General features: G+C 41.3%; 1 protein-coding gene across 9 annotated transcripts; it reads left to right on the top strand.

Annotated features, from left to right (window-relative positions):
* The first annotated feature begins 39,279 nt into the window (after positions 1–39,279).
* Positions 39,280–59,821, top strand: TFAP2A (transcription factor AP-2 alpha). Of its 9 annotated transcripts, XM_073566854.1 has the most exons (8): positions 45,201–45,270; positions 45,597–45,917; positions 46,652–47,086; positions 49,440–49,491; positions 52,651–52,882; positions 54,550–54,668; positions 57,273–57,414; positions 58,422–59,821. In XM_073566854.1, exons 2-8 carry the CDS (start codon positions 45,891–45,893, stop codon positions 58,708–58,710), a joined length of 1,296 nt encoding a protein of 431 aa, XP_073422955.1. In that variant the 5' UTR covers positions 45,201–45,270; positions 45,597–45,890; the 3' UTR covers positions 58,711–59,821. The 9 variants fall into 9 exon arrangements, with proteins under 9 accessions (XP_073422938.1, XP_073422918.1, XP_073422929.1 ...); XM_073566837.1 differs by lacking the exons at positions 45,201–45,270; positions 45,597–45,917 and adding an exon at positions 39,280–39,387; XM_073566817.1 differs by lacking the exons at positions 45,201–45,270; positions 45,597–45,917 and adding an exon at positions 43,116–43,261.
* The last annotated feature ends 12,268 nt before the right edge of the window (positions 59,822–72,089 follow it).

A 72,089-nucleotide genomic window follows, 5' to 3' on the forward strand; every position in this document is an offset into this window, starting at 1 on the left:
AGTTGAGTGATAATGGGGGTCTGACTTCTCACACCTTTGTATGGTGCTGTGCCTGGCAAACAAGATCACGCTTGGTGCTGTTGACCCATCAGTTTGCTAATCAGCAAGAGTGTCGGTAGTCAGGGCCTAAATGATCTGATATTGATTGGTCATGTTAAGAGTAGGCCATCAATATTATAGTATCAGGAAAACCCTTAATGAAAATGTATTTTATGAAAATAAATAAAATAAACTAAAGACAAATAAATACTAATATATTTATTAAAATACTGATGGAATAATAGATCCTTCTTTGTGCTTCTAGGTATTTTCAGCTCTTTGTTGAGTTGTGACCAGTTTAAAAATTAAAGTTTTACATTGTTAAATTTTTTCATTATTATATTTTGGAGGGTTTATGTCACTACTTTATTTATCTTACTATTTTATTAGCTTTAAACCTATCTGTAACCTTAGCACTATCCTTTGCCCTAGTCTTAACGCTAGACCTGGCCTAAAGCCCAGCTGTTATGATTGAGTCACCGTAGGAGGCAAAAACAGAAATGCTAGCTAAGTCTAGAAAACCAGAGAAGTTGGCAGCTATCGGATTGCAGACCCCTGATCCTATCAACACAACTAGCAGTAGCCGTGGGGGGTTCCTACGATGCCCTAGACCCCTCGATCACAGCCGGAGAATTAAATAGGCCTAAAGAAAGAAAGGGGAAATCTAAACTGCCCCAGAGCAGACCCCAAAGCAATAGGCAGCCCCCAACATATAATGACGGTGAAGCAAGATGAAAATACTAACACAGACAGAAAGATAGACTGAGCAAAGAGGGGCCCAAGCTAACTTCGATAGGAAAGGACAGGAAGGCTACTGTCTGCAATCCGTGAAAAACCCTATGAAAATAAGAGCCAACAAACTGACAGTGAAAAAGGCCCTGAAGACGCTAGGCTTCAAAAAGCTATGTCAGCACTCAGGAATATACTGAAGACAGAGCTACAGGCAAAAGGAGATTCAGCTCACCCCAGCAGGGGATGGCAGAATACTGAAAAGCAAGGAAAACAAAAAACAAAACAAAAAGGCTAAAAGCCAAAACAGAAAACTTAGCTTTAGGGAGCAGGAATCAGACTGGTGTCCTAGGAGTCCACAGAGAAATCACCCGCAGGGCAGAAGGGCATCAGCAGCCTTATATCCAGTCTGTGATTCCACTCAGCCAGTCATCCTCATTAGACTCAGGTGCCTGATAATCAGGCTTACTACCTTCCTTCACCAGAATAGGGAGTTCACCAGCCCCCAGTGACGAAGGGGAAAATGAACTCACAACAGTACCTCCCCCTTGAGGAGGGGTCACCGAACCCTCAACCACGCCACCAGGGCGATCAGGGTGAGCCCAATGTAATGCACGCACCAATCTTTTGGCATGAATATCAGAGGCAGAGACCCAGGAATTATCCTCCTGACCATAACCCTTCCACTTAACCAAATACTGGAGTCTCCGTCTAGCCAGATGGGAATCCAGTATTTTCTCTACCTCATATTCCATGTTACCTTCAACCAATACAGGGTCTGGAGGTGCCACCCCAGGAACCACTTCAAACATCTTAAACTGGGGACCAATGGCCCTATGTCGATTGGAAAACCGCTGGGCCTTTTCCTGGGAGAGAGATAACTTATCCACCACTTGGTCCCAGATCTGGTGCATTCTCTCCACCACAGTGTCAACACCTGGGCAGGCAGAAGGCTCCACCTGCCCTGAAGAAAATCGAGGATGAAACCCAAAGTTACAAAAAAAAGGTGACATCAAAGTGGCAGAACTAGCTCTATTATTTAAGGCAAATTCGGCCAAGGGCAAAAATGAAACCCAATCATCCTGATCAGCGGAAATAAAACATCTCAAATACGACTCCAAGGTCTGGTTTGTTCTCTCTGTCTGCCCATTGGTCTGAGGGTGAAAAGCAGAGGAGAAGGACAACTGAATTCCCAGCTTGGAACAGAAAGTCCTCCAAAATCTAGACACAAACTGAACTCCTCTGTCAGATACAATGTTCTCAGGAATCCCGTGTAAGCGAACCACCTGTTGCAAAAACAGGGGCACCAACTCAGAGGAAGATGGCAACTTAGGGAGTGGTACAAGATGAACCATCTTAGAGAACCTATCACAAATCACCCAAATAACAGTCATTCTTTGAGAGACCGGCATATCAGAGATGAAATCCATTGAAATATGGGTCCATGGCCTCCTGGGGACCGGCAAAGGCATCAACAACCCACTAGAGCGAGAACAAGATTTAGACCGGGAGCAAGTCCCACAGGACTGCACAAAATTCCTGACATCATGAGACAAGGTGGGCCACCAAAAAGAGCGACTCACCAGATCTCTAGTACCAAAAATACCTGGATGACCAGCCAATGCAGAGCAATGAACTTCAGACATCACTCTCTTCTTCCACTGGTCAGGAACATACAACTTTCCACTGGGACAACGCTCAGGTTTGTCCTCCTGGAACTCTTGCAGAGCAAGTCTCAAATCGGGCGAGATGGCAGAAAGAACTACCCCTTCGCCTATGATGGTAGCAGGCTTGGTCACCACAGGAGAACCAGCAAAGAAACTCCTAGAGAGGGCGTCTGCCTTGACATTCTTAGTTCCAGGAAGAAGAGACCACAAAATCAAAACGTGTAAAAAACAAGGCCCACCTAGCCTGTCTAGGGTTCAAGCGTTTAGCCGACTCTAGATAAATCTAATTCTTGTGGTCAGTGAGGACCACAACTTGATGTTTAGCTCCCTCCAACCAATGTCTCCACTCCTCAAATGCCCATTTCATGGCCAACAGTTCCCGATTCCCCACATCATAGTTACGTTCAGATGGAGAGAACTTTCGGGAAAAGAAAGCACAGGGATTCATTTTAGATGTTACAGGATCCTTTTGGGACAAAACAGCTCCTGCACCAATCTCAGAAGCATCCACCTCTACCTGGAATGGGAGTGAGACATCAGGTTGCCGCAAAACCGGGGCGGAGGTAAATCTTCACTTCAGCTCCTGAAAAGAAGCAACAGCCTCAGGAGACCAATTCAACACATCAGCACCCTTCTTAGTCAGATCAGTCAATGGCTTGGCAATACTAGAAAATTTTGCTATAAATTTCCGATAAAAATTAGCAAAACCCAAAAACTTCTGGAGGGCCTTCAAAGAAGTGGTCTGAACCCAATCATAAATGGCCTGTACCTTGGCCGGGTCCATTTCAATAGTTGACGGAGACAAAATAAATCCCAAAAATGAAATCCTCTGTACTCCAAAAAGGCATTTCGATCCTTTGACATACAGGGAATTCTCCCTCAAGATCCGGAACACAGTCCGAATATGTTCCACATGAGAATCCCAATCCTTGGAGAAGATCAAAATATCATCCAGGTAAATAATCAAAAATGTATCGACAAAGTCTCGGAAAATATCGTTCATGAAGCACTGGAAGACAGAAGGGGCATTAGTGAGCCCAAAAGGCATCACCAGGTACTCAAAATGTCCCTCCGGAGTATTAAACGCCGTCTTCCATTCATCCCCCTGCTTAATGCGGATAAGATTATACGCCCCCCTGAGGTCAAGCTTGGTAAACCAGCAAGCACCTCTAACTCTAGAGAATAGATCCGAAATCAGGGGTAACCGATACTGATATTTAATAGTAATTTTATTGAGGGCACGATAATCAATACAAGGCCTTAAAGAACCATCCTTTTTGGCCACAAAAAAAAAACCGGCACCTAAGGGTGAAGAGGATGGTCTAATATGACCCTTCTCCAACGCCTCCTTAATATAGGACCGCATAGCCTCGTGCTCGGGTACAGATAAATTGAAGAGCCGACCCTTGGGAAATTTACACCCCGGGCTTAGTTCAATTGCACAGTCATAACTCCTATGAGGAGGCAAGGACGCAGACTCATTCTCACTAAATACATCATAAAAGTCCGCCAAATAGTCAGGAACATCATGCGACTCAGGAGAGGTGGAAAAAACCGGAGCCTCACTAAAGGCACACCGACAACCCCAACTCACCACAGACACAGATTTCCAATCCAAAACTGGATTATGAATTTGCAACCAGGGAAACCCCAGAACAACGGCATCATGCAGACCATGCAATACCAAAAATCTGCAATTTTCTTGATGGTCTGGGGCGACCCGCATGACCACCTGGGTCCAAAACTGAGGTTTATTTTTAGCCAAAGGAGTAGCATCAATCCCCCTCAAAGGGATAGGCGTCTGCAGAGGTGTCATCGGAAATCCACAACGTTTAGCAAAATCCAAGTCCATTAGGTTTAGCGCTGCTCCCGAATCCACAAAAGCCTTGTCGGAAAATGTGGACAGGGAGCAGATCAGAGTAATTGCCAGAAGAAACTTAGGTTGAACACCACCAACAGAAAACGTGTGTGCAAAGCGTTTCTCTCGTTTAGGACAAACAGAAATAATATGCGAGGCATCTCCACAGAAAAAACACAGCTTATTACGCCTTCTGAACTCCTGACGTTGCGCCTTAGACAATACTCTATCACATTGCATAGGTTCAGACGTCTGTTCAACCGGTGGCAACACCTCTCGTGCAATCCTGCGTTCACGTAAACGCCGATCAACCTGAATAGCTAATGACATAGAACGGCTTCTGACAAACCCTTCCGAAAGAGAGCAGCCAAGGCATTATCATTCCAGGTAGTAAGGACCGCCCACTTTCGGAACTTTTGACAGTACAACTCTGCAGAATCTCGACCCTGGTTCAATGCCAACAGGGTCTTTTCAACCTGATCAATAGCATTAGGTTCGTCATACAACAACCCCAAAGCTTGAAAGAATGTGTTCACATTAGTCAGAATAGGATCATCTGGTTTCAAAGAAAACGCCCAATCCTGGGGATTGCCACGCAGCAAAGAGATGACAATTTTAACCTGCTGCGCGGAGCTCCCTGACGAGTTAGGCTTCAAGGCAAAAAATAATTTACAATTATTTTTGAAACTCAAAAATTTAGATCGATCCCCAAAAAATACATCAGGTGTAGGGATCTTTGGTTCAACAGCATGCGAACGAGCAAGGTAGGCGGAAATTCCCCGCACTTCCACAGCGAGCTGCTCCACATGATCAGATAATTGCTTTATCTCCATTGAGAGAAAAAAAAAAATTCCCCCTACGGCCTCAGAGATATAGAGGAAAGAATATACACACACCTTTTTTTTTTCTTTTTTTTTTAAAACACAATTCTTTCCTGCTATTGAGTACCCTAGGATCTGCGGTATGGCGGGTGATTCTGTTATGATTGAGTCACCGTAGGAGGCAAAAACAGAAATGCTAGCTAAGTCCAGAAAACCAGAGAAGTTGGCAGCTATCGGATTGCAGACCCCTGAACCTATCAACACAACTAGCAGTAGCCGTGGGGGGTTCCTACGATGCCCTAGACCCCTCGATCACAGCCGGAGAATTAAATAGGCCTAAAGAAAGAAAGGGGAAATCTAAACTGCCCCAGAGCAGACCCCAAAGCAATAGGCAGCCCCCAACATATAATGACGGTGAAGCAAGATGAAAATACTAACACAGACAGAAAGATAGACTGAGCAAAGAGGGGCCCAAGCTAACTTGATAGGAAAGGACAGGAAGGCTACTGTCTGCAATCCGTGAAAAACCCTATGAAAATAAGAGCCAACAAACTGACAGTGAAAAAGGCCCTGAAGACGCTAGGCTTCAAAAAGCTATGTCAGCACTCAGGAATATACTGAAGACAGAGCTACAGGCAAAAGGAGATTCAGCTCACCCCAGCAGGGGATGGCAGAATACTGAAAAGCAAGGAAAACAAAAAACAAAACAAAAAGGCTAAAAGCCAAAACAGAAAACTTAGCTTTAGGGAGCAGGAATCAGACTGGTGTCCTAGGAGTCCACAGAGAAATCACCCGCAGGGCAGAAGGGCGTCGGCAGCCTTATATCCAGTCTGTGACTCCACTCAGCCAGTCATCCTCATTAGACTCAGGTGCCTGATAATCAGGCTTACTACCTTCCTTCACCAGAATAGGGAGTTCACCAGCCCCCAGTGACGAAGGGGAAAATGAACTTACAACACCCAGCCCTAACACTAACCATTGTCCAATTGTGGTGCCCCTGAAGGTTCAGTCGCCACAGAGGTACTGCACCACCTCCTGAGGTATAGTATCCCACTTCCCAGGTAAGATGGAACACCTAACCAGCCTCCATCACCTACATCCAACACAGACAACTTAGAACAGCAGAGCACACTTTATGGCAGCTGCTTTGGTTCATGAAGGATGCTGGGTGGTGGGTGGAGCTTAGAGACACTAAAAAGGGAAAGCTGACAGGAAGTAGGGGCAGAATCCCCGTAGTGGCGAGGAAGGCAGACGTTTCCCGTAAGGGGGGAGAGGAGAACACTTGACTGTGATAATCCCCGGAGGGTGGACGGAGAGAAGGTCATAGATGCAGCCGCGTCTCGTGAGCTGGAGCTGGTTGCAAAGGGAAGAGAGGGAAGAAAGATCAGTTGTTCAGAAGGAAAATAGATAAGAATGGAACGTGAGGAGGAGAGAGACTGGGGACGAGGGCTAGAGCAGAGCCTTTCCCTAAGTTCATTGCGCCAAGGCCGGGCGCCGGTATCCGAGTCTGTTTGTGAAACTAACATTCCTGCAGCAGAAACCGGAGGAATAAAAGTTGTGACCGCTCTATTCCCACCAAAGAATTGAAGACACAGTGGCAACCTATGTGTGAGCCGGGACATGATTGATGGAGTCCCCGAAGCAGGCCACAGCCACCTGTCATACGAGTGGAGTTTAAGTAACATCAAGAAGGAGGCACTTGAGTGTAATTCAGAACTGCAAGTACTTCAGATTAGCGCTAGAAAGGAGACGTTCAGAATAGGCACACGAAAGGGAGTGCTGGAAGGGTTAATTCTATCTGCCTGGGAGTTGGCTGAGTCCCTGACCTGGAAGCTGCGACATTGAAGCGGGCACCTGTCTGCGCCAGAAATGTGAGTGAAAGAATTGGAACTGCATCAAGCTGTGTAATTGCCTTTCTCCTGCACCAACCCACTCGGCACTGCTACATCTCTGCGCATAACACTACACCATCTACCTCAACACCTACTACTACTGCCCTGGGACTACAGCTCTACCTGTGGAGAGCTATTACATCTTTGCTGCGCCCCACCATCTGTCCCCTGAGGATCTGCACCGCAGCGTCGGCTTAACACTTTCCATGCCGAGCACCACAGTTGGCGTCACGAATCATTTACCTATAAACTTTATTCATCTACTATTTCACCCATTTTACATTGGACGCCCAGGACCACGGACCGGGGCCACCGCCGCTGTGACACATCCCTCTGAGACACCAGCCCGGTACCGAGTACCCCACAGCTCTGGAGGTGATCCACAATCCTTACCTTAACTCCAATCCCAACACTGACTCTAACAATGTGAAGAAAAGCTGACAGCGCTCACAAAGTATGGATGCACAGTCTTGATCCAAGAAACCCACTTGGAAAGGTAACAGCAATCAAGATAATCGAGAACAGCATTCTGTCCAGGTGAAGAAATAAAGATATTTTATTCTGCCACAGATACAACATTTCGACCTGTTATAGGTCTTTATCAAGTATGACCAGGTCGAAACGTTGTGTCCATGTCAGAATAAAGTATCTTTTTATTTTCTTCACCTGGACTGGACGCTGTTCTCTATTATCTTGATTGCTAACACTGACTCTAGTCTCAATCCTATCCTGAGCCAGAGCCATAACCCTAGTTAGCATTGGAAAAAGTATATAAAAATGTAAAGTTTATTATAATGTTAGTCTTTCGCTTTTACAGCAGACACGTTAAAATTTGATACAGCTCCCCCAGCAGGTATCTTTCTCTCCTCTCAATGTACTACAAGTGAGAGGAGAAGCAGAGAACTGTGGGGATAGAACATTACAGTCTTTGTCATCACAGTCACTGCCTATGCAGAGAGCAGCAGTATAGATGAGTTTGTCATCATCTACTGAGCACTCCATAGCCAGCAACTGAGATGACAAAGATAGCTTCAACATACTGAGTGTTTTCTTTTATCTCAGTCACCGTCTATGCAGAGAACAGTAGTTGATGACAAATTCATCTCAACTGCTGTGCTCTGTAACGGAACCTGTGACATCGACTGAGACGTAGAAGCAGCCTCTGGCTGCTTTACTCATCTAGCTAGTGAGCTATTATATGCTACTTCAAGAAGATATAGTGGTGGAGAATAGGAGAAATATTGTGCCCTTATAGAATGTGGTGACTGAGAGAACCTCCCCTGTGGCCCAATCTATGTCACTGCTGCCATCAATCCTCAGAATAAGGCCGGGGTCACACTTGTGAGAAACTCTCACGAGTCCCGCGTCTCAATACCCAGCACTCAGCTGCATAGAAATACATGCAGCCGCACACTCCAGTCCCGAGTGCTGGTGATGTGGCGCCCCTGAGGCTCAGTCGCCACAGAGGTACTGCACCTTCTCCTAAGGTGTAGTGCCCCACCAACTAGGTAAGTGGGGAACTCCTTTCCACGCTCCAACACCTGCACCCCACACACAGGATAGTTGAGCACTGACCACATTGCGGCTCCATGCTTAGAGGGTAGCAAAGCACCTTTCGTGCTTCCTTGCTTTGTAACACGATATGTGCTGGGAGGTGGGTGGAGTTGAGACATATAAAAGGTTGGGAAGGTTTAGAATTACAGATCAGTCTGGAGGTCAGTCAGTCAGGAGAGTCTGAGGACGGATCCCTGGAAGAAGGGATGGAGGAAGGAGTGCTGCAGCTGCCTCAGTGATCTGAGCCAGCTGGCATGGGAAAGGAGCAGAAGGAGAAAGACGTAGAACTGCAACCTAAGCTTCCATAAGAGAGAGAAGGAACAGCGCGGAACGAAGGAGTAGGAGAACAGAGAGGAGTTGTGGGTTGGAAGAGGAACCCTGCCTATAGGTTCTCAGCACAAGGCCGGGGCCCGGTCCCCGAGGTTGTATGGACACATGGTTCTGCAGAAGACACCGGTGGAGTAGTTGCCTGTAAATGCACTACTCCCATCTAAGACTTGGGGCACAACAGCAACTGAATAGAGAGCCAGGACTCCGGAGAAGGGAGTCCCCGAGAGAAGCTACAGCTGTCTTTCATACAAGTAGAGTTGTTAGGAACATCTGACAGGAGGAACTCCAGAGTACCACGGTACTGGAGCTCTTCACACTAAAAGATAGAGGAGTCATTCAGGAAAGGTACATGTTGGCGGAGTGTTGGAGAGGAGAATCCTGACTTGCCCGGGAGGTTGATTGAGTCTCTGCACCGGAGGACACGGCACAGAGGCAGGCACCAGTGTGTACCACAAACTGTGAGTAAAGCTTTGGAACTACAAGCCCTGGTGTCTTCCATTCAGTTGTGCGCCAACACCGCCAGCACCGCTACATCTGGATACCAACATTCCTCACACCGCCTGCACCTATTCAACTATTGCAACTACACTGCCCTGGGGTTACAGCTTCACCTTTGGGGAGCTATATCATCTATGCTGCAACACACCATCAGCCCCAGAGGATCTGCACGCAGTGTTGGCTTAACATCTTGCTTGCCAAACACCACTTATGGCGTTACAAACTATTCCATTCCACTTAAACTACATTAACTACAAACCACCATTGATTTGGGTGCCCAGGGCCACGGACCAGGTCACAGCTGCCGTGACACATCCCGCTGACACCAGCCCGGTACCGAGTACCCCACAGCCCTGGGACAGGGTGACCCAGTGACAGTGCTGGGTATTGAGACGCGAAACTCCTGCGAGTTTCATGCAAGTGTGACCCCGGCCTAAGGCCTCTTTCACTCTTTTTCGCCGTCAGGCGCGATCCGGCGCTTTTGACAGAAACCGGATCCGGCGAAATGCAATGCCGGATCCAGTTCCCCCCCATTGACTTGCATTTGCGCCGGATCGCGCCGGATGGCCATGCGTTTCATCCGGTTTTCGCCGGATCCGGCAATGTGTCGCAATGTGTCGCGATCCGGCGTCTGGAAAAAACGTCTACTGTAACGTTTTTTGTCTCCGGCGAAAAAGCCGTACCCGCCGGATCCGGCGCGTCCGGCTTTTTCACACAATGAAAGCCTATGAGCGCCGCAATGCGCCGGATCCGGCTAAAGCCGGATCCGGTGGCCGGATCCGGTTTTTTTTGGTCTGAGCATGCTCAGTAGCTCTGCCCACAGGAGATATATAAAAGCAAGACAATGGGACCCTCAGCCACACCCAACATGCCACCCAAGCCAAGAACCAGGAGCAGGAGAAGGCAGCAGACATCTGCAGCAGCAGCACCATCAGCACCACCCCAAATGGAGCAGCATGCTGAACGGGAGGGGAGTCCAGAAGCAGATGAGAGATGGTAATTATCAAATCCCCCATTCCTCCAAACTAGGGCCATGGAATATCAAGATATTCATTGGCCCTTTGTTTCTCTTTATTCAACAGCCGCCAAAGAGATGCAGCAGCAGCAGCAGCAGAAATGGCATCACTGGCAGCAGCAATACCCACAGCCATGGAGTCTGGCCATCAACAGGACAGAACATCTTCTTCTGGGAGCCCTCCCTCGCATCGTCAGCGTTTGACGGTAAGTTTTTATTTCCAAAATCCATCATCTCTGTAATATATGTCTATTCATTGCCTTTTATTTCAAAACAGGAATCACAAGATGAAGAGGAGCTCCCAGAAGAAGAAGGAAGGGGTGGACAGACACCTGGAGTGGGCTCACAATTCGTAAGTTTTTTGCATCAAACGCAGAAACACAACATCACACTACACACAACACATAGAAAACAATGTTCTGCAGACCACACACAGCAAACAAATGCCTACATCCAAAGACATAACATTTTTTGTTTTCTTCTCTAGTCTTCCCAATCTGGTGCTCGGCCAAGAGGTCCTCGCAGTGCCTCCCAGGGTCGTCGGCGACAGCAATGCGGCGGTCACCAGCGTGTAAGTATAAATATTTTTGCTTTGTTTTTTTGCACTTTTTATTTCATTTCTTTTGTGGAGGCTAATTATGTTATTTTTTGTCTTTTTCTTTAACAGCCTTCACAGCGTGCTCCCGACTCTGACGGTGAGGATGGAGGGATTGATGTGGACCGCCTCATCGATCTCGTCAGAGAAAGGGAGCCGCTCTGGAATATGGCTGACCGCCGCCACGCTGACCTGATCATTACCCGACGACTCTGGGAGGAAATCTGTTCTCTCCTTGTGGGCCGCTGGGAGGACCTCGAAGCTCGGGCCCAGATTAAAGAGCGTAAGTATATACAGTAACGGTTGCTTGATGTAAACCAGTGTTTCCCGAACTCCAGTCCTCGTGGTCCCCACGGATCATGTGTTCAGGATTTCTATTTACTATGGAAATCCTGAAAACATGACCCCTGGGGACCATGAGGACTGGAGTTTGTGAAACACTGATGTTGTATACTAACCACTCCTTTCTCGTTTCAGGGACAGAATTGTGAATCGGTGGCGGTCTGTGAGGGATCGTTTCAAGAAGGAGTTCAATAAAGAGATGCGGGCCCCGAGTGGATCTGGAGGACGCAGGAGCAAGTACAAGTACGCACAAGCCCTGTCGTTCCTCCGGGAAACAATGCTCACCAGAAGGTAAATATTACACACCACATGTGAAAAAAAATGTTAGATGTAACTTTTTTTTTTCAGCCAGGGCCATACCATGTCAGTATTTTAATTGTTTTTTTTCTCTTTATTCCACAGCACGGTGAGCAGCACTCGGGAGCCTGCACGATTGGACCCTTCTGAGGCGATCCCTGAGGAGACCGGCACCGAGGGACACTTCGACCGCCCCGGTACATCTGCACCTTCCCAGCCTTCCCACACATTCGACCCATCTGTCCCATCCACCAGCACAGGAGCATCGTGGCCGCCTACATTACATGAAGCTGCTGGTGAGGAGATCGCTTTCCCTTTACCCCACCCTTCTGCCCCTGCCGCCTCTAGTACACCTGCGGGTACTGGGCGGCAGCGGCAGAGGGGTCAGGAAAAGAGTTATGCGCAAGAGTTATTGCATCTGAATGCATCTTTCCAGAACTGTCTCAATGTCTTGTCAGAGCAAATCTCCGCAGGCTTTCAGCAGATCAACTCCAGCATTCTGGAGGTGAAGACACTTCTGCAAACCATGCATTCAGAAGCAAGATCTTCGCCAAACCACACCTTTTTCAGGTCTGTTGTGGAGCGCATGGCAACACTATCTCCTACCCAGCAGATGCATGTAATGCATTCGTGCCACGGTGCTCTACAGCAGGTTACCTCCCAACCTCCACCTCCCACCACTGTAGTTCCTCCACCTGCACCCCCTCCAGCCACTTTCCATCCTCCCCCTCCTATTACATCTGCACCCCCTCCAGCCACTTTCCATCCTCCCCCTCCTACTACATACCAGCAACCTGCCCAGTACCAGCAACCTCCCCACTACCAGTCATCTCCCCACTTCCAGCAACCTGCCCCGTACCAAACTCCTTCCCCGTACCAAACTCCTTCCCCGTACCAAACTCCTTCCCCATACAACTTTCCATCAACATCATCTGCTCCTACAGTCCCTGCCCAACCCTCCACTCCACCACCCACCACCTCTTCTGCTTCCCACATGTCCACCCATTCTGTAGTTTTTTCCACACCTTCACCTCTAACTGTTCCTTCCCCACCACGATCCCAGTCCTCTCTCCACACACCCAGTGTCGAAGTGTCCCGCAGCCCCTCCAGCAGTATTTCCACCCCACAGTACACAGAATTGTAATGTGTGTTTTTTGTAATAAAAATGCCCATTGGGTTTAAAACCTTTATTAAAAAAGTTTTTTGCACTTTAAAAACATTTTACAAAAAAAAAATTTAAATAAAAGTTAAATTATCGTTTCACAATGGTTGTCTGTCATTTCTTTCTGCGGCGAACTATGTTTTAAAAAAAGGTTAAATACAGGGTATTTCAAAGGTAAAAAGGTATTCAAAACCAGGTATAACTGTGGGTAAATTTTAGCTTTTTGCCACAGTTGTGTTCCTGGTTGTGTTTGAAGCAAAGTATTTCGAAAAAGTTGTGTTTATTGTTGGTGATTTCCTACCAATGTACACAACTTTTGTTAAAAGGTGAAATACTTTGCATAAAACACAACCAGGTACACACCTGTGGCCTAAAGGTAAAAATAGTAAGACCATGACAAGATAGCCAACTTTGGTTGGCAAAGGTATATACTGTTGGTCCAGAAGGTACACAAGTTTAGGGCAAAAATCTCTCACACTCTGTCATCCCAGTGTACTCTGCCTTGAGGTGACATAATGTATAGTGGAAAATTGTCCCTGAAACCATCACAGAACTTCTAGTGGTAATATTTCCAATGACAACATCCATCTTCGCCAGTAACTTGGTCTTCTCTCCAACCTGCTATTTCTTCTCTACAACCTGTCAAAGAAGGGCTGTAGGAACATGCTATATCTAGTTTTCCAGTAGCCAATCCCGTTCGGAAGGCCACAAGGGTCAATTTTAAAAACCGGATCCGGCGTAATCCGTCGAAAAACGGATAGAAAAACGGATAGAAAAACGGATGAACCGGATGAGACGGATCCGGTTTTGTCTGTCAAGAACAAGACGGATCCGGCAGAAAACCGGATCCGGCACTTCAGGTTTTACAAAACATTTGCCGGATCCGGCATTCCGGCACGACGCCGGATCGCGCCTGACGCCGAAAACCTGATGTGTGAAAGTAGCCTAAGGCTGCGGTCACACTATCAGTATTTCATCAGTATTTTCGCTCCGTATTTGTTTGCTAAAACAGGTGAGGAATAATCAGCGGAAAAGTATAATAGACACATGTCACCACTTCTGTATTTATTACCCACTCCTTACCTAAAATACTGGGAGAATATACTGACCAAATACTGATAGTATAACCACAGCCTAAATCATCTTTACTGCCTGTTAATCTATATACTGTATATAAAGTTGAGTGTATGTATGTGTGTATGTAGCAAGCCACTCTCACTCCGCATAGCCACACTCACTCCACACGCAAAGCCCCGTCCACATGGCCCACGTTGCTAGCGCACACAGGCGTAGACGCATTCTTCTCGAAAGCCACCCTGCAAAACTCACTGGTTGCGATGTCCCAGCCATTGCAAGCTGCAATCAGGGCCGCCGCCTTCAAAGTGTCAGTGTGCGGCAGGCACATGCTCCGTCGTGTCTAGAATGGAGTTGCTCCTGTGAGGCATGACGTCAAAGGAAGGGATGAGCCTCATGGATTACACCACTGTGCTCATAACAGGAAGTTGCTGTGCACGTATGAGGGGAAGAAAGGAGTGAGGTGAAAATGAGAGGAGTGGGGGGAAAATGAGATGAGTGAGGGAAAATAGTGGAGTGAGGGGAAAATAGTGGAGTGGGGGGAAAATGAGAGGTGTGAGGTGAAAATGAAGAGGTGTGAGTGGAAAATGAAAGGACTGAGGGGAAAATAGTGGAGTGATCGGAAAATGACAAGTGTGAGGTCAAAATGACAGGTGTGAGAGGGGAAAATGAGAGGAGTGAGGGGGAAAATGAGAGGAGTGAGGGGGAAAATGAGAGATGTGAGGGGAAAATGAGGGATGTGAGGGGAAAATGAGAGGTGTGATGGGAAAATGAGAGAAGTGAGGTGCTGCTGCAGTATGAGGCTGTGTATAGCGAAGAGTGAGGCACTGCAGGTGGAGGCTGTGTATAATGCCACATTCACAGTTCAGTATTTGGTCAGTATTTTACCTCAGTATTTATAAGCCAAAACCACGAGTGGGAGAAAAATACAGACGTGGTGACTTGCTTTTAATATACTTTTCCTATGATTGTTTTACTCCAAGTTTTAGCTTACAAATACTGAGTTAAAAACACTAACCCAATAACGTGTCAACGAGGTCTAAAGGAGAAAAATGTGGTGCTGCAGAAATAGACTGTGTATATGATACGCTATATTGCAATTAGTGCAATTTCTTTTGGGTTCAAGTGTTTCCAGTTGTATATGGAAGAGGAGTGTGAGGTGTTGCCGAAGGCAGTGACTATAAAGGAGAAAAGCTGTGCTGCAGAAAAATGCTGTGTGTAAAGGAGGAGAGTTAGGTGCAGGAGGAGGATGTGAAAAAGAAGGAGCATGAGGTGCAGGAGGAATAAGGCCCCTTAACTGCCATCATTAAAAGTCGTATCGGCAGTCATTAAGGGGTTAATATTGGGTTTAAAAAAAATTTAACTTCAACAAAATGGTGCAGGTTGTGTTCTGTATACCAGTGCGGGAGCTTTGCTATTTTCAACAGGGACAATTTCTTTTCTTGTGTGCATTCCCACACTGGTCCTTAGAACCCCGTGGGCTGCGAATGTGCAGATTGAGAGTGTTTTTATGTGCAATATAATCATTATAATTTGTTATAACTAACCACAGTTAGTTACTATGCCTGGGCAACGCCGGGCTCTTCAGCTAGTGCCTTACTAATTTTAAGAACAGGCCCCCACAGAGCAATCTATTATTTCCTGTGGAAGTTCCTCATATGCTTCTTATACAACACAAACAAGGCATGGAATAGCATGGTAAACTACTGTATGTTACAGGGCCAAAGATACTAAAGTTCTAACTGTATACGGAAAACATGGGTACTTTAAAAGTCCACTTTATTTTATATACAGTGCGTAATTAACAATATGCATACCTCTCTTTTTAGCATTGTGTTAATTTCCGTAGGAAATAGAAAATCACCAGCATTCTTTATATGAAATAATCTATAATTAAACAGGCATGAATAACTGAAAGCAGCTGCTTTGTGTAGTATTGGGCGAGCACAAACATCACCAACTGCTCTTTGTCAGTGTAACAGTAAATGGTCTGTGTCATGTAAGTATGTTTCTGTTGACCTTAATTAACCACTTGTACAGCAAATGTACATGTTGTTTACCTGAAATCACTTAAGACAAGTAGAAATAAATTATTCAGCAGCCGGTATTGCACATATGACATTACTTAGAAATGCCCTTTGAATAGCTTAATTTTCATTCTAGTAGTTATAAATAAAATAGAATTGATGCCACATTTCTAAGCAACATTTTTTTTCCATAACGTGACAGTAAACCTATCAAGGGTGTAATCTGCAGTGAATTTGCTTTGTCGTACTTTGCCGGTAGAGTACTTACTGTACTATGTATTCGGAGAAGTGTAGAATTTCAAAGTAAAGTGTAAAATATTGAGTAACTTACTTGGCAGCCGCATCCCCAGTGGAAACAAAGGGCTGATCCTGCTCTCAGATCTAGTGTAGGGCTTCTCCTATAATTTATTCCGAAACTCTAGGCATTGTGATATTTCATGAAATGGTGAATACGTTAAAACCAGGCTTTAAAATGTTTTACTTTGGTAAATCATCATCTAATCATTGTGGCATAAATTATTGAATAGCGTCTCAGCTATCTCCGGAGTAGCTATAACTATAAAGGTATAAATGTATATCGACAATGCTCATGTTATTGGACAATCATCTTGACAATTTCATCCATAAATTTTACTTCCGACTAGAGTATTAGTTATGTAGCTTCTTGTCAAAATATTTTTCTTCTTGAATAAAACAAATGTTCTCACATTCTCTATTAGCTCAGTGTATTAGTAGGTTGATTCCAAAGTGAAAGGTCATTGGTTCGAATCGAGGAGCAGCCATGAAAATTTCCCAAGAATAGAGAAACAGCATCATCCAGCTCATCAATAACGGTCTCTTGGCCAAGAAAATTGCCAAACTGTATCATATGAGTGCCATGACAATTGGTAGAATATGAAAAGAAGTCCATCCATCCATTCAGAAGCCAAAAGGTGGATCTCCAGGCAAAATATCAGAATCAACAAGACGGATGATCCCAAGGTCTATCAATTCTGACAAACACAGCATTGGAGGTGGCTCATATGCTTCACAATAGTGAAATCACAGACGTCAATGCAAGCACCATGCGATGCACATTACACAAGTCTGGAATGGTGGCCCAAAAAAAAAGGTGAAGAAGCCTCAACTTCAATATTGTCATAAGAAGTGTTGGTTCAAGTTTGCAAACTAGTTTGAAAAGTGGACATTTAAAAATTTGAAATGGGTGATTTGAAGCAATGTCGCAAAAGTCAATAGACTAGGCTTTGATAGCTGTGAATGGGTCTAAAAGAAACAAGGGAAAAAGGTGCTAATGGATTGAGAAATGTAAGGAAAAGTCAAGTTCGGTGGAGGAAGCCTGATGATATGGAGTTGTTTCACAACCAAATGCATTTGATACTTAACCAGGATCGATGGTGGTCTCAATGCTGAGCTATATGTAAGCATCCTGGAAGATGAGTTGCTTTGTACACTCAAGTACTATGCGTATGAAAAGGATGAAATAGTGTTCCAACAGGACAACAACAGGAAACATACTTCGAGATTGGTGAAGAAATGGTTCAATGACAATGAAGTGGAGGTGCTGGATTGGCCCCCACAGCTCCCAGACCTCAACCCAATCAAATAATTGTGGGTAGAACTGAAGAAATAACTGTATTCAAGTGAGTTAACCAGTAGGCACCAACTTTGTAAAAGAGACCGGAGATCAAATTTTGGTCGACACATGTTTGAATCTGATCGAGAGCATGCCCAGAAGAATTCAAGCAATGTAAAAAGTGAAAGGTGTATTTACAAAATACTAACAAAATAACAAAAATTAAAATTTAGATCTTTAGGAGCAAAACAGTAATAATGCAGTGGTAAGACAAGAATCTGCATAACTAATCTGCATAACTAATCATATGCTAAATAGTTTTAAGTCAAATTTATGTATGACATATCCAAGATGATTGTTTATAAAATGATGGTAGTCTCAAGTTTAAAGCAGAAGTGAATAATGAGATATGGAGCATCAAAGTCAAAAGTTCAAAACATTGTTACCCTTTTCTTCTTAACTGTATATAAAAACATGTTATGTTGACTGCCACTTGCAAAAAATAGTACCAACATTACCAGCATATCTGAAGGATACGAAACACGTTTTACAAGTACTTAGTGATTTTCAATGGGATAATACATTTATTTTGGGCACGCTAGATATTACATCTTTATATACGGTTATCCAACACACCCAAGGTACGGAGGCACTCAGTTATTTTTTAAATAAAACCTTTCCATCAGAGATAGTAAATTTTATTGAAGAATGTGCCCTTTTTATTTTGACACATAACACTTTTAAACATGGGATGAACTACTATACCCAGCAATGGGGTACAGCCATGGGGACAAGGTTCGCGCCCAGTTAAGCTAGCCTCTATGTGGGTAGGTGGGAGGACCTCCACATATTTCAGGGGGGCGTTCTGCGCGCAGACCTGGCCCTATGGCTACGGTTTATTGATGATGTTATCTTTATATGGAAAGGAGGGGAGGAGTCATTGAACTCATTTTTAAATGAAATTAATAAAGATGATTTTTGTTTGACTCCGATCTTTCCTTTGCCCCCCACATTTGATCACTGGCTCGCTCTTGTCATCTGCACCTCAAAAACATCTCTAGAATTCGACCTTTTCTTACTTTTGACTCTGCAAAAACTCTTACTGTTTCTCTTATTCATTCTCGTATCGACTATTGTAACTCTCTTCTAATCGGTCTCCCTCTTACCAAACTCTCCCCTCTCCAATCTGTCTTGAATGCTGCAGCCAGGATCATATTCCTCACCAATTGTTACACCGATGCCTCTACCTTGTGCCAGTCATTACACTGGCTACCCATCCACTCCAGAATTCAGTATAAACTTATTACCCTCACCCACAAAGCCCTCCATGGCTCAGCACCACCCTACATCTCCTCCCTTGTTTTAGTATACCACCCTACCCGTGCCCTCCGCTTTGCTGATGACCTGAGGTTAGCATCCTCAATAATCAGAACCTCCCACTCCCGCCTCCAAGACTTTAAATGTGCTGTGCCAATTCTTTGGAATGCACTTCCCAGGTCAATGCGATTAGTCCCCAATCCCCACAATTTTAAGCGTGCCCTGAAAACGCATTTATTCAGACTGGCCTATCACCTCAGCACATTAACCTAATCTATCCTTGTGTGGCACAGCCAAAAGTTTTACCATAACCAGGTTCCCCGCATCATGTTCCCACATGCTTTATGCATCCATTAGCCCTCTGTGTCTGTACTGTTACACACTTAACATTATGGCTGGTCCATACAATCAGGGCAACTGTTACCACCCACCTTTCGTGTCTACCTCTTTCCTCATAGACTGTAAGCTTGCGAGCAGGGCCCTCATTCCTTTTGGTATTTGTTATAATCTATGTGATTATTGTTATGCTGTAATGTCTATTGTCTGTACAAATCCCCTCTGAAATGTAAAGTGCTGCGGAATATGTCGGCGCTATAGAAATAAAATGTATTATTATTATTTGGAATTTAATGCTATAACTTGTAAGGAAAGAATACATTTTTAGATTTAGATATTTTTATTAGTGAGGATAAAATACAGACCTGTACATATATGAAACCAGCGGATTCAAATAGCTATATTTCTATGAATAGTTGCCATCTACCAAGATGGCTACTTAATGTGCCATATAGTCAGTTTCTGAGACTACACCGGAACTGTTCAAATACAGCATACTATATGAAGGAAGCCAATACTCTTACTGGTAAATTTATGAACAAAGGCTACCAGCAGGAATACCTAGAGGAGATTAAGGATAGGGTTAAGAATATCCCCAGAAATGAATTATTGTTTAATAATAAAGATAAAGCTGACAATCAAGTGGGTAACCCAAATACAATAACTGTTCCTATTATTACCCAGTATAATTCAAATATCAAAGGAAAATGATGGCTTGATAAAGATCGTCTGATCGAAACGCGTTGCCATACTATGCCATGGTACTTGTCCACATGAGAACTTGTTGCTATCATTTTAACAAGATGAAATAAAGTTTCTCATTTTATGGAGCTGGAACCTTTTTTCCTTCCTATAATTCAAATATCCATTTTTTTTTAAAAATAGTAAATAAACACTGGGAACTTCTGAAAGAGGATAAAATTATTGGAGATAAATTAACAAAATATCCACAATTCATCTTTCGTAAGGCAAATAATTTGGGGAACATCATAGCACCCACAATAAGAAATCCTAAATATCAAAGCAATAGGAGTGGCCTTTTTAGAACACAAATAAAGGTTTTTTATCCATGTCATAAATGCCAAGTATGTAAATTGCTGCATCCTGTAAGACAGAAATCTGTCGTACAGTGTGGAGTACAGTTTGAAATACAAGATTTTATAACATGTAATACCACAGGAGTGATTTACGTTATTGAGTGTCCGTGTCATAAAAAATATGTGGGGCGAACTATACGCCGTCTATGTAGAAGAATTGGGGAACATTTGAGAAATATCAGAAACAACGTTGACAACCACCCTTTATCTAGACATTTTAAGAAGTTCCATAAGGGATCCATCAAAGACGTAAAAGTAACAGGCATTAAAATAGTTAAAAAAGATTGGCGCAAAGGTAGCTTTATTAAACAAATGTCCAAAGAAGAATCAAGATGGATTTTCGAATTGAATACTCTTAAACCAAAAAGACTAAATAATGAGATCGAGCTATTTGCCTTTGATTGAGATAAGAAAGAGTTAAGGAGCCGATACTATCAAGGAATCACACATGCGGGAGGAGCCACCCCTGATGAAGGAATCCGCAAGAATTCCAAAACGCGTAGGGACTAGGACTATTGGCTCTTTCTGCATATCGTGTATATTTTTATTTTTTACTTTTCTGCTGTTCATCACGGTAACTTTGCCGGTCACGTGACCTGAAGACGTCACGCAGGTCCTGGTTGCTCAGAGAACCTGCCAACATTCACCGCGTACATTGCGGTCTCCGTGTGCTTTAGCGGCCTACCCAGGGAGCCGCTCTCCGGCCAGGACATAGCTCCAGGAGCGGCCGCTCGTTTAATAAGCAGATCTGAACAAGGCGCCTCTTCCATAAAGGTACCGGACTTTACCTCCCTATATTGCTGTATGATTGTAGCACTCACAGCACTAACAGCCTTTGCTCACTGATTGGAACAAGGTGCTTTTTCCACATAGTTTCTGGACTCTATCTGCCCTTATCAGTGCATGATTATAGTACTTATGGCACTTGAGTCAACAGTCTGTAACGCAGGATATTTAGTAGTTTGTAGCACTAGACAATAATATTTAGAACTGCTATTTTATATTGTATCAGTACGATAAGATCTTTATAGTAAATTGGGGATTCACTGCAATATTTTAATAAGTCGGACACATATGGTGAATTATTGATAATTAATACCATCGTATGTTAAAAGGAAATTATCTTTTAAACTCTACCCATGTTTATTGATTGCACCTATATATAGCCCTAAAATAACCTCCCCTTTTTTCTATTCTGAATTTTAGTTGGTTACAACAGTTTTTTTCAAAAGTCGTATTTGTCTTCATCCAGTATTGAATATCCCTCAATAAACCAATATAAGGTACACTTTTTGATCAAATTCTCAGCAATGTTTTGCTTTGATTGAATCTAAGCGCGAGTGTACATTACTATCGTTCCTCATTTTTGTATATAAAAACAACATGCTGGATAGAAGATGATGTAGGGCTGACCAGTCCATTGGGTCAAACAAAATTGATGTCATTACAACATTTTGACAGCTTGTCAGTGACAAAATATCTTAATATGTAATGTAGCTAAAGGAGGTGCATTCACTACCAGTTTCAGGTGCCCAAGGGGACCCCTTAAACCTACATGTTATATAAGAAGATTTCAGGTAGTATAAATGGCACATGGATCAGTAGGTGTGGAAACTAATAATGAAGCCCAAGAGCTTCCAATTTGTTTTTGATCCCTCATAACTTCACATTAATAAGGGCTGAAGTTTTATACTCCATTAGATCTCTTTATTAATAAGGTCCCCAGGAATCTCATGTCAAGAGGTTGTTTTAGATCTTTAGAGAAAAAGAAATTCTAAGGGGCCAATTCATCAGTTTGCACCAGGAATCTGGTGGAAAACTATTTGGAATGTGGCAAAATGTTTGTGCAACTCGTAGATGTGCAATAATTTTGTGACTTAGTATTTTTATGCCAGCTTTGTCGTGTATGTGAAAAGAGGGTAATGTTTACCAGGAAGGGTATGGTTAATTCATGCCACAAAAATCACAGCTGACACTCCTATTGGAGCTGCAGTGACCTGTAACATAGCAAGGTTAGAAGGTGGTATTAAAGTAGTACAGGTTTCCCTGGGGAAAAAAGTGCTGGTGGACTGGACGCTAGCAGTGGCTTACCGACTACTGGGAAAGATTGGCATGGTATTAGAATGGAAGCCCCAGAATTGTCATGTAGGGACTAAGGAAAAGCTGTGGGGGGACTCACCAGATGTGTTTGAGCAAGACTGAAAGGAGGAACATGTTATCCTAATAATTTGATAGTCAGAGGCTAGCAGGGTCTATTAATGAAGAAGGATAGCTATCTGTGCACTCCTCCAGGTAGCATTCATGGGATAGATTGAGGGTACTCTCAGTCCATTTAGGACTAGCTCTGGGAAAAAGAGGGACTTTAGAGATGACATCAGAAGCCAGGAAGGAATTGTTGCAGGAGCAGCGAGAGTGGCAGAATACAGTCTCTAGGCAGGGCATAGGGCTTTGCAGTACTTTGCTGAATCTGCTGCATGTGACCACATTTTTGGGGAGTAGGTAAAAAAATGACTATATTGTCATCCATAGAATATTACATAATTTGGGGTACATTTCAGTGGCATAGAAAACAAAACAAAGCGCTGAAAATTTTTTCTGAGTTCAATTACTCATCATTAAAGTATTACTTGCTTTACAGACCATGAGAAAGACAGATTGTCGAAACTAGTAGGTTCTGATAACAGTATTTTATACTACATTACCTGTATTTTTGGAGTTTTTTACACTTGAATAAATGCTAAGTTTTACTTTTAAAAGAAAGCCTCTAATCCTGCTGGATCGTTTCTCCTTGCATTTTTTTACTTGCTTTGTGGTGCATTTCTTTGGTACACAACACTTCAAAAAAAGTTGAAAAATGTTTCTGTATTCAGTTACTCACCCATAAAGTATTCCATGCTCTACAGTACATTTAAATGATATATGACACTCCCAAAAAGTGTTTTGTTTTGTTTTTCTGGATTCAATTACATTTTGGTGATATATAACACTCCAAAAAAGCATTGAAATATTTGTCTGGATTCAATTTCTCATCCATACAGTATTACGTGCTCTATGGTACATTTTGGTGGTATATAACACTCCAAAAATGCATTGAATATTTTTTCTGGGTTCAATTACTCACCCAAAGACTATTACATGCTTTCTGGTACATTTCTGTGGTACATAACACTCTAAAAAAGAAAGCCATTAATCCCGCTGGATTGTTTCTCCCTTCATTTTTTATTTGGTACATTTCTGTGGTGCACAATACTCTAAAAAAGCGTTGAAAAATTTTTCTATATTCAATTACTCATCCATAAAGTATTACATGTTCTGTTGTACATTTTATTGGTATATAACACGCCAAAAAAGAGTTTTGTTTTTTTTTCATTCAATTACTCACCCATAGAGTATTACGTGCTTTATGGTACATTTTTGTGTGATATATAACAAGACACTCCAAAAAGCATTGAAATTTATTTCTGGATTCAATTACCCATTCATAGAGTAATGCATGTCTTGTGGTACATATCTGTGGTATATAAACCTTCAAAAAGACATAAAAAAATTTCTCGATTCAATGACTCATCCATAGAATATTACGTGCTTTGTGTTACATTTTGATGATATATAACACTCCAAAAAGTGTTGAAAAATTTGTCTGGATTTATCTACGCATCCATACTGCATTATGTGCTCTGTAGTACATTTTGGTGGTATATAAAACTCCAAAAATGCATTGAATATTTCTTTCTGGATTCAATTACTCACCCAAAGAGTATTACATGCTTTCTCATACATTTCTGTGGTATATAACACTCCAAAAAAGCATTGGAATTTTTTTCTGGATTCAATTTCTCAGCAATAGAGTATTATGGTTTTTGTGGTACATAACGGTGGTATTATACTCCAAAAAAAAGCTTTGACTGTTGCAGGTGACCATTTCTTTTTAATTAAGAATAAACTTGGTTTCAAGAGACCTAGCAATTAGGAAATATGTAAGGTGTGTGGTAAGGTACAAGGAAGTGTGAGTGCTGATGATGGTGCACGCAGATGCCGAGGATGTGGGGCAGATGCGACTATGCCTGTTGCTGTAGCACAAGAAACACCCATATCCACAACACATAGGTTTCTGTCCCACTTTGCAGGGAGGCACGGTACACCACTTCTGAAGCCAGAGCAGTGTAAACAGGTGGTAAGTCTTCCACATGGTCCAGTCTCACTAGCCAACAGTCTGCATCACTTAATCCTCACCTTGATCCTCCGTCCTCCCACCATGTTGAGTCCCAGGCAGACTAGAGATGCTACACTAGGACATTCCGAGAGTCTCTTTACAACATCACTTCTTGATTGTGGCCTCTCTCCCTGTATGTTCCAAGAGGGACAGGAGGAGATGCTGTTTAGTGATGCACAAAACTTAGAACAGCCATGACCACAAGAAGATGACAGTGGGGAATGGCAAATTTTGTCTAAAAAGGAAGATGATGATGAGACACAATTGCCAATAACTCAAGTTGTTGTTATGTCAGGAGAACCAGGGTGTGGTGGTGGAAATCAAGGTTGCCGATGACAAAGTCATTGACCCAACCTTGGAATCTGCCATGCAGAACGAGGCCAGCAGTGCTGAGGGGAAGGGATCGGCAACACTGAAACAGGAAGGACCAGAGGAAGAAGGCAGGCAACTGTTTCATAGAGCACCAACACTCCTGAATTTCTCAGTCACAGAGTTAAGTGTTCTCCAGTCTGTGACTTTTTTAAAGAGAGTTCTGACACACAAAATGGTAATTTGCAATCTGTGACACCAAGATAAGCAAGGGTCTGACCACTAAGTGCCTAACCACCACTAGCATTATCAGGCCCATGGCATCTAAGCACCCAACTCAGTGGGCCAAATGCCTGGGTCCACGATTGGTGCATGATTCTTTAATTTCACTCTTCTTTGGAACATCTTTATTCACTATCAGCACAGCAGATTTATCCACTTTTCCTTCATCTACATGTCAGAGTCAGTATTAAAAGTATCCACCTTATGTGAAGAACTACACCTTACAGGAGTCTAAATCCTGTAAGGTGAACAGGGACTGGAGTGAGAATGATGCAATTTTTTACTCTCCAACATGAATCAGAGACCGGCATCTGTATTACAACCATCATGGTTGCTGATGGTAGATGTAGCAGTGCTGTGTGAATGTTGAGACAAGAATTCAAAGGACACAGTGAGGTGCAGTTCCAAGGCTTTACTCACAGTTCTGGCATGCACAGATGCCCGCTTAGTGCCACATCCTCCAGGTGAGGGATCCAGCCAACTTCCAGGCAGATAGAGGACACCTTTTCCAGAACTCCCTGTCAGTATGTACCTTCCCTGGCCGTCTCCACAGTGCTGATGTCCACTTGCCTTCCTTCCAAGCACCTCACAGTCAGTGTCCCAGGGCAGCTGCCATGGATTCGGTCAGATAACGTGACCCAGGCATTTTCTTGATCCTATCTGGCTGCCTTTCCAGAGAAGATAACTGTGGTAGTTGGCTGTGGCTCCTAAAGTTGACACAGCTGTCAGCTTTCTAGTTAAGTCCTGTTGTCCACTCTGCTAGACTAGGGACCGAGACCCTTCTGCGACCTGGATTTTCCCCCACCTGACATCCGTCAGCATGGAACAAGCCCCACGGGGAGCACATTCTCCACCCATGCCTCTGGGAAATCCCTTTCCCCTTCAGGGAGCTTCCTTCAGTCCTTCTGTCCTTTCGAGCAGCCCCTCAAACCAGGGGTCTGCTGAACAATCAAATCTCTTCCCACCTTCACCTACGGGAAGGCTGCCAATGCACATCTTTTCCCTTCTTCCCCTAAGGGAAGACTGTGTCCTAACTTCCCTTCTAACTCCCACTCTGAACCCAAGCTCCACCCACCTTCTAAAACCCCTTGACTGCCAACAGGGATAGTGGCACACCGGCTGCCCTAGTGGATCGCCCTCACCCAGGGCGGCGGGGTACCCAGAGCCGGGCCCGTTGGTTTCAATGGGAGATGTCACGGTAGCGGTGACCCGGTCCGTGGCCCAGGGCGTCCATTGTAAAAGGGGAATAGTGTGCGTGTGGCTGATGATTAAAGTTTATAATGGATGATTCATGACGCCACCTGAGGTGTTCGTCAATGAAGTTGTTAAGCCGACGCTGCAGACAGATCCTCTGGGACAGATGGTGTGGTGCAGCAATGATGTTCTAGCCCTCCACAGGCAAGGCTGTAGTCCCAGGGCAGTGTAGATGAAGAGCTAGTGAGGAGAGCGTAGTGGCGCAGTGTTAAGCACAGTGATGTAGGAGTGCTGAGTGGGTTGGTGCAGGCATAAGCGGAGGACACCAGGGCATGTAGTTCCAAAGCTTTACTCACAGTCTGTTGTGCATACAGGTGCCCGCACGGCACCTGTCCTAAAGGTCAGGGGCTCAGCCAACCTCCAGGCAAGATGAAGTACTCCGTTCCAACACTCCACCAACATATGTGCCTTTTCTGAACGTCTCCCTTCTAGTGCCTATGTGAAGTACTCACAGTACTGAGTTACACTGGAGTTCCTCCTTTCAGATGTTTTTAGAACTCTACTTGTACGGCAGACAGCTGTAGCCTGCTTCGGGGACTCCTTACTACTAAGTCCTGGCTCACTCACGTTGCTGTTGTGCACCCAAGTCTTGTGTGGGAATAAAGTGGTGACAACTTCTATTCCTCCGGTGTCTGTCGCTGGACCATTAGTATCCATACAACCTCGGGGACCGGACCCCGGCCATGCGCTTAGAACTTGAGGAAGGGCTCTACTCTGACCCTAGTCCTTAGTTCTCTTCTTCTCTTCACGTTCCGTACAAATCAATCTTTCTTATGGAGAATTAGTCTTTCTGAATATCTCTTTCCTGTGCCAGCAGCTCCAGGTCACAGGAGACTGCTGCAGCACCTCCCTCCATCCATCCCACTCAGGGGATCTTCTCTCACAGCCTCACTGAGTCAGACTCACCTAGTCCTAATAATCTCCCGCTATCTTGTGCAGTCTAAGCTCCACCCACCTCCCAGCACTCTTTGTGTTCCAAGCAGGGAGCCACCAAAGGTGCTTTGCTACACTACTATGTTGTGTGGGATGTAGGTGTTGGAGTGTGGTCAGGTGTCTCCACCTTACCTGAATGGTGGGGTACCACACCTCAGGAGGAGGTGCAGTACCTCTGTGAAGATTGAACCCTCAGGGGCGCCACACTAGTGTATGGTGGATGTAGTGTTGTGCCAGAGTCAGGTTAGGTGTCTCCATCTTACCTGAAAGGTGGGATGTTACACCTCTGGTTGAGGTGCAGTACCTCTGTGGCGACTGGACCCTAAAGGGCACCACATGGACAGTGAGGAACTGGAAGTTATAAAGGACTTCAACCTACTAGGATCAATGATCAGTCAAGATGCAGAGACGGCATCGTAAGTCAATAGGAGAATAGGTATGGGCAAATCAACAATGAAGTCACTAGACAAGGTCTTCAAATCAAGGAACATTTCACTGGCGAGAAAGATACGGCTTGTGTGTAGCCTGATCTTTTCAGTAATAACAAGTAGATGCACAACTTAGACTGTAAAGAAACAAGACAGAAGAAGAATCAACACCTTTTAAATTTGGTGCTGGAGAAGGATGGTATCAATACCATGGATGGCAAAAAGAACAAACAAATCAATTTTGGAACAAATCAAGCCAAACATGTCACTTGAAGCAAGGATGACCAAGCTACGACTTTTTTCTACTTTGGACACATCATATGAAGACAGAAATCACTGGAGAAGAACATCATAGTTGGAAGAATAGAAGGAACAAGGCGAAGAGGAAGACCAGCAACCAGATGGCTTTATGCATTCAAGAAAACAACAGAGAAGACATTGATGGACCTATCTAGGCTTGCACAACTTTGATCCTCCTGCAAAGTGTTCATCCATCAAGTTGTCATGGCTCGAGATTGAGCTGAATGCCGTTAATAGTAATAACAATAATAATAAGCTCATTGTAAAGCGTAGTCTGACAGTATTTTATACTGCCAGTAGTTTGGAAAGTTTGAAACTGATGTCAGGTCCCCTTTAAAACCACATGTATGACAAAAGCATTAAAAAATACCTAACCTGCATTAAGATAAAGGTTTACAATGCTATTTTGTCAGTTCACTCAATTCATTTTCTCAGAAGAAGAAACTGTCAACAGAAATATATACAGGAACATCAAAGCAAAAATTCATGACAAATGTTTTTGGGCAACCCTTCCCATACATAGCCCAGCCCATTCTACAGTATCGGTTATTGGCGATGAGAAAACATATGACTGCCTTGTTACAAACAACTTTTTGCGTGTTAGAAATCTTCTATATGTGTATGGGTGGAAAACTGACCCACATGCCACTGCGTACGAGTAACATCGCTGAAGGCTACATAAACATTTCACAAGCTCATAGTTAATATTTTACTTGTGAAATATAATCAATTCTTTTTCGGTTTCTACATTTTAAAGACTTTTATTGAGAAATACAGGTGTGTAGATTTTGACTTTAATTAAGGCTGTATGAACAGATGGTAAAATATGAGTTCAGAAAAAAAAACCTGTTTGATGGAAACATTGCACATCACATGGTTATTATTATACCCCCATAGTGCTTCTTCATATGAGCAAAAAGTAGCCAGCTAATGAACCCTATATATGTGGGAGCTGCAGAACAAAGGAATTAAAAAAGGAAAATGCAAATATTACCAGCTACTGTATGAATGCATCTAAAAGTGATGCACTTGCTCACTTTAACATCTGATCATTGAAAGATTCATCTGCGGAAACTCTCAAGTTTCACATAAAGCTTCTACTTTCAACCCTGAAAAATATGAGACCTAATAGTCCCAAAAATAGAGTTCAAAGCGTTCTTATTAGATGCCTGCTCAGTGCTCATCTTGGTATGTAAGGTCACATGTCGTAATTACTTTCACAGTAGGTTTCTCATGTTAGTGAGCAGCATTTGTCACACAACTATTCTTAATGAATATCTGCAGAATCAGAGCTGGTGTGTCACTCTCCACAAGGAGAAACCTTACCCCTTAGACCTCAGTCCAGAGCCTCTCACCTAGCCAAATCAGTTCTCATACTTTGCACTGATGAGGGTCAATAGCCCGAAACACCGTGTCTGCAAATTGAGATTCTGATTTGACTTTTATCCTAAGTCATATTACAAGATTTGAGTTAAAGGGTTGGTGGCGCTATAGAGTTTAAGTCTTCTTTTTCTCTGAAGAGACAATTTGCATGCAGAATCAAAATGTCTTATAATGCAACCCAGTTTGGTTGTGTCTGGAGTTAGTCAATCACGTTTAAATTCAGGTTAAATAGGAGTCAGGACACAGGACAGTGCACATCATTTAAAGTGATTCTGATTAGCCCCATATAAAGCTGTTGTAGTATGTTTTTAATGACATTTTCTTGGTTGCATTTTAAATCAAAAGCCATGGTCCATAAATAGCTTACAACACAGCAAAGGGATCTCATAGTTAACAGTTATATTAGTCAGGAGTAGGGTGTAAAAAAATTCCAAGGCATTAAAAATATACCATGGGAAACTGAAGAAGGACATAAAGAAGTGGCTACAAATTGGCACAGCATTTATAGTACCTAGAACTGAAAATACCACAAAGATTGATGAAAAGACATGAAGAAAATGCCAAGAGACCTACAGCAACACTAAAAGAGCTGCAGGAATTTCTGGTTGTATACACAATGTAGAAACTATATCCCTTATTCTTCATATGTCTGACCTGTGTAATGTAAGATGGCAAGACTGAAGCCTTTCCTTATAAGATAAACATCCAAACCTAGCTGTTTTGCCAAAACCTACATCAAGTCTTAGAATCATAGAATCATAGAATCGTAGAGTTGGAAGGGACCTCCTGGGCCATCTGGTCCAACCCCCTGCTCAAAGCAGGATTCGCTAAATCATCCCAGTCAGATGTCTGTCCAGCCTCTGTTTGAAGACTTCCATTGAAGGAGAACTCACCACTTCTCGTGGCAGCCTGTTCCACTCATTGATCACTCTAACTGTCAAAAAGTTTTTTCTAATATCTAATCTGTGTCTCCTCCCATTCAGTTTCATCCCATTGCTTCTAGTCTTTCCTTGTGCAAATGAGAATAAAGTTGATCCTTCTACAATGTGACAGCCCTTTAGATATTTGTAGACAGCTATTAAGTCTCCTCTCAGTCTTCTCTTTTGCAAACTAAACATTCCCAAATCCTGCAACCTTTCCTCATAAGACAGGGTTTTCAGACCGGTCACCATTCTGGTCGCTCTTTTCTGAACTTGCTCCAGTTTGTTGATGTCTTTTTTAAAATGTGGTGCCCAAAACTGGACACAATATTCCAGATGAGGTCTGACCAAAGAGGAGTAGAGGGAAATAATGACTTCACGTGATCTAGACTGTATGCTTCTGTTAATACAAAAGTGTGTGGGAAAACTTGTTATGGTTTAATTCAATCAAGGTTAAACATCTTTGCCACAATTCCAAAAGGTCTGTTTCACACACATCAATTAAAAAAGAACACAATACTCACAGTGAAGCATGTTGGAGGCAGCATTATGCTTTGGGACTGTTTTTCGACTGCTGGATCTGGAGTTTTAGTTAATGTGGTGTGAATTATAAAAAGTTTCAAATACCTGTTGATTTTGCATCAAAGCCACGAGGCCTGTGCTAAAAAGCTGAAGATAAAGAAGAACTTCACCTTTTAGCACAACAATGGCCCTAAACATACCTCCAATTTATGAAAAAATTTCTTCGTCAGATGAAGATCAAAGTTTTGGAATAGCCTAGCCATAGCCCATATCTGAATACAATTGAAAATCTGTGGGTTGATCTAAAGAGGGCTGTATACTAGCGACACCATCACAATCTGACAGATTAGGAGCGCTACTGCAAGGAAGAGAGGGCACAGATTGACAACTCCAGATGTGTCATGCTGATAGATTACTACTACTATGGAATACTGTCATAAATGTAAAGGTTATTTCAACAAAGTATTAGTTTAAGGGTGTGTATATTTATGCAATGATGACAAGGGGACATTTTCTAGATCTAAAAGGTTTATCGCAGATTCTTTACTGTAAGTGTAGTGAGTCTATGGAGCTGTTTGCCACATAATGTTATAATGGTTGATTCACTGCTAAAGATCGAGCAGAGTCTGAATGTCTTTCTTGAGAAATATAATATTGCAGGTTATGGGTACTAAGTTCAGTGATGGGATGTTGATCCTGAGAACTAGTCTGATTGTCGGATGTGGAGTCAGTAAGGAATTTTTCCCCTATTGTGGAGCTATCAGCATTTTCCTTATGGGGTTTTTGCCTCTGGATTAACATGTTAGGCTATAGGCTGAACTTGATGCACTTACAATATACCTACCTTCAACTTTAAAAAATATACATCTATAATTTAAAAACTATAGGGTCTATACATGAGGTCACCTTGTTGTTGTTGCAGACTTTTTGATCAAAAAATGGTATCTAAGTACCTGACAATTTTACGTATCTATCAGTAGTGGAATAAATGTATTCATTAATTTCAATGTTCTGACCCTGAGTGTGTGTGTGTGTGTGTGTGTGAATGAATGAATGTGTGTGTTTGTGTGTGCATGTGTGTGTGTGTGCATTAGAAACCGTATATTTGTGTACCTGCATTATAGATGTGCCTTTTTTTTATATTTTTTTGTATTTTGGGTGTGGGCCCCTACCAAGCTGTGTGCCCTAATCTATCCGGTAATGAGGGAGGAGGAGCTCTGCCGCTAGCTCCTCCTTCCTCCCGCCTACATAGAATCTCATCCGTAGCAGCTGCCATCTCCTGTCTCAGTATTCAGTCTTCACTGAGTGCAGATCTTACCACAGAATTGAGAATTTTGATAATGACTGATCAATTTTGGCAGAGAAAGAAGCAAATGTCATTGATTATTTTCATGTTTACTATTAAATAAAGTAGTAAAAATTAAAACCACAGTTACTCTTTAAGGGAACAAAGGGGGGAATAATATTTTAAGGGAATCCACTGTAGGACATGATGTGGTGTGAATGACATCATAATGTGTGGGGGTGCATAATGTTGTGTGCATGCAAAAACCAGACTGTGGGGGCGTCATAACTTGTTGGGGGCATCATGCTGTTTTGAGGTACACTGTGGGAGAATGATAATGTGTTGGTGGGCATTATACTGTAGAGGTATTATACTGTATTGGGGCCAACACTCTATGTTATGTCACAGTGAGATGCATTATTGGTGATTGTATTTATGTGGACATAACACTGTGGGAATAATGCACTGTGAGGCAAACATACTATGTGGCAATTCATTATGAAGGCATCATACTATGGGGGAAATCTATTGTGGGATCATCATCACAGTTTGTGTCTGTGTATGTGCGTGCATGTGTATAAGAATCATACTGCGTGGGGTAATGCACTAAGTTTGCATCACATTGTGTGTAGGGGCACTAATTCTTTTGGGAGAATGTACTGTGAGGACACCTTAATGTGTGGGAGGGCACTGCGAGGGACATAATAATGTGTGTGGACACCATAAAGATATTAAAAGGTGTGAGGCATCATAATGTGTCAGGGTACAGTAATATGTGGGGTCACTGTGTGGGGCTTCGCACTGCAGGGGGTACTGCGGGGCATCATACTGTGAGGGAAATGCACTGCACAGGCATAAGATTGTGTGTAGGCCATAATGATGTACAGATGGAAATTATACTGTATGTGGGAGGCACTATCGGAATATCATATTATACTGTATGTGGAAGGCACTATCAGGACATCATACTATGTTGGGACTACTGTGTGGGCATCATACTGCACTGGAGGCACTGTGGGATGCATGATGCTATGCTGCAGGCACTTGGGGTGTCACACTCTGCGGTGGCCATCATAGTATGTGGGGGGCATAATAAGAGTTTCATAGCTTCACACTGTTTAAGATGCAGTGCACAAACAATATAAATCTTTATAAAATTGAGGAGTATGTTTTTCCATGACCCCATCAAATAATTGTTTGGGGTGTTTTTGTTTGGGAGGGGATGGCCTTCACTGATGACTTTTCAGGGAGGGGGCCCGAGGCTGCAAAACGTTATCAAAAAGGAGGTGGAAAAAAGCAGTTAGATAGTGCAGTTACGGAAGGATAGAGAATTTTAATTTAAGTATATTAGAAATTAGTATAAATTAGGGCATTAAATAGATAGGGATTTAGGATGAAAATTGATTTGGACTTTGGACCACCCCTTTAACATGTTATAATGATGGGAGAAACTAGTTGGACCCTTATTGATCTTCTCTGTATTGTTGCTCCTCTAGAACAAGTCTCTTCAATGGGTTGTCTCTTTTATAACCAATTAACAAATTGGTATAATGCTCAATACTATATGTTTTACTGATACTGATTTTTTTTGTCAAGAAGTACACTTTGGATTTACGGTAATTGTCTCACTAGAAGTGAAGCTTTACTGAGAGCGCTCTTCTTGCTATTATACATCTGGTAAGACTATTATGTAAATTAACAGGAACTCATATATGTAGCACTAGCATAATAGCTTCTGTCTATAGTGTACCAAGCACATCATTCTTGAAGTCGGCAAATTCTCTGGTTTAATAAGAATAACAGGAGGGATACCTACAACCTTTCTTATGTGTGGTGCAATTTTTGGTGTTTGTCCCAATCATTTTGCAGACCCAATATTTATTTTAAAAAAATGTGATTGATATGTGTCCTCCATCAAAGAAAGTGGGATTCCTCCTCAGGTACATTCTCTTCTCTTTAGTCATGGCAGCAGCACCACCTGCCTCCCTATAAAGTAATTCTCAGCATGTATGGCCGCCTCTTCCTTTCTTTTAAAGCACACATAATATCCCTTTCTCACAGCAGTATTTGCATCAGTATTTTACCTTAGTATTGTAAAACCATAAGTGGACCAAAAACTTAGAAGTGCACCTGTTCCCTTTATAGATTTTATCTCTGTAGGTTTAAATCCCAATTCTAGCTTTCAAATACTGATGCAAAATGCAGTTTACCGATTGATGCACAAATGGGTTGGATTTATGGGAACATTCCAATGGTTAATGCTGTGGAACGCCCCCTATGTCAGCAGTATAATAATTATTACAATCATATGCAGATCATAGCTTACTAGGACTAGAGTTACTAAATTAATTGGCTATTCCAGATTACCCTATATGCCACTGATTACTCTTCAAATGCTGTTTCATTTTTGATCAAAACAATTATACTAGATATTTAAGAAGACATTCTACTTCTTCTTTCAATTCTTTTTTATCATATCTTCTTGCACAAGTGACCTCTTTAATTAGGATGGATCTATAGCAGTGAAGACCTTGATCTTCATTGCTTGTGAATAAAATGTCAAAAGCTAAAAGTAGACTGACACATTTGTAGGGTGGAAGGAGAAACATAAAAGACATAGAACACACTGCATCACAAGACAGATGTTTGTATTATTCATGTTCTTTGGAAAGCAGGACTAGAAATGGCAGAACACGGGGACAACTTTGGAACATCATTTTCTTATTAACACTTTATAAATATGATTTTTTACAAACTATGTTTGCAGATAAATGAAATCTAAATAAGAAAAGTATTCCACCAGACATTTTGCTTATAATGGTACATTCATCTCAATATTCATTCATTTCTGCAGTTTTTCTTCCTAATATATTGTAGGCTTTTGACTAGCAACATATTTGTTGCTGAAATAGTAATTAATTAGCATAAGTTACACAATTATGTCCCCACCCCACCATCATTTACATTCTGCACTACAGGACAATGTATCTATCTATCATCTATCTATCTATCTATATATCTATCTATCTATATAATCTATCTATTATCTATCATCTATCTATTATCTATCTATTATCTGTCTATCATCTATGATTTATCTATCTATCTATCCCATATCTATCTATCTATCTATCTATCCCATATCTATCTATCTAACTACTTATCTTTTTATATATATATATATATATATATATATATATATATATATATGTATATATTATCTATCTGTATATCTATCTATCTATTTATAGTATCTATCTAAATGAAAAATCTAGATACAGCACTGTCAGGGGCAAAAAAAATGCAAAGTTGAGTGCAAAAGTCAGACAAAATCAAACCTCAAAATAGCCAAAAAAAAGATAAAGGTAGCACTCCAAACCTCTATGGTTTATTTACCCAAGCCTTGAAAAAATTCCACGCTGCCCTTCTACGATGGGTTAATAAACCATTTAGAATTGGACTATGGAATGCTACTTTTATCTTTTTGGATACTTATCCATCTATCTATCATTTGTCTCCCAGGAACACAAATATCTGCTCTCCAGGATCATGAGAAAATCTTTATAAATTTAAAAGCACTTTTTTACTTTTTAAAGTAACCTTTAAATCTAGTTTCAAACAGAACTTTGCTAGAAATAATATCAGTTCCACATGTTTTGCCAGAAAATAGCACAATACAACATTGTACACAACAGCAATTATATATATATATACAGCTCAAAAAATGAGGAGAACACTATTCCATTTGCAACAGGCTGTTTGTGTTCACTTTACTTCTTTAAGCAGTATATATATATATATATATATATTTATATATATATATATATTAATATATACAGTGCATCTTCGTCTATGCTGCAATTTTTAATAAGCACCAGTAAGAATGGTTAACACATGTGAATTATTTTCAGACTTTCCCTATGTAACCAAACACATAGATTTAATGACAAACATATAAGTACTGGAAGTTTATTGCTGGAGGAGGAGCAGTTGGATTCTAGGTTTTCCAACTTTTTTTCGTTAGCAATCCATTCATTTATAGCTGCCAAATATTTATAGCAGCAGAATGAAGACAAGAGAGCAGTGTGCATAGCAGTGAGGGCTGGGGCATTAGCCTGTGGCTACTGCTTATGACTGTATGTAGCTCTAGTAATAACCACTCCCCAGGAAATTGCCAGCTTAGTAAAATACTAGTAATATTAGCACGTGGTTTTCCAAGACATTTACATTTGAGTGCAGGGAAGCTGCTAAGGCATAAACTTGTTATTTTAGCTTTCCGTGTTTAAAAACAATATTAGGTTTCCCATAAATTGAGAAGCAGCACAGAGACCGCAGCGCAGAGACCGCAGCGCACAGACACCGCAGCGCACAGAGACCGCAGCGCTCAGAGACCGCAGTGTTCAGAGACCGCAGCGCTAGAGACCGCAGCGCACAGAGACCGCAGCGCTCAGAGACCGCAGTGTTCAGAGACCGCAGCGCTAGAGACCGCAGCGCACAGAGACCGCAGCGCTCAGAGACCGCAGTGTTCAGAGACCGCAGCGCTAGAGACCGCAGCGCACAGAGACCGCAGTGTTCAGAGACAGCAGCGCTCCTGCCGCATGGAGGGTCCAGCACATCCATCAGGTGCCAGAAGCTTACCTTTCTCTTCAGGACAGAAGCAAAGTTTCCAAAACCTGTTTTTAAACTGGTTTCATAGTCGGGATTAAAGTAATGAGCACTTGTCTAATTTATTCACCATTTGGGATTTAATCCGTAGAAAAGACCTCAAATCGCGTGGGGATGACATCTATCCATCTAAACTGATTCTGCAATATACATATATATACACATACAGATTTTCGGATATATCAAGTATGTCATCTATTGCTCTCAGTTTCCTGGTCTCACAACAAATTACAGATGCCAGGAAAGACATTGTGGTATAGTACTTACAAAGCTAATCATTCTCAAATTCCCTAACTATAGCAAAATAGATAGATAGATAGATAGATAGATAGATAGATAGATAGATAGATAGATAGATAGATAGATAAACAGATAGATAGATAGATAGATAGATAGATAAATAGATAGATAGATAGATAGATAGATAGATAGATAGATCGATAGACTCTATATTAACACTTCACAAACCTTTTCCCTGTCCTGCAAGTGCAGATGTATATTCTTTGTTGATCTATTTGCTTTGTACATAATATGATACAAACTTTAGCAAATCGCCTAATTTCCTTTTTAACTCCTAATGCAATATTTTTTCCAAAACCATTACATTGTCATATATATATATACACGCCAACCCACATATATATATATATATAGTTCATAGAGTATGAAAAATCATATATATATATATATATATGTACGTATAGTGCGTGTGTGAGCTGATATTAGTGACCTGCCTATAATATTATAAATACTTATTTTCCAATGTAACATTTTTAGCCACTAATGGGCGCAGTGGTCAGCCCCCTTCCCCCACAGGTGTCTGGGTCTGGTAAATGGGCTGTGACTTGTTTTCTTCCCAGTGTCCCTTGTGTACAATAACAAGTTACAGGTGACATGTCGGTGACTCTTGTCGCCCATCTGCTCCTTGTACAGTTGTGTGCAGGTGAGTGACGTCTCTTCCCTATGTACAGTAACCGATGTAAATTGCGGGTAGATCTTGGAGATCTTGTCTTTCTGTGTGGAAGGTGATTCTCCTCCACAGCTAGACACAATCTCCAGTCTTCCCTGAGTGGGTCTTCCCTGAGTGGTCTTCCCTGAGTGAGTCTTCCCTGAGTGGGTCTTCCCTGAGTGGATCTTCCCTGAGTGGATCTTCCCTGAGTGGTCTTACCTGTGTGGGTCTTCCCTGAGTGGTCTTCCCTGAGTGGTCTTCCCTGAGTGGATCTTCCCTGAGTGGATCTTCCCTGAGTGGTCTTCCCTGAGTGGATCTTCCCTGAGTGGTCTTCCCTGAGTGGATCTTCCCTGAGTGGATCTTCCCTGAGTGGTCTTACCTGAGTGAGTCTTCCCTGAGTGGATCTTCCCTGAGTGGTCTTCCCTGAGTGGATCTTCCCTGAGTGGTCTTACCTGAGTGAGTCTTCCCTGAGTGGATCTTCCCTGAGTGGTCTTCCCCGAGTGAGTCTTCCCTGAGTGGTCTTCCCTGAGTGGTCTTCCCTGAGTGGATCTTCCCTGAGTGGTCTTACCTGAGTGAGTCTTCCCTGAGTGGATCTTCCCTGAGTGGTCTTCCCTGAGTGGATCTTCCCTGAGTGGTCTTCCCTGAGTGGATCTTCCCTGAGTGGTCTTACCTGAGTGAGTCTTCCCTGAGTGGATCTTCCCTGAGTGGTCTTCCCCGAGTGAGTCTTCCCTGAGTGGTCTTCCCTGAGTGAGTCTTCCCTGGAGGACTGTATAATAGGACAATAAAGCAACCTAGATCGGGGGGCTAATGATCTTTCTGCAGGAGGTCGCAGGACCCTAATGAGAGTTTCTGATTTTTTTGCTTTCTCCAGAAAGTGACTGCTTGGTTTGCAATGTGTTTTTTTTTTCTTATGGGAGTAAAGTTAAGGAATTAGTAATAGTTGAGCTATGAGAGGGTTAAATGTGCTAAAGTCAATTTCTTTTCTCTAGCTCTAAGCAAAATGAAATCTTCCTCAGTCTTGTTGGCAAACTCCTAGACTGAGTGTCATTATGGGTAGTGCCAGCTTGTGGCTCCTGAGCATCCTGTGGGTGTGCTGGTACTTGTAGTTCCTTATCAGCATGAATGTGAGCAATAAATCAGCTAGACGTATATTGGATATTCTAACGTCTTCTGTCTCTGGACATCAGGCTATACAAACACTGTCTTCGTGGCTAGCAGCGTATAGAAATGCATTTATTTTTACAAGGAGGCAGGACACGAGATCTTCTTGTTTTCTGGTCAATAATCCGAGTACTGGCTGCCTCCGATCAGGCTGCGCTGGGATCAGTAGTGCACCAGCAACTCCTACATTGGGGAGGAGAGAGCAATGGAAGGTCTGAAAGGCTGCAGAAGGTGATCAGGAGTCTTGGGGGGTCTTCTGTACACTCCGTGAGTGCAGGAGCTGTGCAATAAATGCTTATTAGTCGGGAGGAGGGAGCTGGTGTTTATGTGGAGACTTGGGTTGCTGTAAATCCATCAACATCTCAGACAACAGAGTAAGTTACCGAAGCACATTCCTGGGCAGTGCGCATGCGTGCACAGGTAGCAACCAGCTCTTTATGAGCAGGTGAGATGTTCCTGCACAGGTAGAGAAGGGTTTGCTGGAGCTGCTCCTGTCTGCAGGCGGATCCCTCAGCCCATCACCAGCGATGTCCATGCTGGCCAAGATGGGGGACTGGCAGGTGAGATGTCACACCTGGTCACAGGCTCTCTGAAGCCATCAGTTCTGTAGGTTCTTAGATATTTAGAATGATATCAGACCTTTTTTGAATCTGCCAGTATTATAGTTTTATATTGATAGAGCATAGATGTCACATAGACAGAAGACGGGGGAAGTGGCTGGAGCTCGATAGGAAATCCTCAGCACAAGGCAGGACCCCGAGCCTCCTCTGCAGGCAGGACCCCGAGCCTCCTCTGCAGGCAGGACCCCGAGCCTCCTCTGCAGGCAGGACCCCGAGCCTCCTCTGCAGGCAGGACCCCGAGCCTCCTCTGCAGGCAGGACCCCGAGCCTCCTCTGCAGGCAGGACCCCGAGCCTCCTCTGCAGGCAGGACCCCGAGCCTCCTCTGCAGGCAGGACCCCGAGCCTCCTCTGCAGGCAGGACCCCGAGCCTCCTCTGCAGGCAGGACCCCGAGCCTCCTCTGCAGGCTGCTGATAGGAACTACGGCCTGGGGAGCAGTCACACAACTGCTACAGCCACTGTATATATATATATATATGTGGACATCGTCACTGATGGCGTCTCCCACAGATACTGCGAATTATCGTGAAGTACACAGCAGAGAAATATATCACCGCCACACGTTTTACTTACCCCTCCTCAGTACGGAAACCACTGCAGGCTCTGTCACTAGGCCCTGCTGCCTCCTCTGTATACAGATGTTATCACTCAGAGTATATATACATTGGGATATATATTATATATATTCAAAACGTGTTTAGGAGAGAAGGAAACACACTCAGATACTTCATGTGAATGTACTAGATGGACAGAAATGATCACGGCCTCATGTATTAGCTGTCTTCTTAATGACACACACACACAAGCACATACACACACATACACACACATAACACACACATGCACACTCATACATACACACACATAACACACACACATGCACACTCATACATACACACACACACACATGCACACTCATACATACACACACACACACATAACACACACACATGCACACTCATACATACACACATACACACACATAACACACACACACACACATAACACACACACACACACACAAGCACATACACACACAAGCACATACACACATGCACACTCATACACACACACACATAACACACACACATACACACACATACACACACAAGCACATACACACATGCACACTCATACACACACATACACACACACAAGCACATACACACACATACACACACATACACACACACATAACACACACACATACACACACATAACACACACACATACACACACACAAGCACATACACACACATTCACATACACACATTCACACTCATACAAACACACACATGCAAATACATGTACACACACATGGATACACTCACTTGCACACACACACACTCATACACACACGCACGCACACATATATGCACACACACATACATGCACACACACATGGATACACACACATGCACACACACATACACACACACACACATACATGCACACACACGCACACACACATATATGCACACACACATACACACATGCACACACACACACTCATAAACACACGCACGCACACATATATGCACACACACACATGGATACACACACATGCACACACACATACACACACACATACACACATGCACACTCATACACACACACATACATGCACACACACGCACACACACATATATGCACACACACATACACACATGCACACACACTCATACACACACGCACGCACACATATATGCACACACACATACATGCACACACACACATGGATACACACACATGCACACACACATACACTCACATACACACACACATACACACATGCACACTCATACACACACACACATACATGCACACACACGCACACACACATATATGCACACACACATACACACATGCACACAGTAAAACAGCAGCACTGTTTCGATGGGTGAAGATCTCTTGAGCCTTTTGCACCCGACGTCTGACTTCACTGCCGCCCTATATGAATACGGTCTTAAGCTCCTGTGCGGCAGACATAAATGTTGGTGTAACTGAGCAAGTCTATAGGGATTTCCCACAAGGTTTCGTATCTTGCATGTCAATGATGAGGGTCACAATGCCCAGTGAAGAGTTTCGCACTATGAGAGCTCCTGAATAGATGTGCTTCACCTAAGAAATGTTAATGACTCCTAAAAGCGACCCCATTGATGTGCTGGTGCTGGTGTAAAGCGTTGTTCACACTACATGCTGCTATGTTTGATCGTGGAGCTAATATTCGCATGCAATGAGCTGGGCGGTCGGGGCAGTCTGGTCCCTGTGACTCTAGGCCTGTGTGGGCTCAGCTCGCTGGCGCTGGCTCATGATGTGACCCATTCACATTACAAGTGTATTACCGCATGCACCAAAGGATGAGCCCAGCTTCATTTTCAATTCAATGAGGAAAAAAACAACTATTTGGACAAGACTAAGAACAAGCACAATGGAGAGAAACCTGATTTTTTTCTTCTTGTAGAAGACCCCCTAGATCTTCATGACATTGAACTGGAAGCCACTGGCTCCTGAGACCATTTATGCAAATCCAGTGTCACCACCAAGACACTGGGGCACTAAGGGTGGGCTGTGTCAGCTGGAACAATGCTGGGTGTAAAATGCTGGAATATTGGAGCAGCAGTGCCAGATACAGGCTTCTGTACACCATAGCCTTCCTATCACTCTAATACAATTAGCCATTAAAATTAACCATTCTGCAAACGTCAAAATGGAGCTGCTCATTAGATGCTGCATAATTTTCTCATTTCACACGGTTTCTAAGATCCTCAGACGCCCAAACTGAATATCAAGTAGGATATGTAAAAAGAGATGATCACTTTGAATGTTATTTTCCTTTGCATTTTAGGAAAGGTGTGTATAATAAAAAAAAATAATAAAAAAAAAACAGAATAACAAAAAAAATCAAATTCTGTGCACTTTGCATATATATATATATATATATATATATGTTACAAAGTAGAGAAACATAGAAACATAGACAGATATAACAGTATGTAAAAGTATATAACAGTAACAAAATAAAGAAACATATGTGTGTGTATATATGTAAATATATACATATATATTGCAGTAACAAAGTAGAGAAACATAGACAGATATATATATATATATATGCATACATATATACTGCTCAAAAAAAAATAAAAGGAACACTAAAATACCACATCCTATATAGCACTGAATGAAATATTCCAGTTGCAGATTTTTATTCATTGCACAGTGGAATGTGTTGAGGACAATTAAACTTAAAAATGCTCAATGTAAATCAAAATTAATATCCCATGGGGTCTGGATTTGGAAAGATACTCAAAATCAAAGTGAAAAATCAAATTACAAGCTGATCCACCTTTTAGTGTTCCCTTTATTTTTTTGAGCAGTGTATATATTTATATACACATATATATATATATATATATATATATATATATATATATATATATATATATATATATATATATATAAATATATACGTTTCTTTATTTTGTCACTGAAACAAATGCAATGGTTGCTCAGATCATTTTCAGCTCTCCTTGTATAGTCCTTGAGTGCAGGATCTCATGTCACCTAGCAATCGGACCATTGTAGATATGCTAATCAGCTATTTAGGCTTGGTGGTTAGAAGCGAGGGAAATAAAGGAAACTTTCTACCATTAGAGGGAGATCTCAGTGCACCAAAGCATTGCTCACTCTCTGCACAGCACACAGGGGCTCTAGACTTTTGTGGGGACAGGGAAGAAGAAGAAATCCTCTTCCAAAAAAGCCCATGAAAATGCTGTGGAAACTAACGGATAATATCAAATATGAAGAGTGTGAGGTAAGGGGTAGAGTCTCTGACCATTACTAGCACACAGCACATTGTGCACAGCAGTATAGAGCCTGTGCTGTCCGCATCATGGACTTTCCAACTGACTGTCCACTTGGCATCGGTGCATGCAAAAGTCCATTGCATCTATGTAGTTACAGAATTATTAAAAGCACTTGGTTTTAGTAGTAAAAATGTCCTCATGAGAAATACATTGATTATTATATATATTTATGCTTTATTTTGGATCTAAATACAATTTATAGTGAGTGTTTCAATAGTTTGTGTAGTGTTATTACATGCTATGGTAATTTTTTTTTTATTTTTTATCCAACATTTTACAATCCATTATCAACCATACATATACTTTCAGCAAATATTATAATATCAGTACAAATAATTAATAATACTAATATTAGTAATAACATAAAGGTATGAATTTCAGAAGTGGAGAAAACAGGATCGATAGATACTGTTGCGTTTTACCATATGTCGGGTGTTTTGGTGCATACAAAGGCACATAGACGTGTGAGTACAAGGCAGAGGGCTGGCACATGGATCATTGTCTTGTTATGACTTGCAAGGCTCTGAGCTGCTCTTGTGATTCCCCGAGTGGTTGGGTCAGTTTTGGGGATGGACATAAATACTTGCCGCTTCCTCAGTACTATTGTGTTATTTGTGAGTATATATATCTATAGATCGATAGATAGATCGATAGATATGGGATAGATAGATAACAGATAGATAGATGATAGATAGATAGATAGATATGGGATAGATATGGGATAGATAGATAGATAGATAGATAGATAGATAGATAGATAGATAGATAGATAGATAGATAGATAATAGATAGATAACAGAGAGATGATATATAGATAGATAGATAGATAGATAGATAGATATAGAGATAGATAGATAGATAGATAGATAATAGATAGATAACAGAGAGATGATAGACAGACAGATAGATAGATAGATAGATAGATAGATAGATAGATAGATAGATAGACAGACATATATATATATTCTCATCCTCTCATCGATATAATGCGGGTTATGTGACTCATGTGCCGGTGTATATTTTGCAGCAAGGTTTCGGAGCACAGTCACCGGTTGGAGATGGCTCTCCGTGTCCCTTCTCGTGGAGCAGGAGGGTCAGCAGTCATGGTGGAGGAGAGGCTGTTGTGTGGTGTGCTTCTGAGCTGGAGATTAAAGCTGTATTTTGTTAGGTGTGCATAGCTGTGTAGGAACATGCAGGCTCTGGATGACTGTTGTTATTCTAACCCCAGCCAGCTCTATAGAGTTGGCTATGTCATATTTTGGAGGAGTTGTTTGCTGGAGTTGCAGAGCCAGTCCGACGGGTTTGGAGTTGGAGTTCGAGCCAGGATCGGGCGGAAGGGAGGCAGCTCTAGAGCCGGGCCCATCCATGCTGGACCGGTGCTGGCCACAGATGACCGGGGCTGGAGCACCTTGACCGCTGCGGAAGGGGACAGGCGAAGGATCTACACTAGGGGACTTTCAGCGTTTCGGCGCTGGAGAACAGGAAACCAGTAGGCTCCGGGAGAAGAACAAAGTTCCCCAGCTGTCTTCCGGGACCTGCATGCTGCCACAAGCCCAGGACTGCTTCTGCCTCCTCCAGGACTGCTGCACCCTTGTCTGAGACCCTCATCTGAGCTCTGGGTCATTGTCCTAGTTAACCTGAACATAAAAGGAGCTTTCTCTTTTAAACAGAAGAAGAAAAAAAAGCCTAAAAGAGCAGAGGATCTTAATTAACGCTGAGCGGTGGATGTGCCTGCCTTGCCTGGCTCTGCTCACACTAGTTGTTGGAGTAGGAAGCTGCGGTTGTTGTGGTTGGAGCCCATCGGGCTATGGATCAGGTTCAGAGGACGGGAGATCCGGGCCCCTCGGATCCAGACATGAAAAGCAAAGGGCTGGAGAGCCCAGAAAACACTCCTAGCAGCAAGAGGAGGACATCAGAGCTGCCCATGGCTTATCCAGGATATTCCCAGGATTCCCAGGTGCCAATTCCCTTTATTCCCCCCATCCCTCCTTCCCTGTCACACTCATTCACTTTTCATGCCCTGCAACCTTTAAAATGTCCCCCCTATCCTGTGATTCGCCAGCCCCCTCCCTCTCTCCTTCCCTCACTCCCTCACTGGTGTCTCTCCCTCTTTTCCTCCCCCTCCACCTCTGATTAGATACACTGATTCTTCATTCAATGGACGTCATTTAGAACAGGGCTCTGCCTTGAGTTGCTTCCTCGGTTCACGCTCGATTTCCAGCCATTCTTCCTTTATTAAGTATTGCTGTAATATTAATAGTCATGAATATCTGCTGCTATTAGGGCTTGGAGGGGAACAGGCTGCGTCTCTTCTAGGAAGCAGGAGCATTCCACACAAGTCCACGAAGGATTAACGAAGAGACATTCATACCGAGAAACTTTCCAATTCTGCCTTCTCCCCGTGAAGAATCGCTCTGAGATCTGATGGATTATGGTCTTTGGTCGGCGCCCGATATTGGTCGTAGTTATGATTTTCTAGTAGCGATCTTCTAGGGTTTCTCTCTGCTCTCCTGGTTCCACTCTTGTGCATTTTGTTTTTTCATTTTTCTCCATTGATTTGTATCAATAGCAGCACTCATGTTAGTGCACAGTTTTTCCGCTATGGTGAGTTTACCATTTTATCATTTTTTTTGCTGTTATTTGATTTATATATAAATCAATCTGCTTCATCCAATTCAATCTAGTCCTGCCAGGCTGCCATCAAAACCCCATTGTGCAGTTCCCATGATTTGTATTACAGCTATTACTGACATGTGATTTTATCTCACACATCCTGTGCTTTTTCCCTGATCAAATGACTCCTTATTATTATTATAAAACATGGATATACAATATGGATATACAATATATATAATATATAATCTCTCGGTCCTCAGCTAAACTTAAACATATGCTTGCAAGGGGCATGTGCTTTCATTTAATGCCTACTATCCTTACATAGCTGCTCGACTGTAGAAATGCCAGTATTGATTATATTTTATTTTATTTTTTATACATTAGATTAGATGGATTATTGTATAGCATGGATTGCAGGGGCCTGCTTCGGGGTGTCTCGTATTATTATTATTATTATTATTATTATTATTATTATGTAATTAAGATAATAATTGTATTAAATATTTTTAGGAGTATATAGTATTTCAAGGACTCTTCGGATTCTGAATTTGTTTTTTTCATAGATGTGTTAAATGCAGACATTTGTTATCTATATATTTGTTATCTATATAAATTATAAAATATCATAATCCTTATGCATAGGAAATAGATATTTTGTAGAAGTATCCAATCTGGGTGTATTTATATATGTCTCATTCACTGTTCTGTTTTCTTCTTCCTAGGATCGCCATGACGGTACCAGCAATGGGACAGGCAGGTTACCCCAGCTGGGGTCAGTGGGCCAGTCCCCCTATGCCAGTGCTCCCCCACTTTCACATACCCCCAATACTGACTTTCAGCCCCCCTATTTTCCTCCACCATACCAACCCATATATAATCAATCCCAAGATCCATATTCCCACATTAATGACCCGTACAGCCTCAATTCCCTCCATGCCCAGCCGCAACCTCAGCACCCAGGGTGGCCAGGACAGAGGCAGAGCCAAGAGGCCAGTCTATTGCACACCCATCGGGGGCTTCCACACCAACTCTCCGGCTTGGACCCACGCAGGGATTACAGGCGGCATGAAGACCTTCTGCACGGGCCTCATGGGCTAGGCTCAGGACTTGGTGACATCCCCATCCACTCCATACCTCATGCGCTAGAAGATGTCTCGGTAAGACTTTATTTTATGTTCCACCCTACTCCTCAGCCTTCTGTGCACAATGATCCCCAGCAGATGTGTCCCCCAAGTGCAAGCACCCTCCTGCCCAGCTGGGCACCTAGAGATGCTGGATGAAGGCAATCAGTTCTCAGCCCAGGATGGATGGGATCTGCAATAATCGCTTCTTTATAATGAAGGGAGCTATTTCATACAAATCATCCCTATACCTGCAGCTGCAATGTCTGCCAGCCATAACAAATGAAGCTGAGCTCCATTCCCATTCTCCTTCCCTGTATATCATTATAAAGACCCCCATCAGGGCCAACAACTCAGCCGCCATTGACTTACAAATCACAGTCGCACTAGGAACTGTTCCAATGAAGTTTCCCCCTATAAGTGGTCTACAATGAAATCAAACCTAAATCCTTGGTCACTTCCATACAAATCAGTCATTTCTAATTTACCCTTAATTCGCCCTCTTTAGTGTATTTGTCATTTTGCCGCAGAAAAAAAAAATGATTTATAATAATAGCAATAATAATAGTAATTAATAATCTGTCGGCAGGACGTTTCCCCATCTTACAAAATACTTCCCAAAATCTGGGATTAGACACCGCTGTGAAATAAGTGATGACAGATTAACGATTACAGTCTCAGGTTGCAGGCTTGGGGTGGTGGTGGGATGATATTTGGAAAAGATGGAATGCCATTTAGGAGCTTGCTTGTGTAGATGGGACATGTTTTGGGTTGAATTCATGTCACAGCTAATGTGTTAATGTTCTGAGTGTCTATATATATATATATATATACAAATGCACATCTATGTATACATACAGGCATTACGTTTGGAATAATTCATGTATTTTATAGATGGAAGCGGTAGATAGCTTGATAGATATAGATATACATACTTCTATTTGCCTGTGCAATAATCACATTTATGCATGAAATTACCCTCATATAGATTAAAGATACTCACAATACTATTATCATAATTGTTTTAATAAGCCAACACTGGTGATATCATATAAATCATCACTTAGGACCGATTCACGTGTGCATAGTAAAAATGTTGCCATTCAATAAATATGGTGGGTTTTTAGATTTTACTAATTCTTTTGGCTGTTATTTGTTCAGTATTAACAATTATAAATTGCTAAAATTGTTTATAAATGCAACACACAATCGGGACCAACGAAATGCCGGAAAACTGGTGCAAATTCAATTCGGAAAGCCAGAGTTTGTAATGATATCAGTAACCCAGGGCATGATGTGTGAGCCCGGTAGTCCAAACCTTGAGTGATTCTCCATGAAGGGAACAGATTTCCCTACATATGTAAATGACTAGTCGTCATTTCTGAACATTTCTCTATTTAATTCTACTTAAATGCAGGAGCACTTTAGGCAAGTTACAAATGAGAGCATTGAGTATAATAAAAGCCGTAATAAAGCCACGCAGTCCCATCCACCCGGAATCATTCCGATCAGCCACAATTAACAGGAGCATAAATCCACCAGCGAATGGAAAATGTTATCACCGCGATTATTGCTGGACAATGACTGGCGAATAACAGGGAGGGCACAGCCGGGTCTGGTGGGTCAGAACCAGGAGAAAGATGTCATCCTCACCGGCCCTAGGTAGCATTCATTCAGCAGCTTACATTACAAATGATGACATTATGAAATCTAATGAATATAGGGGGGTTGTGCTTTGGAGCAGATCTGTCAGTTCTGCCATGGAGCATGATCCCCCCACTCATCATACAATTAGGAATGGAACACTTTATGGTTCCATATCAATTTCAGTAATTTTGCATCAATTGGGGGCACAGTTCCCTGCATAATATCTATCTATAATATCTATCTATCTATCATCTATTTATCTATCTATCTATTATCTATTTATCTATCTATAGATCTATCTATCTATCACACTCAAACAGGCACACATATATACATATACGCACACGGACATATAGATTTGTGTTTGTAAAAGTATATATCTATTTATATACACACACAAATATATATATATATATATATATATATATATATATATACTGCTCAAAAAACTAAAGGGAACACATCCTAGTACATTGTGTTGTTTAAGTGTTCCCTTTATTTTTTTTGAGCAGTATATATATATATATATATACACACACACAATCCATGCTATCTATATGTATATACGTATGAAGAGAGCTTACACCTGACCTATCTCCACTTTTGCTGATCAGGTCACCATACTTTGTAGCTGCTGTTCTTGGTGATAATTCCTTTCTGACATAAAACCTGAGCCTTCTCCCTGCTCTTGTTATGACAATGCAATACAAACTTTAGTGTATTTTTGTTGTTTTTGTTGCAGCACGTAGAAGACCCAGGTATCAACATCCCAGATCAGACTGTAATTAAGAAAGGTAGGCTATTTTCTTGTGCATTCCTTACAAGTCTCTACAAGCTTTTCTTTCCATGCTCAAAACTGCCGAGCTTCATCCTAAAGTATTTCCAGCTTGTGTGAGTGAAATATCTGAGTGTGGGCTACAGAAGAGTCTGTGTGTAATGATCTCCCGGGTGCTTCATGGATACATACTATTGTTCTTGGGTGTGGATGGTGATATGCAGTGTATACAGATGCAGCAGAGCTGAGTTATAATGTGGGGTGTCATGGTGTGTTTCATCTGTAGTTTATTTATAGGGCTGTAGGTGATGCAGAAAGGAAAATTACAAATTCAATTATTCTATCTTCTATCTATCTATCAATCTATCTATCTATCTATCTATCTATCTATCTATCTATCTATCTATCCATCTATCCCAAATCTATTATCTATCTATAGATCTATCTATTATCTATCATTTATCTATCTATGTCCTATCTTCCTATTTATCTATTCTATCTATCTATCATCTATCTATCATCAATCTCTCTATTTATCTATCTCTATCTATTATCTATCTATCTCTCTCTATCTATCTATCATCTATCTATCTATCTATCTATCTATATATTATCTATCTAATCTATCTATCCTTTATTATATGATAAAACACAACAACTTCGTATAGAAAGTCACCGACATCTGAATTATGTTTTCTCCCCCAGAATGATTAGATTTTACCAGGAAACCAATCTTCTTCAGGTCCCTTTCTCTTATTTGTTCCTCTGGTGTAAGATGATCTAGCTGAGATGCTCTTTCCAAGTCAACATGATAATTGGCTCTTCTATTAGTAATCTCAAGAGTTCGTTTAGCTCCTATTGTCTCTATTAGCCTCCCCAGAGCTATTAATGTCACAAGTGATCTATCCAGAGCCCCCATTCGCCTGACTCTCCCCAACAAATGAAATGCACAGGCCATCCATACCCACATGATTAGAGCTGCCGTCACAATACCAGGGTGCAGAGTCTGGGAACACACAGGGTTAAGGAAGCAGTTCATGGATGCTGGGCATTTACTTGTGCTGCTTGCATTACATGCAGGCACATTTACATCGGGATGGCCGTGTGCTTGATATTTTTAATTACTATAAAATAAAAAAAATGAAATAAAATGTACTAGAATTATTAATTAAAATCTAGATAATGCCCCCCTACAATTCAGTGTAAATTGGGTCTGTGACCTAGAACAATATCATCTGATTGTTTAATATGGAAATAATTGAGAATGAGAACTTGTACCCGCAGATTAAGATTATTTCTGTGTTGTAAATAATCTAAACCAGTAATTTCTCCAACCCTTAGCATGAGTAAAGCCTCAGCTCTAGGACACACAGCTGGAATGCACGTCTTACTATGATGGCTCCAGGTCAGCTTATTCCAGGCCTTCTGGCCATAGGTTGTTAGTGTGGGCTGCATGCTGTATACACCGAATAGAGCACATCCAGCCTGCAGTAGGAGCCCCTGTGACAGATGGATGGTCGTGTATGCAAGTGGAGGATATTACCGTGGGCTCTGGGTGCAGTGAGCTGCTGCTTTGTGGGCTGCATTATACTAAGAAACTATCTAACTTTAATCGGTAATTAAATCAGACAGGTTTTCCCTCGCTAGACAATGTGCAGCAGCAGTACCACTTTCCGCCTCACTGTGGCGCTTGTGCTCCTCTCTCTGACTTTCAGCCTGCGGTGTTAACCCTGTCGCTTCCGAGTTAGTTAACCCTGAGCACTATTAGAAGGGCGACATCTTTAGGTATATTCCTTTTGTTATTTTGGTTATATATAATTACAGGGGTCACATTAATACTGTGAATAATGATTTTCCATCTAGAGTGGTCTAGTCGTGTAAAACGCATGCCCACAATAATAACCCTAGAGAGGATCATCATATAGACAATTTCCCCAGTTGTGGAGTTGAATGCAACCTATTGTTCCTTGTAAACAGACATTTTAGGAGAACAGTAATATTCCTCTATGGGCTTATTGACAAAGAGTTGTCTGCCATATTTATCACATCTCTCCAGTAGTAGTACATCTACTCTAGAACTAGTGGTCCTATAATACTGACCTTGGTAATGATTAGAGCTAGTGTTAGTGCCATTCTCCTACATAGGAGACTATTAGGCTTTATGAGATGCCCCTATGATCACATCTCTCCAGTAGTAGTACATCTACTCTAGAACGAGTGGCCCTATAATACTGACCATGGTAATGAGTAGAGCTAGTGTTAGTACCATTCTCCTACATAGGAGACTATTAGGCTTTATTAGATGCCCCTATGATCACATCTCTCCAGTAGTAGTACATCTACTCTAGAACTAGTGGTCCTATAATACTGACCATGGTAATGATTAGAGCTAGTGTTAGTGCCATTCTCCTACATAGGAGACTATTAGGTTTTATTAGATGCCCCTATGATCACATCTCTCCAGTAGTAGTACATCTACTCTAGAACTAGTGGTCCTATAATACCGACCATGGCAATGAGTAGAGCTAGTGTTAGTGCCATTCTCCTACATAGGAGACTATTAGGTTTTATTAGATGCCCCTATGATCACATCTCTCCAGTAATAGTACATCTACTCTAGAACTACTGGTCCTATAATACTGACCATGGTAATGATTAGAGCTAGTGTTAGTGCCATTCTCCTACATAGGAGACTATTAGGCTTTATTAGATGCCCCTATGATCACATCTCTCCAGTAGTAGTACATCTACTCTAGATCTAGTGGTCCTATGATACTGACCATGGTAATGATTAGAGCTAGTGGTAGTGCCATTCGCCTATATAGGAGACTATTTAGATTTTATTAGATGCCCCTATGATCACATCTACTCTAGAACTAGAGGTCCTATAATACTGACCATAGTGATGAGTAGAGCTAGTATTATTAGTGTCCTTCTTCTATGTAGGTGACTATTAGGTTTGATGAGATGCCCCTATGATCACATCTCTCCAGTAGTACATCTACTCTAGATCTAGGGGTCCTTTAATAGTGACCATGGTAATGAGCAGAGCTAGTGTCAGCGCCATTCTTCTATATTGGAGACTATTTAGCTTTTATTAGAGATGCCCCTAGAAGCCAAGCGTGTTGTACCCAGGCCTCCTAGTTTCCTGGCATCATTGTCGTCCTTCTCTTTTCAGGGCCTGTCTCATTGTCTAAATCCAATAACAATGCAGTGTCGTCCCTCTCTCTCAACAAAGACAATCTCTTCGGTGGAGTAGTGAATCCGAATGAAGTTTTCTGCTCAGTTCCTGGAAGACTGTCTCTTCTAAGCTCCACATCAAAGTACAAGGTGACAGTGGCAGAAGTACAGAGGAGGTTGTCCCCGCCCGAGTGCCTCAATGCTTCCCTGCTGGGTGGAGTGCTCAGGAGGTGAGACTCTTATACACCGACTTATGCTGTGTGGCATTGGGTGATCACCAGCATCCAGAAATGGGGAAATGATCAGGCAGATAGTGGGTAATGGAGTCTGTGTCTATTAGTACTGACTATTCCATATGCAAAAAAATACAAATTCTGCATTGAAAGCCCTTTTAGCCTCAGCAGTAGCTTGTAGGGTGAGCTGCCTGCATGCTGAGGCCCATCTGCAGATGCCTCCATCATGGCCACAGTCAGCCCAGCCTGGGCTGTGGTCATCGTGTTTCCCATCAGGGCTGGCAGGTTCATTCAGTGTCACATTGCATCTGGCTGAGCATGTAAGGACATGGTGTGGAGAACATGGGGGTGAGAAATAGCAGGGAACATGGGGTTGCTGCAAAAGAGTAAAACAATTCATGGAACAGGTTAGAATAATATTTGATTTGCCAATTCTTCCACTGAATGAATGTCCTACAGTATACATTCTAGTTCATTATATGCTCTCCTTCCAAGGCCAGCTTTCTGGCAAGTTATGGAATGGAAGAAAAAAAAAGTCTAACCCAGCTTGTTATGAAGTATTAAATATCCACTGTTTCCATTCCACTTCATATGTGTCAGTAGTACATAGTTGGTATAGTGACAATGGGACGGCTATGGGAATTATTGGGGAACTTTTCTTGATATGTGCACTACATTTTATTGTTTCGTATAAGATACACTTGCCATTTAACAGTTCTAATATACATTAATATTAAATGATCCGAAATCATAAGGAAAGTACCAAATTTGCAAGAGAAAACAGCATTAAAGGGGAAATGGAGTAACTAATCTTGAAGTTTCTGTTAGCGGTTGATTATAGCTAATCATTCCATCACTGGTAATTACACTATGGATTCACAGTTATGCCACTTAATGCTTATGGACAGAGCTGATTTGGGTGTAATTAGATTTTTGATTAGCTGCAAGTCATAAACACTGACTGTCTCCTTCCTAGAGGAGGAGGGTGTCCTATGTATGCTTCATGCCTGTCCCTGCATTAGCCCCCTTCCCATTCCACTGTGGATACACCAACCTTCGATGCCCTTATTTCTTGTATCCTCCAATCTAGCAATGTACAAGGCCTTTGGTTTTCTTTTCCTTGCAACACAGAAGTAATTTGATTCTTCTGATGCCCTTTAGAGATGTCCTAGACACTGAGCTTAATGCCATGCTCACTGTCTGCCCCCCATAACTATGAGACCATTCATAGGGTTCTGTAAATGACATGAATGAGAATGTAAGGAGGCTTCATTTCCTTGGGTCAGAATAGGTCACCTTTTTTGAGCAATGATGATCTTGGTCTGCAGCCATGTCAACACATTCCTCTTCCCAGCACACCAATTACATTCTGCATTTTGCAACCTATCTGAAAGTTTTCTGTGTTGAAAGCTTGGGGGTAAACTCTACTATCAGAATGTAGAAATATTGTGGAACAATACTCCTAAACTACAACTATCACTACTAATAATTTATATCTTATCGTTCCATAAAAGTTCCAAATCGTTCAACCTATCTCTATATCAATTTTCAGAATTTAGAACATTTATTTATATTTTTTATCATATTTATTACATTTTTTACATGATCATCTATACTAGTATTGTTTCCTATATTATGTGTAATACATCTTACATTCCTCACAGGGCAAAATCCAAAAACGGTGGCCGATCACTGAGAGAAAAATTAGATAAAATCGGATTAAATCTTCCAGCTGGGAGGCGTAAAGCTGCTAATGTCACATTGCTCACATCCTTAGTGGAGGGTAAGTAGACTGATGTTTCTCCAGCAGTGGTAAAAGGGCACTAATCGTTCCTGATTGCCTCCATTTTGTGCTTTTAGAAGAATTAAAAGAAAGCCATTGCAATATGATAATAGTTAAATACCTAAAACCCAAAGTTGTTTCCACTCAAAACAATGCAGTAAATCATTTAAGCTGAGCTGCCATCTGCATTGGAGAAGTGCCTGACCAGGACTTCCTGAATTACATGACCTGTGCCAGAGGGCAACATTATACTGCCTGGATCTAAGGGGCTCACTGCTGCTTCTCATTTACCTTCCAGTCCAAAGAACTGAGCCTGCCCCCTCTTCTAGAGCCATTAATATACATGCATGCATTATAGAACCACTACTGCACATTCGGTGTCAAAAACTGGACAGGACTAATCACCCATGCCATCAGATTTCAGAACCTGCTTCGAAGCAGTAGTAAATAATTATATATGTATGTGTATATATATATATATATATATATATATACATATACAAAGATATATATGTAGATATATAAAGTAATATATCTATCTATATAGATATATTTATTTATTCATATATATTCATATATATACATGTGTGTTTAAATATATGCAATATTAAATATATATATGTATTTAGTTATATATGTTTATAAATCTGTGTTATATATAAATACATATATGCTTTTACTGAGAATATATAGAATTTTGCAATATATGTGGATGTGTGCATTTAAATATACATGTAATGTTAAATATACTATTATATATGTATAAATATATATATTTTGCATTTTTATTATTAATTTCCAAAGTACATATGTACTTTGTATATGTATATGTAATTTTATATATATATATATATATATAAATATATGTATATATATGATCTTAGTTATATATGTAATTTCACACACACACACACACACACATAAATATGATCTCAGTTTTATATGTATATGTAATTTCTCTCTCTCTCACACACACACACACACACACACAAATATGATCTCAGATATATATATGTGTAATTTCTCTCTCTCTCACACACACACACACACACACACATAAATATGATCTCAGTTTTATATGTACATGTAATTTCTCTCTCACACACACACACATATAAATATGATCTCAGTTATATATATATGTATGTAATTTCTCTCTCTCTCTCTCACACACACACACACACACACACACACATATGATCTCAGTTATATATGTATATGTAATTTCTCACACACACACACACATACACATAAATATGATCTCAGTTATATATGTATATGTAATTTCTCTCTCTCACACACACACACACACACACACACACACACACACACACACACATAAATATGATCTCAGTTATATATATATATATGTATGTAATCTCTCTCTCTCTCTCTCTCTCCCTCTCTCACACACACACACACACACACATATGATCTCAGTTATATATGTATATGTAATTTCTCACACACACACACATACACACACACACACACACACACATAAATATGATCTCAGTTATATATGTATATGTAATTTCTCTCTCTCTCACACACACACACACACACATAAATATGATCTCAGTTATATATATATATATATATATATGTATGTAATCTCTCTCTCTCTCTCTCTCTCCCTCTCTCACACACACACATATGATCTTAGTCATATATACCTAGTGTTGTAGCACATAATTATCAATTATATTCTGTCTTCTATTTCTGTGAGGTTTATGATACATGTCCATAGAGGCTGGCGAGGTGCAGTCATGAGGAGGCACTTTGTAATGAGGATGATGATGATGAGTCCGGTTATTGTGGAAGCTCTGCTCCATCTCTGTGGAGAGAAGCTCTTTGAAGCGCTAATTGGCGCATGCGTCCTTCCGGAGTGCAGCTAATAGCAGGAAACCCTGCAGTAAAATCCAACTGCTTGAGGAAATTAAAACCAAAAGATCTGAAAATCAACAGAACAGACAGACTCGGTGCACTGACCCCGAATCTCTCTCGGCTAATCGGCCAGGATATAGAAAATCAGAGCATTGTAATAAAGCAGGGACTCTCACCACTCAGCCAATAATGGGGAAACTCCTCCAATTAATAATGACAGCAGAGTAGATCAGGATCGTCAGCTCAGAGGGTAAAAGCCTTATTTATAGCATGTGGCATGTAAAAAAGTCATTTATATTTAAGGCACTCATTAATATGTGCAGTCATATTGAAATCATGTTTTTTTTTATAATAATCAAATAAGATATTTGGGACCTGGAGTTGCAATTTAAAGACCACCCCACCTCTTAATTTATAGCTGACAATGGGGGGCTGCTAACAATCATTAACCCTTCTGTATGTCCCTAATGGTCACTTTGGCAGGGATGTGATATGTTAGGAACTTCCTGCTGTTTATTCCATAGAACACCTTTATAGTCATTATTCTTATCCGATTATAGAAGTAATCTTTAGTTTAAAAAAACTATTGTACTTTTTTTGTACACTTCCTATTTGTCTCATGCGTTTTTATGCTGATTTTTGTTTTACTGCTCATCATTATTATATGGAACTGATGCGACTTTTCCCACATCCCTGCTCTGCCCTGTGTCCTTGTAGGTGAAGCTGTCCATCTAGCCAGAGATTTTGGCTATGTCTGTGAAACAGAGTTTCCTGCAAAAGCAGTAGCAGAATATGTCAACCGACAACACTCCGACCCTAACGAGCAAGTGACTAGGAAAAACATGTTACTAGCCACAAAGTAAGTACCCCCCCTATTTATACAGTCTTTGGCATGATGAAACTAGTAGTCCTACAGCACATCCCTGCTAAGGTTTATGGCTGGGTAAGCTCTCACCCCCCAACATCTTCATCAGCTGGAGTTCCCAAGTTTATCCACCTTTGACCTAAACTGAAAACTAATCCAAGGAACATTTTGCTGTATCCCGAGTTAATTATTTGCTAGGAGTAAATTGCTACCAACATAAAAAAAAAAGATTAAGGACCTCATTGAAATACTTATCTAATTAAGCGGAAATGTCATATTAAAGGATAGCCTAAAATCTACAGTTGTTGCCTTGTATTCATTATTATCCTGTGTATGGATTGCAGTGAGAGGTTATTAATATTATTTTGCACATTGATATACTGTACCTGGTTCGATTTTCTGGTGTAATGGAATTCCAGTCCTTTTTAGTCTCTTACCATATGTAGTTTATTTCCACATTTACTAATCCACCTGCAATAAAACATTCCAAAGCAGTGGAGTTCCTGTGGCTTTTGTAGTTGTGTGTAGGAAGCATGATGGGACTTCTGGTGAGTCTTGCTTCTGTTTAATATATTTTAGGACATCTCCAGAAGCAACAAATACTGAAATCTATAGGGGTCTCCTTGGGACATATGTTCTGCATTTCTTCTAGACCACTGATGTCCCTGGAAGCCTTTAGTAACATCCCCCAAGACTCTGAAATGTGTCATAAGGTTACTCATTCTCCCAGGGACTTTTCGGGTTACACCAGGAAATGAATGGAAGATGTCTTTAGTTATGGTGCTTGTGAGGTTTACAGACTTGAATGGATTAAATCCAATGTGTGTTATCCACAAATGGAGATTGCTATCATGTGGCAAGTCTAGGCTTCCAATGCTTCATCATGCTTATTAACTCATTGCATACTCTACATTCTCTTTATGTGAATTCATCCTGGCTGCAAGGTGCAGTAAAACATGAAAGTCAGCTCATTTCTGCTTTTTTTTTGTTTTGCCTTTTAGGCAGATTTGTAAAGAATTCACAGATTTATTGTCACAGGACAGATCACCTTTGGGTAACTCTAGACCATCACCAATTCTGGAACCAGGTATTCAAAGCTGCCTGACACACTTCAACCTCATCTCTCATGGATTTGGCAGTCCAGCAGTATGTGCAGCCATCACTGCCCTGCAAAATTATCTCACAGAGGCACTGAAAGCAATGGACAAAATGTACCTCAACAATAACAACCCCAACAGCCACACAGACAACAGCAAAGGGGGCGACAAAGATGAAAAGCACAGGAAGTGACCCAGAATGTCATCATTTGTACCCCCTGAACATCCTTATGTGTTAGTCCCCTGCCAAGCGGGGCAAAGAGGAGAAGACCTATTGCCATCCCTAAGCCGGAGAAGGAAAGGCTTCTGCTCAGCCGCCGAAACGTTGTCCATTCGTTTGTTGTCTCGTTTGGATTATTGATGGAACAGGCAATGGAGCCAGGAAACGTTTTGTCTTTAGTGTTTGGACATTTTGTAAGAGAACCTTTTTTTTAAAGAAACAATTTCTTGTTAAATATATATCTATATATATATATATATATCAGAGTCATCGAACTTATCACCACCTTCCCTTACGCTGATGCTTCTTCAGCTGAGATTGTAGCCCCAGTAACAAAGGCTGCGGATGACATTATCAGTATTGTGAATAAACTTGAGCACAAAACATTGCAGTTCCATGTCGTGTCTTCAGGTTGTACCTTTTCCCTCTTTAAGGTAAATGGCAACATGTTGAACTTTGTGTTTGGACACAGATCATGGTCACTATAAGGGAATCAGTGTTTCTGTAAATACTTATTTATGTGTAATTTAATGGGGATTGTAAATATGGTGAGTCTGTTAAAAGAAACTTTTTTTTTAATTTATCTGGTGATCTCGTTTACCTATTGTTTAGTGGGTTTTTTCAATTTTCCACTTAGTTCATGTGATTCTTGGTACTTATTTAGAAAGCAGATCTTTGGGTTTCTTTCTACGGAATTCCCTAATTTTTAGCACTGTTGTAGCATGTTAAGACGACAATGAAGCAGCAGAACAAATGAAAAAAAAAAAATAAAATGGATTTTTTATATATATGATTAGTATTATAAAAAGTCTTTTCATTTCCTGGAAGAAAGAAAAAAATAGAAATCTAAATATTTGGACATTGTCAAATTAACTAGTGTTTTATTGAATGAGGGATAAATATGTGTGATGAAGAGCAATACATAAGTGCTATACTGTATATTGGGTTCAATTGTGTACAGAGGGCTGCATAAGTGATGGGGCTGCCAGGAGCTCACTGACCACAGAGACTCTGCTCCCCAACCTCTAGCAATGTATTATAGTTTTTATTGTTGACCAGGTGAATAAATATTTGATACGCTTTATGTCGATTCTTTTATTCAGTTGCTGTCTTTACTCAGGCGGATTTTTTTGTCCTTGGCAGTATTTTTTATTCAGTATGGTTACAGTAATTGAGTTTAACTCTCCCTTGACAATTGCTCCCTGCAATAAGCAGCTGAACCCATTGTTTCCCTCAAGTATAATAAAAACTTACTTTCAACTCTGAGTTCAGTGCAGGGAACCATTTGATACTTCGAGTGTAATCTGACATTGATAATAACCATTACAGGGAGTTAAAAAATAATATTACTACCTGAGACAACAAATCCTTTTTGTTTCTTCAATATTATTTTAGTTATTGTCTAAGCCAACCAAAAAATATATGTTTTATATATAAAAATACATATTTTATCCTAATACAATGTTCTATATTTATATTTTATTGTAATGAAAACGATATTAATATTAATATTATTAGTTATGTCATTACTGATATGAGTATAAATGCACATATTTATTTGCACATATTTATATACATATATAATGTATATATATTTATATATTTATATATATATTAGATTATGTATGCATACTAAGATATGGCATTAATAACATATATGTATTATATAAGTGTATATATATATATATACATAAATATACTGCTCAAAAAAATAATGGGAACACTAAACAATACATTGAATTGTCTAGTGTTCCCTTTATTTTTTTTGAGCAGTATATATATATATATATATATATTCTTTAGAAATTAATTGCAATATGTATGTGTTCGGAAATCAGGAGGAGATAAAGTGACATAACAAATAGGAAACAAGGGCATGATAATGATTAAATCAAAGAAAGTAATGATGAAGCATTATCTTCATGTATGGCTGCTCCTTGTATTATTTAAACCAGCAGACCTTGGAGCAGGGGAGCATAGAGATCATGTGAATGGGTGTATTTGGAGAATGCTTAAGGGCATCTATGATAATTGCTTGGGGAATGTATAATATGAGCTATTGGAAAGAGTTAATATTCATCTTGTCTTTAGACTGAGATAAGATGGGATTTGAATTCAATGGAGATTCTTCTGTTGATGACACATAATCGGTTTGGGCTGTGTGGCTTGATGGCACTACACATGTTGTGACTTATTTGTGTCTATGTAGGAATGATCTGTAACTGGAGACTCCCCCATTGCTGTTCCCAATGCTAAAATAATACGAGCAATTGAATGGTGCAGATTAACAAGTGTGTTCATAGATAAGGTCAAATTCAGCTTGAAATGCAAACGAAATAACGAAAATATTGCCAGTGATTTGGGGCTTCATTGTGGAGGTTTCTGTGGAGCTGCTTACCATAACAGGGCCAGAAGAATTAACATTTCCTCATGCTGTTTGACGTTTGCTTGAGCTGTTGAAGCAACACATTAGATAAAGCACAAGATGTTTCATTTTGCTCGGGTAATCTACTTATGGAAGGCACTGGAAAATCAATCTTGCCAGGCTGAAGGGACTAGCAGTGCACATTCTATTTGCATCAGGCAGCCAGTTCATAATAACAATGCTACATAGTTAAATCCAAATTGAAAGTGGATCAAGCAAAGACTTCGCTGCCTTTGTCTCCTCTCCTCCCAGGATGGATGGATACACACATGCACATATACACGGATTGTAACGAGCTATGTGGAGGAGAGGCTTGGAAGGAGCACATAGGCTTGACATCAATGAGAGGCAGTGGATTGCAGCAGGTGAAGGGGAGCATTGTCTATCAGGGCTGTTATTCTTGGCTGCATCTCAGCTGGTGTGTGGGATCCTCACCTCGGGCACAATAGCTCTCATACAACACACCACTGCTCTTATTGCTGCTGCGAAACAGAAATGCTCAGCTCCAAAGCAAATTTAGTAAGCTCTATTCATTCTCATAGGCATTCAGGAGTAGAAGTGTGTAGTGGGAAAATAGCAACTACAAACTATATATATATACTGCTCAAAAAACTAAAGGGAACACTATAACATAGGATGTGGTACTTTAGTGTTCCCCTTATCTCTTTGAGCAGTATATATATATATATATATATATATATATATATATATATGTTCGTGTATATACATATGCAGGGTGATCCAAAAGTAGGTGGGCAGTCAATAATAACATTTATTTTGATGTTACATATGCAACTATGTTTATTAATACAATACAATACAGTTTTATCAACGCATGTGCTCAATTTACACGCCTTTGAAGTCTACAGTTCTTATATATTTCATATTCATTAGTATAACCCTAACACAATAACACAAGCCCTATTCTATAAATATAAAATATGTATATATATATATGTGTATGTGTATATATATATAAACACACATATAAATATGTGTGTAAAGATATGAACTATATATATATATGTGTTTATATATGCAAATATAAATATATGTTTGTGTGTGTATATATATATATATATATATATATATATGCCCCTATCACCCACCCGCCTCTCTCTCTCACTCTCTCTCTCTATATATACCGCTCAAAAAAATAAAGGGAACACTATAACATAGGATGTGGTATTTTAGTGTTCCCTTTATTTTTTTGAGCAGTATATATATTGTCTTAGTAGGTGATCTATCTGTAGTTTGGCTTTGGCAGAGTTAGACTAATATATTAGAGTTAGATAACATGACAATACTCTGATTTTTTAACCTAATATGTCTTTGGAATAATTTAGGTACCTGTTTATACCTATATGTGTAACTCACCTTATTCTCCCCTTTTCTCTTTCCACCTACCCCCCCCCCCAAAAGAAAAAAAAGAAAAAAAAAAAAAGACTTGAATATTAATATAATTTGAGATTTAACTGGTGGAGCAAGCGTCAGGATAGCAATGCCCCGCAGCTGAAATAATATTAAAAATAGAAGGATTTGACATTTGAGAAGTCAGTGGCTTGAAATACCCAGTTGTACTTAGCTAATTCAGTCCTTAACCTCTGGTTTCAAATAAATCAATTACAGTCGATTCCACTTCAGTTCAGAAGTGCACGATAAATTTTAGTTAATTGAATACAGTTTATTCATTTTGGTATAAATATTCATATTTTTAAACTTTTGACTTCTTCTGCCCTGATTGTAAAATACATTTTATACTTACTGCAAATCGAAACCCATAGAGTGGAATATTGTGCTGTAAGCATGTGCTGTGCACTTGGTGCTATTAGGATGTAAGCAATGGCTGGTGGAATCAGTAGAAGTTGGATTATAAGAGGTTTCCAGGACAGATGATGTAGAACATTGTTGCTGTTGGTTACAATCCACAGACCTGCTCAATGTGAGCTTCTTGGTCGCTAGTGCCTGGTTGTATGTGTGATCCACCTAGATGTGGGTATGTGCAGTGTTTGCAGGGCCCTGCTGGCTATGGGAGGTTTTAGTGTTTAGAGATAGAGAGAAGGGGTTAATTAGCGTCATTATCAATCACTAATGCTTTCCTAACGTGTCCAAAGAATAATGGAGCTTCGGAGGTCTGCATGGAGCCAACATCTGCTTTGCCCTGGTAGGATCCCATCCATCCCTCCATTGCTGGGCTCTGCAGCTATTGGCAGTTCCCTCACGTCCTGTGCTGAATTGTGTGCATTATTGGCATATAAACTATGCTCCAATCCTTATAGATCCTGCTACATGGGGAATTTCAGACATAAATAACCAATGCAGATTTTTCTATAGGATTTGCAGGTGCAAGTCACAGATGATAAAAAAGAAAAAAAACGGTCATTTTTCATTACCTCCATTGTTCCTTGGCCTGTCCTGCCCCCATAGTTGTGCCTAAAACTTAATTAAAACCACCCAGCCCAGTCGTCTGATGTAGACTGGTAGCTTGGTGCATGGCAGAATGTGAAGATGGAGCTTGCTGAATTCATCCTTGCACTGACATGCTAGTGACTTCCACACTCAGCACCATGGGAGACTCAGGGCTGTGTGCTGGAAGTGTTATGTACACCCAGGGCTTACACCGGCCTCGTAAAATCCTGCACACACGTTGTATATCTTGACAGGGTGACACAGCACTGCACCTGCTTTTGGGAGAGATCACTGGGTGGGTTTAATGTGCCACTTATGGAGCAGCCAGGAAATAGGGCATTAACTATAAAAATGTTGCAAAGGTGAAATCAAAGTTGTAAATATTTAAGAAACTAAGTACAAAGCAGCATGATGTCTAGTACTAGAAGTCATCAGCATGGCAGACTGGCCTGCTGCGTAGAGTATCCATGTAGTGTTCCTGTACCATCCTATATATACTGCATATACTACCCTTATCTAGGTAGTGCAGAGCAATGCCACATCTTGTCTATTGCATGTGACACCATAATCCCTCAATACACTAACAACAGGACAGATCTCCAGCTGTGAGCCAGACACCACACTGTGATCTCTGCACTCAGCTGTGACAGTGCATGATACAGTATACAGATACCTGCCATCATTTACTGTATCATTATTATTATTATTGCAATGATGTACATATTTCTAGCACTGATTAGGAAAGCTAATGTACCTTTAGCAAATAATCCAAATCTCAGTGTGTTGATTTTGGCCTTTAACTATTGTGTATGGAGGTACAATAAGTAATACAAGTGCAATGCGATGAAGAGTAGCCCTCTAGTCCATCGTTAAAGACAAAAAAGAATAAAAGCTCCATTTTGCATATAGAAACATAAAGAGTGATTCCACAATGTATGACCTGAGATTACGCTTCATGGTTGTTGTTTTTGACTTTTTTACATTATGGTTTCTTTAGTTTAGACATTTGTGACTGCATTTATATTGGCATTTTATTTCACTCTTTGCATATATTTCTATATAATATAATATAATATAATATATATACATATAGTGCTGTGCAAAAAGCTTTAGTAAATTGTTGAAAAAAATGCTGCAAACCAAGAATCCTTTCCAAAATATGTGTTAATAGTTTTTTTTTATGAATGAACAAACTGCAAAGTGATTGAAGAAAAGATAAGCCTAAATAAAATCAATATTTGGCATCACCACCCATTGCCTTCGAATCGGCATCAAATCTTCTAGGTACACTTGCACATGGCATTTGGCATGGAGGTTGTTCCAAACATCTTGCAGATCTAAATATAGCTCTTCTATGGGTGTAGGCTTGTAAAAATCATTCTGTCATTGTATGTATTTCAAGACAGACTCAATGATGTTACGATCAGGGCTCTGTGGGGGCCACAGCACAGAAGGCAGTTTTCCCGCCAAGGGCTGGATGGAGAGTGGTACAATAATGAGTTTTGGCCGGAGCAGTGAAGCATGTGGGGTTCCTTGCAAGTTTGGGGCTGCATTTCAGTAAATGGAGTTGAGGATTAAAAGGAACCTGTCAGCACATTTGGCCGATATAAGATATGGCCACTGCCTTTCAGGGCTTATCTACTGCATTTTATAATGTTGTAGATAAGCCCCCGGTCCAACCTGAAAGATCAGAAAAATAAGTTTTATTATACTCACCCGGGGGGTCTGGTCCGATGGGTGTCACAGGTACGGGTCCGGCACCTTCCATCTTTTTGCGATGCCGCCCTCCTGTTTGCTTCACAGACTCCACTGCCCAGGTGTACGTATCTGCCCTGTTGAGGGCAGAGCAAAGTACTGCAGTGCGCAGGTGCTAGGCCTCTCTGACCTTATACAGTTTTATAGAATGCTGTAGATAAGCCCTGAAAGGCGGTGGTCGCATCTTATATCGGCCAAAACGACTGACAGGTTCCCTTTAAGTCAATATTAATGGTGAAGCCATTGAGGAGAAATATTGGCAGATAATTATCCATCATGCAATACCATCAGGGAAGCATGTGATTGGCTCCAAATTTATTCAGAAGCAGGATAATTACTCTAGACATACAGCTATTGTCATCTATAAAAGATTTGCGGTTATTTCTCCAAAATGTTTGGAACAAGTTCCCTGCTGAGCTCCTTCAATAAATGTATGACAGTCTACCTAGAACCGTTGATGTTTTCATGTTGTTTTGAAGATAAAGGGTGGTTACGCCAAATATTGATTTGATTTTGATGTCTTTTTGTTCATTCACTTTGCATTTTATTAATGGATAGAATAAACTAATAACACTTTTATTTTCAAATACACTCTTACTTTGTACCATTTGTTTCACACCTGCCTAAAACTTTTGCACAGCTACCGATCTGCCTTGGCCTACACGCTGGGGGCCACATTTTTTAAGTGCTCTAGATGCTTAGCTAAAAAAAAGGCATGTGGATTAACAGGAAATCAACCGGGCCTAAAATATGTACCAACATTTTGGAACAAAAAATGGTTTAAAGTGAACCAATTAGGAGACAGTATAAAATTACACAAAACACTACAAAGTTGTAACAAATATGTCAGTCAGCAAGAGCCTTGGTCATAAATAAGGCGATTCTAGCTAAATCCAAGTTGACTAAATATTGAGAATCAAAAACGAAAAATAAGATTACAACTTACCTTCTAAGTTATTATAATCATTCAGTGAGATATTGTGAATTGCCAGTGCAAGTATTGCGGACCCTATGACCGATTTTCTCATACAATTGCTATCAGAAGTCTACAGAATGGAGAGTGGTGGGGCAACGAGTTTCTAGCAGTTTTATTCTGAACTTGAAAAACTCCAAAAGAAAAGCTGATAAAATCTCAAAATCAATTTACAATTTATTTTGTATAAGTTTTGATTGGGTTTAAACTAGTATTTTATTTTTGCAATCTTATACTTTTTTTTTTCTGGATTTCGCATTTGGGCTCAGTCATTTATTTTTAGGCTTCTTGTATTTTTTTTTCAGGGATAAATACAGAAATATTGGAGGAAAACAGGGTCAGTTCTGCATCTATTGGGGTCAGTGTTTAACTGTTGCACTTTTTTTATACATGCCGGAGAAATGCTGCATGCATTATTACTCTGTAGGCTTCTGAAAGCCAAACTGGAGCACAATTTGCGCTAAAAAACTGATAGTGTGCAGTGTAGGTTTATAAAATGTCCCTCTGTATAGGAAAGTTATAGTCTACACTTCCTTATATACTGAAATAAAATTATACCGCATCATACCAGCCCAGTATATGTGAATGGGACGCTCTTTTAGTTTATCTTGAGTACATAAGGGCATTTAGGAACAGTCCATAGGGCCTACATGGAGAATAACTACAACTAAAAGGTCTAGAAGTTTCCTTTCTTTTTGGTGTGTGTGGGTTTCGTACCTAGCTTTGACTGTAAAAATGCAAAGCATAAACTGGGTCTAATAAATCTGTCTAATAAACACATCAGTTCCATATGACCATAATAAACATATTACACCTAAGGGTGTGTTCCTATCAGGCGAGGGAATTAGTTGCTTTCTCTTGTAAAAAATCCTGCTGGATGGGTATAATAGGTCTTGTGTGGCGCTCACCCTTCCCAAGAATAATATCGGCCTTACGGTTTCGTCTGAAGAAACATAGCATGTAGAACTCCTTCAGACAGGACTGATGGCTTTCAAGACTACTAGTATTAATGCTGGACTCTTTTTAAGTGAGGGCTTGTTCACATATATCTGATTGTCAAGTCTTTTTTTAAAGTGTCTGTCCAATGAAAATGAGTTAGCACCTTTTCATTCTGTGATAACTTGTTGATTGATGGTGCAACCACTGGGACTCACTGATTGGTAGAATGGCGACCACTGGGACTCACACCGGTAGAATTAAGAACCACTGGGACTCACATCGAACGGTAGAATGGCAACCACTGGGACTTACACTGATCGGTAGAATGGCGACCGCTGGGACTCACACCGATGGTTAGAATTGCGACCACTGGGACTCACACCGATCGGTAGAATTGCGACCACTGGGATTCACACCGATTGGTAGAATGGCGAACACTGGGACTCACACTGGACAGTAGAATGGCGACCACAGGGAATTACACCAATGAGTAGAATGGCAACCACTGGGACTCCCACCAATCGGTAGAATGGCGACCACTGGGACTAACACCGATCAGTAGAATGGCGACCACAGGGAATTACACCAATGAGTAGAATGGCGACCACTGGAACTCCCACCGATCAGTAGAATGGCGACCACTGGGTCTCACACCGATGAGTAGAATTGCAACCACTGGGACTCACACCGATCGGTAGAATGGCGACCACTGGGACTCACACCAATCGGTAGAATGGTGACCACAGGGACTCACACTGAATGGTAGAATGGCGACCACTGGGACTCACACTGATCTGTAGAATGGTGACCACTGGGACTCACACCGATCGGTAGAATGGCGACCACTGGGACTCACACCAATCTGTAGAATAGCGACCACTGGCACTCACACCAATCTGTAGAATGGTGACCACTGGAACTCACACCGATCAGTAGAATGGAGACCACTGGGACTCACACTGAACGGTAGAATGGCGACCACTGGGACTCACACCGATCGGTAGAATGGCGACCACTGGGACTCACACCGATTGGTAGAATGGTGACCAATGGGGCTTACACTGATCAGTAGAATGGCAACAACAGGGAATTACACCGATGAGTAGAATGGTAACCACTGGGACTCCCGCCGATCGGTAGAAGACGACCACTGGGACTCACACCGATGAGTAGAATGGCAACCACTGGGACTCACACCGATCGGTAGAATGGCGACCACTGGGACTCACACTGAACGGTAGAATGGCGACCACTGGGACTCACACCGATCTGTAGAATGGCGACCACTGGGACTCACATCGATCGGTAGAATGGCAACCACTGGAACTCACACCGATCAGTAGAATGGCGACCACTTGGACTCACACTCAATGGTAGAATGGCGACCACTGGGACTCACACCAATCGGTAGAATGGCGACCACTGGAACTCACACCGATCAGTAGAATGGCGACCACTGGGACTCACACTCAATGGTAGAATGGCGACCACTGGGACTCACACCAATCGGTAGAATGGCGACCACTGGGACTCACACTGAGCGGTAGAATGGCGACCACTGGAACTCACAAAGATCGGTAGAATGGTGACCACTGGAACTCACACCGATTGGTAGAATGGCGACTACTGGGACTCACAAAGATCGGTAGAATGTGACCACTGGTACTCCCAATGATCGGTAGAATGGGGAGCTTTTTTCCCCATTAGTATGAAGTAGCAGTTTGTATATTCAACCACTGCTCCATTCATTACCTGTTGGGGTGCAGAGGCTGCTCTTGTTTTCCTGGCAGCCATATAGAGAATGAATGGAGAGGCGAACCAGCATCCAATCTGTCACTCCATAGTGTTATGAGGATAAAAGTATCCCAATCTGCAGATCAGTTTGAGTCCCATCAGTGGTTTATCCATTAATCAGCCAGTTTTTACTTATTCTGTGGATAGGTGATAACTGGTTTTCATTGGACAACCAGTTTAAAGGGAATGTGTCAAATGAAAGTGGTCTATTGTTCAAATCAGGTTTTTGTGTTCAATACATTTTATAAACCATTTTTGGTAAAGTTTTTTTCAATATTGTGATCTCTAATAACCCCTTCACGATCTTTGACGTATAGGTACATCACAGGTTGTGTCCCTGCCTTTGATGCAGGCTCCGATGATGAGGCCCCGCACATGACAGCGATTTGATCTGCTGTCATGTGCCTCTAACAGCTGTGGGTAGGCCAAGATCCACCCGCTGCTGTTAACCAGTTAAATGCCATTGTCAATCACTGGCAACGGCATTTAATATGCGTCGGCTGGAAGCGTGTCACATGTCCCGTTCATCCATTGGCGCCCCTATCACGTTATTGCAGGTCACCGATTGGTGGTCATGAAAGCTGGGGGTCTGCAGAAGAGCACTGGCTCCTGGCCGGCATTCATAGGAGATCGTGATAAACGTGATACACATAGCAGTGCTGATGCACTGGTATCTGGGACACAGGCAATTGGATGATCGCAGCTTCAAACCTCCCAAGTGAATTATTGAAGCCAGTGAAGAGTCAAAATTTAAAAAAAAAAAAAAATATAAACAAAATAAAAAAACACAAAAGTTCAAATCACCCCCTCTTTTGCCACATTGAAAATAAAACCATAAAAATTCTTTTAAAAATACATGTTTGTTATCGCTGCGTTCAGAAATATCTGATCTATTAAAAGATAAAGTAAATATGAAAGTAAATTAATACGATTAGTAAAGGACGTAACTCATCCCTCCAAAAACAAGCCCTCTCATGGTCATTTTGATGGAAAAAAAGAAAAAAGTTATGGCTCTGGGAAGAAGTGGAGGTAAAAACGAAAGCTCAAAAATGGAAAATTGCTAAGGTCATGAAGGGGTTAAAAATAAATTTATGAAATGTTGTAAATCTCACACTTGCCGCTAGGGCTAGTGCACAAGTACATTAGTTAGCAATACACTTAATCTGACCCTATCTTTCATATTGAAGCATCTAATGAGCGTGTGCAAGGGTCATTGTTAAGGGAGGGGAGCAGTAAAGGAAATTAAAAATTGGGTGTAAAGAAACCTGAAAATGGCAGAACTGATTTAATTGAAAAGAATGTGATCAGATCTGTTATTCATTTTATAGAAAAATCCCTAGAGAGCTGACTCCTGGGCATTGGTGAATGAGGCCACAATGCAGGTTAATGGCAGAAACAAAATATGGCAGTATACAATCCTCTCACAGTGTGTACAGCCACATGGTATTCTTCCCATATAAAGATATATTACAACATGCACAGGCATTCATTATCTAGGGATCAGATAAATGAGTAGATGGTGTGGACGGATTAATACTGAATATTTAGCTGCATGCAATTTCTTAGATGTAGCAGAGCCAAGTTTGGTTGGTGCAGAAATCCTCTCCATCAGAAGTGCTGATTACTGATAAGGCTTGCATGTGAGCTGAGGGCAGTATCTCCATGATCTGAGTGTTCTCAGCCCTGCAGAATGAGAGGACAAGCTCAGCTCTGCAGCCATTGTCTGAGCAGGGAAATCCCGACTGTCCCAGTCACTTCAGTGGTTTCTGTGATGAATGTTGAAGGGTAGATCAGATGATTGTTACTGCTGGGCAGATAGGCCACCCCATCCTAGGGGCTGCTGGAGCTGAGATTCCAGGTCCAGCCCCCCATTCTGTAAGCTCAGCCAGGGGGAGGGTCGCCCCAGGCCAAACATATGCTTCTCTCCATTGCACTAATCCACCTTCAGTGCAGAGGAATAATTGCTGGAGTGTCCATAGATTCCCAGCGCATTGTCCCTGGCTGGCTCCCATCAGCAAGGCACACGCCACTTCAATCATCTCTATTCAGGATACTGTCTCCTTTCATTAAACCCCAGACCTTGCAAATGATGGGAACATTTACCAAACCAGCACAACTTGGCACAAGGGAGCAGCACCCAATGCCCCAGCCCTGCAGATGGGGGCACAGAAGGTTTGGGCGATGGGTGCCCTGCTCATGTAGGATGGGGACGATCAGCTGTGCCCTGAGCTGGGAATATATGCCAGGAATGACATGTCAATGGTGTATACCTCAGATGTAGTTGTGCTCAGATTGTCTGATCGTCCGTTATGCCAGTTATTACATATCTATCTATCTATCTATTATCTGTCAATCATCTATCTATCTAATTAGAAAATCAGAAAAAAACAGGCAGCACTCCAAAAATTAAAGTGAAAAACTGTGGCTTTACTGATCCATTAGCAGCAATGTTTCGGCAGACTTCTGTGCCTTTCTCAAGCAGTTTGAGAAAGGCAGAGAAATCTGCAGAAACATTGCTGCTAATGGATCAGTAAAGCCACAGTTTTTCACTTTAATTTTTGGAGTGCTGCCTGTTTTTTTCTGATTTTCTATTTTGGAGGTCTGGACATCACCTTAACAGGTTTCTGGCTTCTTTTGGTAGTGCTGCCAAATTTTCCCTATCTATCTATCTATCTATCTATCTATCTATCTATCTAATCCATGTATCCAGCCATACATTTCTTTTTGTTTCTTTTTATGTCTATTTCTGTCTTTCAGATCTTCTTTTTCTATATCTCTGTTCTTTCTTTCCTTTCCTTTTCTTTTTTTCTTTCTTTCTTTCATTTTCTTTCTTTCTTTCTTTCTTTCTTTCTCTCTCCTTTTTCTTTATCTCTTTATCTGATTTTTTAGTGTTTCCTTTAGTTTATCTTTAGTTATTTTCTATATTTATGTACCTGATTCTTTATCTTTCTTTTTCTATTTCTCTAGATCTGATTTTCTCATTTTCTTTCTCTTTCTTTCTTCTGTTTCTACATCTATTTATCTGATTTTTTCTTTTTCTATATCTCTATACCTGAT

Source organism: Dendrobates tinctorius, unplaced genomic scaffold, assembly GCF_039654945.1.
Source record: "Dendrobates tinctorius isolate UK_male_01 unplaced genomic scaffold, ASM3965494v1 ptg000004l, whole genome shotgun sequence".
Lineage (NCBI taxonomy): Eukaryota > Metazoa > Chordata > Amphibia > Anura > Dendrobatidae > Dendrobates > Dendrobates tinctorius.

Excerpts from the sequence above, each read along its gene's own strand:
- TFAP2A (XM_073566797.1), top strand. The coding sequence starts at position 45,121 with ATGGATCAGGTTCAGAGGACGGGAGATCCGGGCCCCTCGGATCCAGAC. Across the intron at positions 54,669-57,272 it reads GCTCACATCCTTAGTGGAGG|GTGAAGCTGTCCATCTAGCC; the intron begins GTAAGTAGACTG and ends GTGTCCTTGTAG. Across the intron at positions 57,415-58,421 it reads AACATGTTACTAGCCACAAA|GCAGATTTGTAAAGAATTCA; the intron begins GTAAGTACCCCC and ends TTTGCCTTTTAG.